This window comes from Schistocerca americana, chromosome 1, assembly GCF_021461395.2.
Source record: "Schistocerca americana isolate TAMUIC-IGC-003095 chromosome 1, iqSchAmer2.1, whole genome shotgun sequence".
Lineage (NCBI taxonomy): Eukaryota > Metazoa > Arthropoda > Insecta > Orthoptera > Acrididae > Schistocerca > Schistocerca americana.
This window is the reverse complement of record NC_060119.1, coordinates 1,139,674,288-1,139,746,376: the sequence shown is the minus strand read 5'-3', so window position 1 is coordinate 1,139,746,376 and position 72,089 is coordinate 1,139,674,288. Positions and strand designations below refer to the sequence as shown.

General features: G+C 38.9%; 1 protein-coding gene across 1 annotated transcript; it reads left to right on the top strand.

Moving 5' to 3' along the window:
* The first annotated feature begins 38,731 nt into the window (after positions 1-38,731).
* LOC124619255 (lambda-crystallin) lies at positions 38,732-62,477 on the top strand. The gene is made up of 6 exons (XM_047145523.1): positions 38,732-38,918; positions 44,277-44,464; positions 48,904-49,112; positions 54,440-54,597; positions 59,621-59,763; positions 62,194-62,477. The coding sequence occupies exons 1-6, from the start codon at positions 38,872-38,874 to the stop codon at positions 62,409-62,411; spliced, it is 963 nt and encodes a 320-aa protein (XP_047001479.1). The 5' UTR covers positions 38,732-38,871; the 3' UTR covers positions 62,412-62,477.
* Positions 62,478-72,089: the final 9,612 nt, after the last annotated feature.

Below are 72,089 nucleotides of genomic sequence, written 5' to 3'. Positions count from 1 at the left end.
TATTATAACTGCCAGAACTATGGAGGAATCAGCTTACTGGACACCGAAAACAAAGTTTATGCCAGAGTACTAAACAAGAGGTTAAAGGTTGTAGCTAAGAATTTTTGTAGGCGAAGCACAAATGGGATTGCGGAGGGGCGGTTCGTAAACACATGCAGTAATTCAAACAAATAATCGGAAAACAGAGAGAGAGAGTAATAGGGAAAATCCATTTAGCATTCATTGGCTGTATAAATTGAAAGAACCGGAGGTTTTAGAGAGTTTCAGAACGAGAATTAGGGAACGAGTGACAAGAACAGTAGAAAGGAATACAGTAGAAGAAGAATGGGTAGCTTTTAGGGATGAAATAGTGAAGACAGCAGAGAAATCATGTAAGTAAAAAGATGAGAGCTAGTAGTAATCCTTGGGTAACTCGAGAGATATTGAATTTAATTGATGAAAGGAGAAAATATAAAAATGCAGTAAATGAAGCAGGTGAAAAGGTATACAAACGTATCAAAAATGAGATCAATAGGAAGTGCAAAATGGCAAAGCAGGAATGGCTAGAGAACAAATGTAAGGATGTAGAAGCTTGTATCACTAGGGGTAAGATAGACATCGCCTACATAACAATTAAAGAGACTTATGGAGGAAAGAGAACCACCTGTATGAATACCAAGAGCTCAGATGGAAAAGCATTCCTAAGCAAAGAAGGGAAGGCAGGAAGTATCATATCTCCCATCTCATCCTCAGCTACATCCTCTTCCATTTCCATGATATTGGCCTCAAGTACATCATCTTTGTCTAGACCCTCTATATACTGCTTAGTATACTTGAGGGCAAATATTATGGAAATGGAAAAGGATGTAGATGAAGATGAGATGGGAGATATGGTACTGCATGAAGAATCTGACTGAGCATGGAAAGTCGAAAAAAGGCCCCGGGAGGAGACAACATTCCGTTAGAGCTACTGATAGCTTTGAGAGAGCCGGCCACGACAAAACTCTTCCATCTGGTGAGCAAGATGTATTAGAAAGGCGAAATACCCTCAGACTTTCAAGAAGAATATAATAATTCCAATTCCAAAAAAAGCAGGTGCTGACAGGTGTGAAAATTAGTGAACTATCAGTTTTATAAGTCATGTTTGCTCAATACTAAGACGAATTCTTCACAGACGAATGGAAAAACTATCAGAAGCGCATCTCTGGGAATATCAGTTTGGATTCTGTAGAATTGTAGGAACACACGAGGCAATAGTGAACCTATGGCTTATCTTAGAAGCTAGGTTAAGGAAAGGGAAACCTATATTTCTAGCATTTGTAGACTTAGAGAAAGTTTTTGACAATGTTGACTGGAATACTCCCTTTCAAATTCTGAAGGTGACAGGAATGAAATACAGGAAGCGAAAGGCTATTGACAGTCTGCACAGAAACCGGATGGCAGTTGAAAGGCATGAGGGTCACGAAAGGGAAGCAGTGGTCGAGAAGGGAGTGAATCTGGGTTGTAGTCTGTTACCGGTGTTATTCAATCTGCATATTGAGCGAGCAGTAAGGGAAACAAAAGAAAAATTTGATGTATGAATTAAAATCCAGGGAGAAGAAATAAAAACCTCTACATTTGCCAATGACATTGTAATTCTGTCAGAGACAGCAAAGGACTTGGAAGAGCAGTTGAACAGAATGGACAGTGTCTTGAAAGGAGGCTATAAGAGGAACTTCAACAAAAGCTAAACGAGGATAATGGAATGGAAACGAATTAAATCAGGTGATGCTGAAGGAATTAGATTAGGGAATGAGACACTTAAAGTAGTAGATGAGTTTTGCTATTTTGGCAGCAAAATAACTTATCGTCGCTAGGCAATGAAAACCTCGTAACTCCATCTGACAATGAAATCCGCGTAACTGCATTACCAAATGTAGACAATTATGCCACATAGGCTGTTGAAACCTTCCTTCTTCGAGTTGAACGGTGTTGCCATCTAGCGGCAATAATGAAAAACTCACATCTCCAGCGATATGTGCTGTAAACCTCGATCTCCGATAATCGCCATTGTTAGTGTGCAGGGCGAACACATGCTCCGAGATTAAAACGTTTTTTTATGTGATAGTAACTTTTTTGACTGACAGACCCAACACTGCTTTATTGCTACAGGTACGTGTTAGTATTTCTAGATATTTATGTATTGTATTTTAACATACAGAATTAATAATGACCTCGTTAAATACAATGTTGACTTACGAGTTTTTCATCGCGCGTAAAGCAGACTGCACTCGGTACAAACGAGGTTCTAATTTTAGAACTGAACAGAATCCTTTACATTCTACAGTAACTATTTTGTTTTCAGCTATGGGCAAAAAGAGTAAATTCACTCTTCACCTTGTGAAACAAGCCGACAACGGATCATATCGTATAAAATCACTGGAAGAAGATTCTGGTCAGGTTCCCCCTTGTCCTGCACCAAAGGAAAGAGTATACCTACCAAATGAAGGTAAATCGTAGTTCATATTGTTGTAACTTCAAGTAAGATCCTTGTTTGGAAGTTGAGGTGATTAAATTATTTAAATATTATTGATGACATTATTGTTTACACTACAGATACTGCGGAAAAAGAAGCCAATACAGATGCCAATTCCACTTCTGAGTTTGAAAGTCTTTTCGAACACAGCAGCGAGGAGTATATCTCCAGTGGCAGTAGTGATGTGTATGATCCAGATAAAAACAAAAATGATCATAGCAGTAACAGCAGCACGGAAGACAACGATGACGAAGTTAATGTGGGAGTAAAAAGTACCAAGCAGCGCCGTAAAAGGAAAAGCAATCAATCATTTCAAAGTTTGCAGAAAGAAAACGTATGAGGGGACAGGATTATTTAGGAATGCCAAAAGATGAGTTTGGCAAAAAGAGACCAACAATTAGCAGAAGTAGGAGGAAATGAAACCACGATGTACTTGTAAACATTCTTCCATAAATCAGAAAAGGAATTGCAAGGATATTACAGAAGAGCAGAGACAGCTACTATTTAATCATTTCTGGCAGGATATGTCTTGGGGCGAAAGAAAAATTTTTGTTAGAAGCCATGTCTACTACGTTCCAGTTAAAAGACGCAGAAATAACTCAGAATCTAATAAATCTCACTGTTCTAACACACTATATTACAATTTTGTAATAGAAGGACAGAGAAAAACTGTCTGCAAGACTATGTTTCTGAATATTTTGTGCTTAGGCGAATGGAGTGTCAGAACATGGGCATCTAGTGCATCAGGAAGAAAGCTTGCAGAAGGGCCTCAAATGCAGGAGAGACCAACGAAAGTTTCAGGCTGACGACAATCAGCATCAGATTTTTTTGCAGAGTTGCCGAAACTGGAATCACATTACTGCCGTCGTTCTTCCACAAAATTCTACTTGGAACCTAACTGGCAGAGTAAATCAGAACTACATAGGGAATATATACAATTTTGCAAGAAAAGAGGACAAATCCCAGCTGCTTACAAACAGTTCTGCGAGGTATTCGATGAAAATAATCTTAACTTATTTTCGCCTAAAAAGGACGAGTGCGATCTTTGTTATTCTCACCAGACAGGCAATCTCTCAGACAGTGAAAACTCTTTGCATATGGCCCGTAAAACTGAGGCAAGGGAAGCGAAAAATAGTGATAAATTAGGATCAGCTAGAGTGTTTACAATGGACCTTCAAGCACTCCTGCTGTCTCCCAGACTAAAAGCATCTGCACTGTACTATAAAAGCAAACTGAAGGTCCACAACATGATTTAAATGTAACGATGCTTATTGTTACCTTTGGCACGAGAGTGAAGGTGGACTAACAGCTTCGGAATTTGCCAGTATACTCGTGCATTTTATAGAAACGTACGTCCAAAATGAATCAGAAGCTATTTTCTATAGCGACGGATGCACGTACTAGAATCGAAACTCAGTCATGAGTAATGCACTGGCTCATCTCGCCAATCAGAAAGACATTACAATAGTGCAAAAATTTCTGGAGAAAGGTGACACTCAAATGGAGTGTGATTCTATGCACTCCACCATAGAAAGGAAGTTAAAAAATAGACACATTTATACTCCTGTGGCTATGTAGAAGTTTGTGCTACCGCAAGACAAAGTCCTAGACCTTATGTTGTCAATTATTTGGACCACACGATTTTCAAGTCCTATGATAAACTCTCGTTGTATTCGTCTATTCGGCCAGGATCCAAAACTGGGGATCCAACAGTGACATATCCGGTGTCTTAAGTATGATCCCTCCGGAAAAATGGAATATAAATTGAAATTCAGCAATACATGGGAACCACTTCCAAGAAGGATATCAAACATACCCAGCTCATTTACAGTGCCCCCTCTCTACAGTTCACCACTAAAGATCAGCGCAGAAAAGTTAACGCATTTGCAACAGCTAAAGCTGGTCCTTCCTAAGGATGTGCATTCATTTTATGACACACTGCCTCACATTTGTAATGAGAGAACATGTCCATGTCTAAAAAATGCAGCTGAAAATAAACTTGTTTACAGCCACCTATGACTGTGAGTGTAGCAACAATAGTAACAATAATAAATGTTAATAAACTACACAAATGTTTACAGTAATAAAAGGTTAATTAAAGCTAGCAACATTGTTTCTATGTTTTTTAAACACTGTAATTTATTAACATCCAGATTCCAATATTTTGATCAATGTGAAATTATTCATTTCACTTTATATCTGTAACAATGTATCGTTACAGATGTTTCATAATACACAAATAATGCAAAATTTAAGTAAGTTTTTGTAAAACAAATTCATTTCAATTCTTAACCATGCACTCGTTACATGCCTATTATCTCTATCACTACCAAAAAAATAACTGTGAAAACCTCGTAACTCCAAAAACCAGCAGACAATTTGAAGTGCACAATAAAGTCTTATGTACCAATGACTGGTTCCATATTGTGTAGCAGAAACCACTATATTTGACTAATCAGGTCCTCATGTGATTTCTATAATCAGTTTTTTGTTTCTCCTGTAAAATTTGACCAATTTGAGTTACGAGGTTTTCATTGCCTAGCGACGTTATGATGGTCAAAGTAAAGAAGATATAAAACATAGACTGGCGAATGCAAGGAAAGTGTTTCTCAAGATGAGAAATTAGTTAACAATGATTAGAGATTTAAGTGTCAGAAAGTCTTTTTAAAAGTATTTGTATGGAATGTAGCCATGTATGGAAGTTAAAGATGGAAATAAACATTTTAGACGAGAAGAGAATAGAAACTTTTGAGATGTGGTGTTACAGAAGAATGCTGAAGATTAGATGGGTAGATCATGTAGCTAATGAAGAGGTACTGAATAGCACTGGAGAGAAGAGGAATTTGCTACACAACTTGACTTGAAGAAGGGATCAATTCGTAGGACACATTCCGAGGCATCAAGGGATATTGAATTTACTATCAGAGGTAAGTGTGGAGAGTAAAAATCGTAGAGGGAGGCCAAAAGATGAATATGTACATACATGCATACATTAGTTCTTGTTCCATAGATAACGAATACATTTTGTAATGCTGTGGAACGTGTCACTTTAACAAAAGTTTTCTTTACACAAAGTAAATAATTTTCTGAAAGACAATATTTTAAACATAGCTGCACAACAGCAATGGTTTCACGTAATAAAATTATAAACAGTTGCAATGGATAAAGAAATTCTTTACCTATGTTTCGACAAATATAAATTTTTCTTCTTCAGAAGGTAGCAATTTTGCATTAGTAAGGACTAATGTACCATCGCTGTTTTTACAATTGTCGGCACAGATCCATTTGTCAACAATGAAATATAGCCCTAGAATTAGGGTCTGTCACATATATATATTAGTTCATGGATCTTGCAGAGTTCATAACCGACTCTATTTCTGAAAGACATTATTTACAGTTTTATCAGCTAATTCTTGTTTTTTGGGTGTGATTACTATACTTGTATCATCAGCAAAAAGGACTAGCTTTGCAGCTTCATGAATATAGAGTGGCAAGTCATTAATATTATTAAGAACAATAAGGGACCTAAGACTGAACCCCGTGGGACACCATTCTTGATACCTCCACAGTTAGAGGACTCTGCTGATTTTTGCAGACTATCTGTACTGTTAATTTAAACCTTCTGAATTCTTCAAGTTAAACATGAATTAAACCATTTGTACACTGTCCCACTCATACCATAATACTTAAGTTTATCTAGAAGAATTTCATGATTCACACAGTCAAAAGCCTTTGAGAGATCACGAAATAGCCCAAAGAGTGATGTACAGTTATTCAATGCCTTTATTATTTGATCAGTGAAAGCACATATATCATTTTCCGTTGAAAAGCCTTTCTGAAAACCAAATAGAAATTTTGTAAGTACTCGATTTTTACAAATATGTGGTGCATGTCTTGAATAAATTACTTTTTAGGATCTTGGATAAAGCAGTCAGAAGTGAGACAGACTGGGCGGTAGTTGTTAGCATCACACCTATCACCTTTTTAATGCAATGGTTTAAGAATAGTGTATTTCAGTCTGTCTGTAAAAATGCCCTGTTTCAGCGAACTACTACATGTATCTGTTGGGAAGAAGTTTTTGTTACTCTGTTGGAAATGCCGTCAATTCCTTGTGAGCTTTTACTTTTGAGTGAATTTCTTATTTTCCTAATTTCAGTAGGAGAGGTGGGTTGAATTTCAATTTTATCAAACTGCATAAGTATTGTCTCTTCCATATGCTGCCTCGCATTTCCTAATGAATAGCTGAATCCTATTTTCTCTACAGCATTTAAAAATGATTATTAACAGTTTCTCCACTTCTGACTTCTAATTAACAAACTTTTCATTAAGTTTGATAGAAATACAGTCTTCTGTGCTCTTGGTTGCCCTGTGTGCCGTTTAACAATATTCGAAATACTTTTAATTTTATTATTAGATGTGCTTATCTCAAACACAATGCACATACTTCTGGACTTTCTAGTAACTTTTCTTAATACTGTGCAATAGTTTTTATAATGTTTCACGCTTTCTGAATCATTACTGCTCCTAACTATAAGATACATTTCCCTTTTCTGTTTATAAGATATTTTTATGCCTTTAGTAAGACATAGCTTATAAAGTGGTTTCTTACAATTATATGCAACTTTAAATTAGCATCAGGTTCCCTGTACACCTCATCCCAGTCTAAATGCTGCAAGCTTTCTCTAAAATTTTCATTTGTTAAATCGTTAATTGAATTAACTATTTTGGAGGACTGTTTTGCATTACTGTATGTAGCTATTTCATGTACTGTAACTAGCTGTGCATCATGATCAGACAGACATTCTTAAGAGGAAAAGTTTTAATTTGATTAAATTTATCTTGGTCTATGAAAACATTATCTGCCAGTGTGCTACTTCCCTGTACCACCTAAGTAGGAAAATCAATAACTCATGTCAAAAAAAAGAACCAAGTCACACTTCAAGGGCAAGCTTTTTATCAGACTCTTTCAGAAAATCTGCATTGAAATCTCCTTAAACAATCCCTCTTGACAGACAGCACAACAAAGAATTCAAGTTTTTAAAAAATAGCTAAAAATTTCCCAATGGGGACACCTATACAGGGCTATGATTATAAAAGTACCATTATTTAGTTTAAGCTCACATGCACATGCTCTACACAAAATTTTGTATTTTCCAAATTTTTCACACTATGGCAGATTTTAACATATATGGCAACTCCTCCTCTCTCCATAGTGTCTCTACTTACATATGCTGAAAGCTTATATCCACCTACATTTACCATTTCCATACCTGTGACTATATGATGTCCAGAGAGGCATAGTACATCTGTTCCACCCTGAGTTTCTAAATATTCTGAACAAACAAGAAGCTCATCTACTTTGTTTTTTAATGCCCTGATATTCTGATGGGGTTGACTGGACACTGATCTTGGCCTAAAAAAGAAGTACTCCCATGATTTTCAGTGCCCCCCTCCCCCTTAAAGATTTAGCTATCATCCCAGCCAATTCCTATTGAGATGCAGACCATGTCTTGTGAAGTCCCACCTACCAATACCATCAACAGGAACCAAACCTATGAGTGACAAAGTAGCCACCCGAAGCAGCTGATTTAGCTCTATATTGACCCTCCTGACAGAGCTGTTCAATTGGGGCCGACCATACTGCATGAAAGCAGGAACCAAGCCAACATTTGTATGGTTTGTTGTAGATGCTTTTTTTACCAGGGCACATTCAATATTGTTGCCCTGATTCCTATCAATATTGTTTCCTGCTCCACCCACTACCACAAGATGATCCTCCTTTGTGAAGCCCTTGCACAAAGATCCTACATCCTCTATCACTTAGCTAAGACATGCACTGGCCTTGAAAATACTTGTGGCTTGGTACCTGTCTCCTAATGTTTCCTGCAAGATCTGGCCCACACCTCTCCCAAGGCTATTACCTAACAACAGAACTTTCCTCCTACAGTTTGTGCTAATGATGAAACTGTCAGATACTGTTCTCTTTCTGTTGCCCCTTGTTGCCACCAAGTCCCACCTGGCTTCATCCTTCTCCCCCTTAACCTCATCAGTTCCTCCCTAGCACCACCCAGTTCAGCCTTAAGGGCTCTAATCTTCCCTTCCTGTTCAGCTGTTTTCCTATCTCTTGAACATACTCTGCAATACCATGGAAGAGACCCATTTTACTTCCCCAAGCAAACACTAACACTGCACTACACTAAGCAGATTTAGAAGGATGTCGGTTGTAGTATTTACTCAGAGAAGAAGAGACTTGCACAGGATAGAGTAGCATGTAGAGCTGCATCAAACCAGTCTTTGGACTGAAGACCACAACAACAACAACAACAACAATAACATATTTTCAAAATTATCAGTTAACATATCTCGTACCAGGTTAGATAATGGGGAGCCATTTGATAATCTATATGTTTTGGAAACAAAAATAATTTTGCCCCAAAGATAGATCTGCAGTATCCATGACATTTGCCTGTTCTATTGGATTAATGTGCTGCTTCTGCAAACACAAAGATAGTGTATCAGTTAATCATTATCTGCAATACTGCGGAAGAGGCTACGCACATCAGATGAAGCTAATGTAACGTTAGTGGGAACATTCATTTCGTTTAACTTATTTATTAGTTCCGTGCTATTTATAATATTGTGTTTTGTTCTCAAGTTTACTTTTTCTTGATCCCAGCATGAGTTTCCCTTACTGTATTGTGCAATGGGGCTTAAACTACTTACAATGTTCTGTTGGTTCTTCACTGTGATATCGGGTGGGGAAATATGGTCTGATTGGGAGCTAAGACTTCCTTTTATTTTTTCTTTTTCATCTTATTATTTCTGCACGCTCGCCAACCTCTTCTGATCGAGCTTCTTTTCTCAAAGTGCTGCAGTTACTGCTCCAAGTTAAAAGTACAACTCCAACATCCATCTCTCGAAATAAATGCGAGGCTATTCATTAACAATGTCATGTATATTGTACTCTTGCTTACCACAACTATGCGTTAAAAAGTTACAAAATCCCGCGGAACATCGCTGAAACATTCATAAGGACGAAATCAAAAAACGTTCTGTCTTAGTTAACAGATGCTCATAAATAAAACGCACATTCAAATAGTAGGTTATATAATTCATTGCGAAAATAAACTTTTTATAGTGGCGATCATCATTCGTCGGTACGAAAAATGCTTGTGAAGCACATCACTTCACCAAAGTGGTATGTTTTACTACAGACAATGGTCGAGCTGGACATTTGCCTTTTGAAGCTTAATTGAACCATGAAGTAATGGCCCAGAAGGATTAATTTGTATCATGACCTATTTGTATCAGAAAAATACCGGTTCTCTTTATCAACAAGTCGTCGCACTCCTTCACTGAATGACTTTGTGCGTGAGCAAGGATTCAGCTTCCGTTGTTTCAAGTTTTAAAGATATCTCTCGTCTTCTTCATGCAACACGGCTTTTACAAAACGTAACCAATCTCTACTTAAGTTATTATAATAACTAAGATGATACTAACGAAGAAGTGAGTGGCATGTGCTCTCTAATAAATGACACAGAAGACAAGCAAACAAAAATAAAAAAGGTAACTTTCGGACCTAAGGTATATTCCGAATCAATTAATAGCTTCCTTACGCCCTTGAGTGCAAACTTACAGTCTGTCTGCTACATGCTGGTGAGTTAAGAGTTAAGCAGAATGCATAGTTACTCACTAAGAAACGCGTTCAGCGTAGTCAACTTTTGTGAAACTTTCACGTTGTTTTCAGCTTTTCTGTGAAATATTCGTAATTTATTAAAACTAAGGGAAAACTGGAAAATCCAGTTTTCACATAATCTCGGCATAATTCACCTGCGTTAGCACGACACAATGTTGATTACTATTCCTTCTGATAGATTTTTGAAAATAGGGGGATCGTTTTCTCACATTTCAATCATAGATCACTGTTGTAGTTCCATACCGTCTAAAATGAGCCGAAGCATTTGTTTCGCTTGTTTTCTTACAAATGCTGTTTCACTGATATGTGAGTGCAGAAAGGGCAGCCGTTATCTCAGCAGTGTGCGTCAGATACCTACAGTTACGTAACTTCATTTCTTACGATATCTGTCGAGGTCAGAAACAAACAAGGTCGAAGACTGACTCCCAAGATTTATATATAACGTCTTAGATACGAAGACAGTACTCCTGTTTACCACAGTCGTTCATTACCGCCAAGTAAAAAGTTCCCCCGACTTCAATGTTTGTTACTGCGGGTAAAGTATAAGGCTAGAATTATCGACGATGTTAATTGGCTGAAGATCGTCTTGTTTCTCAAATATCACACTGCCACTTAAATACTGCAGAGCGACGACAGACTTCAAGGACGCATTGATAATGCATTCGGAAGAAACCTACCACTAAGTGAATTATTCCCAGAATTTTGTAGGTTCAACAAATACCGTGAGGAAATGGCCACTGTCAATTAGAAACCAGCAACACTACCCTTGATTCTTTAAAGTATCGAACTTCCATCAATATAATAGCTTAAAATGTCTGATTACGTTACATTTTTCTGAAAAATTAGCTTCTGATGCTGAAGTTTTAACACATGAATAACGATCAATCGGTAAGCGACTAACTGTTTTCCTTTCATTACTTTAGGAGCTGTAGGTGAGACCGAGTTTAGAAAAGGTTTGCAATTGTGTTTAAAGTTTGTTGGAAGATTCCCAAGCACTGGATGCGTATAGTCCGGGAAATACGAGCTCCGTTTTAAGAAAAGCTAATTTTTGACGCATTTCAATGCTTATGACGTCATATCTGCTGAACTCTAAACCCTACAATGATATAATTTTTCAGTACATTCAGCGGTATAGATCAATACTGCCTGCAAAAGGTGTTGCGGATAGAATTAGTTATAACGAATAAAAACGTCGTGTCAGATGCTGAAGTTATTTTTAGATTTCCAGAAGGCTTTCGACACCGTACATCACAAGCGTCTTCTAACCAAACTGTGTGCCTACGGAGTATCGCCTCAGTTGTGCGACTGGATTCGTGATTTCCCGTCAGAAAGGTCACAGTTCGTAGTAATAGACGGAAAGTCATCGAGTAAAACAGAAGTAATATCCGGCGTTCCTCAAGGAAGTGTTATAGGCCCTCTATTGTTCCTGATCTATATTAACGACATAGGAGACAATCTGAGTAGCCGTCTTAGATTGTTTGCATATGATGCTGTCATTTACCGTCTTGTAAAGTCATCAGACGATCAAAACGACTTAGATAAGCCATCTGTATGGTGCGAAAAGTGGCAATTGACCCTGAATAAAGGAAAACGTGACGTTATTCACATGAGTACTAAACGAAATCAGATAAATTTCGATTACGCGATAAGTCACACAAATCTGTAAATTCAGCTAAATACTTATGGATTACAATTACAAATAACCTAAATTGGAACGATCACACAGATAATATTGTGGGTAGATCAAACCAAAGACTGCGATTCATTGACGGAACACTTAGAAGGTGCAACAGGTCTACTAAAGAAACTGCTTACTCCACGCTTGTCCGCCCTATTCTGGAGTATTGCTGTGCAATGTGGGATCCGCACCAGGTGGGACTGACGGATGACATCGAAAAAGTACAAAGAAGGGCAGCTCCTTTTGTATCATCGCGAAATAGGGGAGATAGTGTCACATACATGATACGTGAATTCAACATCTACATCCATACTCCGCAAGCCACCTGACGTTGTGTGGCGGAGGGTACTCTGAGTACCTCTATCGGTTCTCCCTTCTATTTCAGTCTCGTATTGTTCGTGCAAAGAAAGATTGTCGGTATGCATCTGTGTGGGCTCTAATCTCTCTGATTTTCTCCTCATGGTCTCTTCGAGATATACGTAGGAGGGAGCAATATTCTGCTTGACTCCTCGGTGAAGGTATATTCTCGAAACTTCAACAAAAGCCCGTACCGAGTTACTGAGCATCTCTCTTGCCGAGTCTTCCACTGGAGTTTATCTATCATCTCCGTAACGCGTTCGCGATTATTAAATAATCCTGTAACGAAGCGCGCTTCTCTCTGTTGGATCTTCTCTATCTCTTTTGTCAACTCTATCTGGCACGGATCCCACACTGGTAAGCAATATTCAAGCAGTGGGCGAACAAGGGTACTGTAGCCTACTTCCTTTGTTTTCGGATTGCATTTCCTTAGGATTCTTCCAATGAATCTCAGTCTGGCATCTGCTTTACCGACGATTAACTTTATATGATCATTCCGTTTTAAATCACTCCTAATGCCTACTCCCAGATAACTTATGGAATTAACTGCTTCCAGTTGCGGACCTGTTATATTATAGCTAAATGATAAAGGATCTTTCTTTCTGTGTATTCGCAGCACGTTACACTTGTCTACATTGAGATTCAATTGCCATTCCCTGCACCATGCGTCAATTCGTTGCATATCCTCCTGCATTTCAGTACAATTTTCCATTGTTACAAACTCTCGATATACCACAGCATCATCCGCAAAAAGCCTCAGTGAACTTCCGATGTTATCCACGAGGTCATTTATGTATATTGTGATTAGTAACGGACCTACGACACTCCCCTGCTGCACACCTGAAATCACTCTTACTTCGGAAGACTTCTCTCCATTGAGAATGAAATGCTGCATTCTGTTATCTAGGAACTCTTCAATCCAATCACACAATTGGTCTGATAGTCCATATGCTCTTACTTTGTTCATTAAACGACTATAGGGAACTGTATTGAACGCCTTGCGGAAGTCAAGAAACACGGCATCTACCTGGGAACCCGTGTCTATGACCCTCTGAGTCTCGTGGACGAATAGCGCGAGCTGTGTTTCACACGATTGTCTTTTTCGAAATCCATGCTGATTCCTGCAGAGTATACTGGAGTGGTAATCATTAAAACAAAGGCGTTTTTCGTTGCGACGGGATTTCCTCATGAAATTTCAATCACCAGTTTTCTCGTTCGATTGCGAAAACATTATGTTGGCACCGACCTACATAGGGAGAAATGATCATCACGATAAAAGAAGGGAAATCAGGGCTCGCACAGAAAAATTTAAGTGCTCGTTTTTCCCGCGTGCCGTTCGAGAGTGGAACGGTAGAGAGACAGCTTGAAGGTGGTTCATTGAATCCTCTGCCACGCACTTTATTGTGAATAGCAGAGGAATCACGTAGATGTAGAAGTTATAGTAGTGAACGGCGAAAATGTAGCAATCCCATGCAATATGGTTGCCCATATTCGACAATTCTCTGTATTGACATATCCTGTCAGAGTTAGGCTGCACCAAGACATAGCCTCTACAGGGTGATTCCGTGATGACGTTAACAAACTTCCAGAGATGTTGGAGAAGGGTAGGTGTATCGATATGAGGTAAGGGATGCTAGTCTGGAAACGACCAAATCGAAAGCTCCCATCTTCGCCCCACGCAGCGCTCGAACTAAGGGTCCCAATCTCAGAACCCTTATCATAACGTACAGAATTCCCGCTGAATACCCTCAAACAATTTCCTCTGTTGATGGACGAGTAACGGCTCACGTAACTTGATGATAGAGGGACCGAAAATCCTAAGTCTACGGTACAGTAATAATGGATTCCATCTACCTGCACAAGTTTCAGAGGCTGCTGCATTTAATACTGTTGTTCAGAATGGAGTCTCCCAGCGTCAGTTGGCATTATCGTACAAAGTTCTGCTGTACCCGTTGTAATATCCATGGTGTCGTTTTGAAGAGAATTCTTGCCAGGAGATCTCGACAGATTTCTCGTACACAAGACTTTTCACTTGGCCCCGCAAGAAGAAATCAAGTGGAGTGAGATCAGATGAACGTGCTAGCCACGAAACAGGACCCCCCGTTCCTGTCCAATTTTCAGGTGTCCAGGAATTCAAGTGAGATAGATTCGAAGTGTTTACGAAACCCTCCCACTTGAAATAGCTAGGTAAAGGCGTCTCTTTTGCTGTCTAAATATTTACTTTCGTATATTATTTTCTGCTTAAGAATATTAAATTTGTTTTCTTCCCTTCTCTTCCCAATTTGTACTTTATGTATCTTACATTTTTTGTTTCGTTTTTCTTTTTTATTAACAATTTAATTACAAAAAAAGAAAAGAACTGAAATCCTAAAAATTGTCTAGTTGAAACATCCCCTTAGAAAAATTCATAAACGACTGCGCTGGTAAACTTCTACGTTATTTGATACAGAGCACATAATATTTTTTTAGCGCAACGCAATCTGACTTTGAATAATCCCTACAAAAGAGTGGCCCTGACTAACAATAACCTATACCTTTCATGAATCACTTACCTCACAAAAATCTTCGTTACTCACGCTACTGCAATACAGCGCGCACCAATACTGCCAGCTAAATAAAAGATTCTAACTACTGAAGGCACTAACTACTGATAGGCATAGTTAGCAAATGAAAGATTTTGATGGAGAACAAACAATGTATTTACCTTAACAGTGTTCAAAAGTCATATATATCAGTTCATAATATCCAATCTTACAAATATCCTTTTTCTGACGGACACACGTCCAGATCGTCCGCTCTCAAAACTCTACCATCTCTCTCCCCACATCCACCACTGCTGGCGGCTCACCTCCAACTGCGCAACGCTACGCGCTGTTTACATCCAACTGGCCAACACTACAATATCGAATATTCCAACAATGTCAACCAGCCACAGACTGCACACAGCACAGACAGTTATTTTCATACAGAGCACTACGTGGCGTTACCAACATAAAAACCTAAACAGCCTACTTACATAGTTTGTAGTTGCAAAGTTATCAAGCTGTTGGATCAATCTGTAATGTTACTAAAAAAATAAATAAAAGAAATAATTGTCCACGAACCCTCAGTCCAAAATGAGATGGAGCTCCACCACATTCGTTGACGAATAACAAATGGAATATGGTAGATGTATTCCACTGCCAGAGGTATCAGAACGATTTTCACGTATACCTTTCAACTTGGTCGTTTCCGGACTGACTGATGCATTTGCCTTTCCCCATCATACCTGAAAGTTTCTAATATCAGCACAGATCCATCCTGTGTCCAGTTTCCAAATGTCTTAGTGTGTTAAACCTTTTAAGGAAATTGGAAATTTGTCGTAAGGGCTTATGGGACCAAACTACTGAGGTCATCGGTCCCTAAGCTTACGCACTACTTAATCTAACTTAAACTAACTTACACTAAGGACAACACACACACACCCAGGCCCCAGGGAGGACTCGAACCTCCGACGGAGGAAGACGTGTGGATCGTGACAATGCGCTGTAGACCGCGCGGCTACCCCGCGCGCCAAAATGTAAGATTACTCCTCTTAATAAGTAGATTACGAGGGGAATTTAAATTTTTAAATTAGGTCAATAATCATATGAAATACTGGGAATGAAATTTTTGTTGCTCATTAGTACGAGCTGAAGATGATCCTTTCGAGTCCTGCTAGTGAATAAAATTTGCTTCACCATTATTTGGTGGCGTAAAGTTCCTCACACACAGACATAGCGCCAATGTCCTCCGTTAAATTCTGAACCATTCTGTGGTCTGTCGTGGACTGAGGACATGAGACGCTGTGTACAGGATGGATTTTCAGCCTGGAGTGCGTGTTAATTTCGAAACTTCCCTGGCAGTTAAAAGCTGTATGCCGGACCGGGACTCAGGGCGGGACCTTTGCCTTTCGTAGGCAAGTACTCTATCGACTGACAAAGATACCACACGGCAATCGCTTTTTTGTAATTTTTTGTATTTATGGTGTGTGAAAAGTTCGGAGTAGGTATTAAAATCCATGGAGAAGAAATAAAAACTTTGAGGTTCACCGATGACATTGTAATTCTGTCAGAGACAGCACAGGACTTGGAACAGCAGTTGAACGGAATGGACAGTGTCTTGAAAGGAGGGTATAAGATGAACATCAACAAAAGCAAAACGAGGATAATGGAATGTAGTCGAATTAAATCGGGTGATGCTGAGGGAATTAGATTAGGAAATGAGACACTTCAAGTAGTAAAGGAGTTTTGCTATTTGGGGAGCAAAATAACTGATGATGGTCGAAGTAGAGAGGATATAAAATGTAGGCTGTCAATGCAAGGAAAGCGTTTCTGAAGAAGAAATATTTGTTAACATCGAGTATAGATTTAAATGTCAAGAAGTCGTTTCTGAAAGTATTTGTATGGAGTGTAGCCATGTATGGAAATGAAACGTGGACGATAAATAGTTTAGACAAGAAGAGAATAGAAGCTTTCGAAGTGTGGTGCTACAGAAGAATGCTGAAGATTAGATGGGTAGATCACATAACTAATGAGGAGGTATTGAATAGATTTGGGGAGAAGAGGAGTTTGTGGCACAACTTGACTAGAAGAAGGGATCGGTTGGTAGGACATGTTCCGAGGCATCAAGGGATCATCAATTTAGTATTGGAGGGCAACGTGGAGGGTAAAAATCGTAGAGGGAGACCAAGAGATGAATACACTAAGCAGATTCAAAAGGATGTAGGCTGCAGTAGGCGCTGGGAGATGAAGAGGCTTGCACAGGATAGAGTAGCATGGAGAGCTGCATCAAACCAGTCGCAGAACTGAAGACCACAACACCAACAACATGTTGTGTGAAGTCCAGAACTCAAACTGTGCCGTGCGTCGAAACCTTCTGCAAAGTTTTGGTATTTTTCGACTTCGTGCCCCTCTAGTGGAATCGCTCGTTGTGTTGAAGCTCTTTGCCAGAGAGGTTTATGGTGCGAATGTGGTCCTCGAGGTGGCGTGAGACGGATAGCGACGGGAGTCTTTCGAGTTATCAGCGGCACGAGCAAGACGGCGGGCCCCCTGTGCTGGGGACAGTTCATGTATGTGCCGGAAAACGACTTGGCCGCACCTGGAGTGATAGCGCAGCCAATTGTAGTCGAGAGCCGTGGTCTGTAAAGCTGCAATTTACAAAGGAGCTCCTCTTTCGTATGCCAGAGCTCTTCGGTTGAGCAATACTGGTGTTGCACGAAGGAAATCGGCGGTTAAAGCAACGGTTGGAGGTCTGTACAGCCGTCACTATACTGTCGCTGCGCCCTGGTTGAACTGACACACGACTACTGGATAACTCCACGTGGAGCTCAGTAACTTTATTATTGAGTACTTGCCCATCTGTGTGTTATATTTGTTCATCTTGCAAAATTGTAATTGAGTCTGCCCTTGTGGGGCGCCGTTAATTCCAATATTTCGTGACTGGTCATTCGTTTGTTTTAACTGTGCATGCAGAAGGTTATAATTGAGCTTGCCCAGATCGGAGGCCATTATTTGTACGCATGTGTGGGACCAGTGGTAACTGATTTATGTTTCAGGTCTTATCAATTTAAGGATGTGTGGAATGTATTGCCAGGATCTGTCCCAAGAATGACGTGTGAAATAAAATAAGATTACAAGATCACGGCTCTGCAAACCCAATGAGCAACGGATGCAGATTTGTTCTTGAGTTAAGTAATTACCTTCTGTAATATGTTCCGTACCCCTGTACAGTAATTGAGCAAATTTTAAATTGTAATGCGAGAGACTGGTGTGTACAAAACTTGCCTTAAACGGGTTCCGCTGTAATTTATTGTGTATTTCAATTACTTTAGTTCAGTTGGATTTACCTGAATATCGTTTTTAGTTTTGATTTGCTGTCAGTTTATTATTACGAATTTGTTTAAAGATTGCTGCATGCATTTTGAAACAGCCTCAGGCATTTTAAACTTTTAATCACAAACAGTTACCGAGTTTGAGTTGCAACTTTTAATTGATGTTATAATTGCTTTGGGCTCAAAGACAATGTTTTCTAATAACTGTTGCGTAAGAATTGTTGTTAATAAATTTGTTTTAAAGGATGTCTGACTTCATGTTAGCCCAGCACTTTGACACTCCTTCACATCTCCTTCCATACCACAAATGTCAATCGTGAAAAGCACTTCAATGTAGCTCTCAAAATTTCTTGAGAAAATCAACTTTGAAGTTTTCCGAACGTCTTTACAACCCTAGAGGAAGGTTGATTTTGTTCGAGAGGCATTGAGGATCTGTGCAAGAGAACCCGTACGATAGTTTGTTGGGGGGGAGAGTGGGGTACGAACTGGTTTTATGGAGCTCTTTTAATATTTTGGAAGACGAATAGTGACGTCCAAGAAGCCATAAAAAAAGTTCCAGGTCCAACTTTCAAATCATTTATTTGACAGAAACACACATGATTACATTTTTCCCCTTTCTCTGAGAGCTAGGAGGGGGGAGGGGGGCAAGGGCGGTGCCCCCCTCCCCCTTTCCACGGGAATGGGCGCCCTTGTGTTTGTGGTAGAATGCTCTCGAGTTGGTAAGGCTCATTTCGGTCATTATTTTTTCGTTTTTTTTTAGTTCAAATACCTACATCATTTATATATAAAAGCTAACGACTATAAGCTAATTAAAAGATACGTAATTGTCATTTTTATGAAAAATACACGTCCACTTGTTTATAATTGCGTATGACACATAAAAATTCAGTTTTCATTGCAAATACACCGAAGCACCAAAGAAACTGGTATAGGCATGCGTACTCAAATACAGAGATATGTAAACAGGCAGAATACGGCGCTCTGGTCGGCAACGCCTATATAAGACAAGAAGTGTCACGCAGTTGTTAGATTGGTTACTGCTGCTACAACGGCAGGTTATCATGATTTATGGGAGTTTGAACGTGGTGTTACAGTAGGCACACGAGCGGTGTGACACAGCATTTCCGAGGTAGAGATGAAGTGCGGAGTTTCCCGTACGAACATTAACCTGTACCGTGAATATCAGGAATCCAGTAAAACATCAATTCTCCGACATCGCTGCGGGCCGGAAAACGATCCTGCAAGAACGGGAGCAGCGACGACTGAAGTGAATCGTTCAACGTGATAGAAGTGCAAGTTATTGCAGATTCCAATGCTGGGCCATCAACAAGTGTCAACGTGTGGATCATTCAACAGAACATCATCGATGTGGGCTTTCGGACCCGAAGACCCACTCCTGTACCCTTCATGACTGCACGATACAAAGTTTTATGCCTAGCCTGGGCCCGTCAACACCGACATTAGACTGTTGATGACTGGAAACATGTTGCCTGATCGGACGAGTCTCGTTCCAGATTGTATCGAGCGGATGGACGTGTACGGGTATGGAGACAACCTCATGAATCCACGTACCCTGCATATCAGCAGGGGATTGTTCAAGCTGGTGGAGGCTCTGTAATGGTGTGTGTGGGGGGAGAGGGGGGGCAGTTGGAGTGATATGGGACCCCTGATACACCTAGATACGGCTCTGACAGGTGACACGTACGAAAGCGTCCTGTCTGATCACCTGCATCCATTCATGTCCATTGTGCATTCCGACGAATTTGGGCAATTCCAACAGGACAATGCGACATTCCACACATCCAGAATTGGTACAGAGGGGCTCCAGGAACACTCTTCCGAGTTTAAACGATTCCGCTGGCCACTACACTCCCCAGACATGAAAGTTATTGAGCATAACTGGGATGTGTTTGCACGTGTTGTTCAGAAGAGATCTCCACCCCCTTGTAATCCTACGGATTTATGGATAGCCCTGCAGGATTCATGGTTTAAATTTCCTCCAGCACTACTTCAGACATCAGTCGAGTCCATGCCACGTCGTGTTGCGGCATTTCTGTGTGCTCATGGGGGCCCTACACGATATTAGGCAGGTGTACCAGTTTCTTTGGCTCTTCAGTGTATAAATTCTTAATTACCGATCTTCTAGAAAAGATTGTTAATGACGATTTTTTAATTTTAATAAATCATCACAATTTAAATGTTTCCATTCTTATGTATATTATTCTTCAGGGAAAGCTCATGGAATATGCACCTTTGTTTAAAATTTCATCACCACCTAGAATCTAACCCAACACTTCTTCATGGGAGATGAACATTCTACCACAGAACCACACTGTCTACCAAAGAAGTCGACCATTCTTTAGATTAGAATATAAAACTTCAGAATCGATTTTCTCGAGAAATTTTGAGAGTTGCATCTAACTGCTTTTGCCAGCTGACAATTGAGTTCTGAACTTAACATACCATAAATATGAAAATATGCAAAAGTCCGACTGGTGAGTGATCTTCTTGTGAGACATACAAAAATGTCTCATACCCACCCATAGCTCGACAAAGGTCCCAGGTTCAAGTTCCTGTCCAGCACATAGTTTTAATTCGTCAGAAAGTTTCACTGTGACACTGTTGTGATGGTGATACATCCGTAACATGTGGACATTTAGTTCTGCTGCCCCTTCGGTACTGATCAAGAGGAGATAACTATGTGCCTGCGCCAGGCTTCACCCTCCCCTTTCTCCCTCAACATCATCAGCAACAAAAACACAACACTAAAACTTCACATGCACTCATCAATTACCTCGACTTAATAGAAGTACTGAGTACACAACTTTCACAGTTGGAGAAGGGAAGGTGTCAATGTGTGTGAAGAGAGAATCTATATTCTTGAATTTTAAGAAGAAGCAACGCTGTGATGCACAACTAATGTAAGCAGCTGAGATTCTTTCAAATAGGTAGAAAATCATTTCTGGGGTTCAAAAGGCTCAGTCATAAGACCAGTATTGTTTCTCATACATTAAACGACCTTTTGTCTAATATACAACAAACAGAATTAGTTCTTTTTGCAGATGATCCTAACATCGTAATCAACCATACATACATACAGGAACAGAAGAAATGACCAATAATGTTCTTCAAAGAATTATTGAGTGTTTTTTTCGAATTGCACTTCTCTCAGTTTCAGAAATACACGACATATTCAGTTCTGAACCTCTAGAGCTGCTACACCAATAGTAAGTGTAACACATGATGAGGAAATAATAGCTAGTGTTGAAACTCAACATTGTAAGTGTCTATATTGATGAGAATTGAAAGTGGAAAAAAATAAATTTTGGAACTGCTAAGAAAACTTAGCTCAACCACATTTCCAGTTCGAATCATTGCAAATCTTGGAGAGAGACGAAATATTTGCATATTTTCATTCAAAAATGTCATATTGAATAATGTCCTAGGCTAATTCATCTTTAAGGAAGAAAGTCTTCATTGCTCAAAAATCTGCTGTAAGAATAATATGTGGTGAAACTTCCTGGCAGATAAAAACTGTGTGCCGGACCAAGACTCGAACTCGGGACCTTTGCCTTTCGCGGGCAAGTGCTCTACTATCTGAGTTATCCAAGTACAACTCACGCCCCGTCCTCACAGCTTTACTTTATCCACTATCTCGTCTCCTACCTTCCAAACTCCGCTGCAGAGTGAAAATCTCATTCTGGAAACATACCCCAGGCTGTGGCTAAGCCATGTCTCCGCAATACACTTTCTTTCAGGAGTGCTAGTTCTGCATGGTTCGCAGGAGAGCTTCTGTAAAGTTTGGAATGTAGGAGACGAGATACTGGCTGAGGTAAAGCTGTGAGGACGGGGCGTGTGTCGTGCTTGGGTAGCTCAGATGGTAGAGTACTTGCCTGCGAAAGGCAAAGTTCTCGAGTTCGAGTCTCGGTCCGGCACACAGTTTTAATCTGCCAGGAAGTTTCATATCAGCGCACACTCCGCTGCAGAGTGAAAATCTCATTCTGAGTGACAGATGATGTAGTAGATATAGCAGCTTTACTGCAGCCTCAGAGTTATTTGTCAGTATTTGACTTGCTTTTGGCAGAAGGCATCTTCAGTGACTGCTTACAATAAATGTTTAATGATTGTGTTTGTATTTATAGCTTATTGATAGAGAATAGCCAATCAAAATCGGTATAGCCATTAAACAATTCATGAAGCATTGACTTAGCTGAACTTTTTATTTGTTGGAGTTATCAGGTACGTAAACCATGTGCAGACTGGGACATAAGCTGCAGGACTGCACGTATCTGGGTACAATAGTTGGCTTCGTATAAAATTCAGCTTTGTATTAGAACTGTTGATATTTTTAAAATATCTAGAACCCGATACATCGATATTTGAAAGGTATTGTTTCCGGTTCCCGAAAAATCGAAAAAAGTATCGATATATCGTCGGAAAGAATAACGACTTTCCTGCCCATAAAATAGCGGCCTCACATTGTAAATTTACTGCAGGTTTTAGAGCTGTATATTTAAGTGTTGATTTATTATTAGATATTCTACATCTCAACAAACTAGCAGACTGCCTATCCCCCTTAGAGCATGAATTGAGAGGAAAACGATGCATGTTCGCATTTGGCTATAGAAACTTTGCTAACGATGCTAACAGCTTGTAAGTGGCACAATAAAAGGCGTCCGAGGGATCCGTCGCATATCGGATTCGTCCAGAACACTTCATGTTGAGTTAAATGTTCTTCTTTCTTTGCTGCCAACGCCACCGATCTAGCAGTTGTAGTCACAAAATTGCGTGGTGAAGCTAAACGTTGAAGTTTCCATTGGTAGCGCCAAGCGCATATTACGTCAGCATTTCCCCTCATACGTCTCCACCCACTTCACAGACCTGTCTCTTCTTTAGAAAAACATCAGAACCTCTGGCACTTCTCATAAATGTGGAGTAGGAACTGAATATTTCGTGGGATTAGATTTCACTTTCATCTCTTTAAAGTCAGTACTGCCACTAGACTGTTTTTATTTGAGTGTTACCATTAGACTGTTTTTTGTTTGCAGTGCATATATTATTACTGTGGCCCCACATTATGAAAATATTATTAGAAACTTTTATCTGAACCTCAAGCCAGAAAATGAGCTACATGAAAATGATAATATTGAGGACCATGAAGTTTTCGGATAGATTAAAATTGAGAGAGTTGTGCATTTAGTATCTGTTCTTTATGTTCCGATTCTAGAGTCATTTTAATTAAAACTGCAGAACAGTCCCAAAGACACTATTGCCACTAGCCTGTAAATGAAAATTCTGTGGATTAACATGAATAATAACAACCCTAAAATTCAATTAAAATTTCATAATATAAAATGGTCACATGATTTTTTTGTAGAAGATACAGGATGTTGATACCTGGTTAAAAAAGAAGTCAAACCTGGTAGTTTTCATAAAAATTTGATTTTCACAAGCATCTGTTTTGGTCAAAACTTTGTTTCTGTGCTTTGTGCCCTTATGGTTCTCAATGACTCATCTATTCGTTGATGAAGTTTGTACTAAATAATCACAGCATTTCAAAAGGAACTGTGATGTACATAATTACAATATTGGAAGAAAAAATGGCTTTTATTAGTGCACATTAAGGTTGTCATTGGCGCAAACAGTGGTGTACAATGCTGCTGTCAAAATTTTCGATCACTTACCTAATGATATAAAATTTCTGACAGACAGAAAAATTAAGTTTGAAAACAAACTCAGTAGTTTTCTCCTCGACATCTTATATTCAACACACACAAAATTTTACTTTTGTAATCTACAATAAAAACTTTATGACTGAAGACACAAAATGCTAGTTTTTCACACATCTCAGTCTTTGTGACTTAGTATCTCCTGAACTAAATGTCGTACAATGATGTAATTTAGCTGGTATATTCAGTGAGATTATATTCCAATTGACTCTGTCGAAGGCTTCTGCCAGTCTATAAAACAAGCGCAAACTTCTTCGTTGACTGCCAAAACTCTCTCAGACAATATCCTCATCATGCCAATGGCGTCTCTGGTCCCTTTTCCTTTCCTGGAACCAAACTGGTCTTCTCCCATCACTTTTTCAATTTTGTTTTCCAACCGCCTATTTAGTATTCTTGCAATGATCTTTGCCACATTCGATGTAGACTAATTGTTCTAGTAGGAGGACGTCTCATCAACACCATCAAGTATGCAGACGACCTGGTAGTGCTCGCCAAAAATCAGAGAAAGTTGCAACACATGATGAACAATTTGATGGAAATAGGAAGAAAATACGGCATGGAAATCAACATCGAAAAATCAAAAGTGATGCGCATATCAAAACGTGAGAAACACTTGAAGATAACTGTTGACAATCGGGAACTGGAAAATGTGAGTCAGTTCAAGTACCTGGGAAGTTTTAACACAAAGGATGCCCACTGCACCAACGAAATCCGTGCAAGAATCACCATGGCCAAAGCTGCTTTCAACAAGAAGAGGACTCTGTTGACCAACAAGTTGAGTTTGGCATTGAGGAAAAAACTGATAAAGTGCTACATTTGGAGCATTGCACTGTATGGAGCAGAGACATGGACCATAATAAAGAAGGAGAAAAAATACTTAGAGAGATTTGAAATGTGGTTCTTGAGGAGAATGGAAAAGATCAAGTGAACAGACCACATAAAAATTGACGATGTACTGCAAAGAGTAGGAGAGAAGAGAAGTATTCTGCGTACAATTCTTCAGAGAAAGGCCAACTGGATTGGACATGTGCTTAGACACGAGGGACTCATACATGATGTCATCGAAGGGAAACTCAGAGGAAACGCAGAATGAGGAAGAAGAAGAATTCAAAAAAATGGTTCAAATGGCTCTGAGCACTATGGGACTTAACATCTGTGGTCATCAGTCCCCTAGAACTTAGAACTACTTAAACCTAACTAACCTAAGAACATCACACACGTCTATGCCCAAGGCAGGATTCGAACCTGCGACCATAGCAGTCACGCGGTTCCGGACTGAGCGCCTAGAACCGAAGAAGAATTCAACATCTGGACAACATGAAAGATGGAAGGAGATACAACTGACTGAAGGAAGAAGCTGAAGACAGGGAACAGTGGAATCAGAAATTCTCCATACGACGACATGGACCTGCCACTAGGCAGAATACTACATAATAATAATAATAATAATATACATTTACATATGTAAACCACCGCCACTACGATACAGGTACGTAAGCACCTACGTGTAGGGAAGGGGTTGGTGTGGCCTTCGAACGAAAACTTTGTGATCGTCCCTTATATATAATGTCTGCAAAAAAGTTGCGAATAGAGTTAGTAGGAAAGACGTAGTGAATTAAAACACCATGCCTAATGCAGACGTTTTACTGCACGATAAGTGAAAATATAGTAAGCGACAAACTTTTTGTCACACTGTGTATAAAGTTTCTTGGAAGTCGCTAAGTGTTCTCATTTTCAAATAGCGCATGAATATAGCATGGATAATTTGCGCATCGTGAGTTATACTGCCTGAAGACATATACACATAGGCTGATATTAATACTTGACTTAATGTGTTACACCTTTAATGTAAGATCAGACCTCTTAATAAATAGATTATGACACTATTTTAAGTTTTTAAATTCCAGCAGTAATTATATGAAATAGCGAAAATCAAATTTTTGTTAACCTTGGAAGCCATTAGATAGGTTACCAGCAACAGAAGCTGCGTAACCGGTTTATTTGTTTTTAATATAGATAATGAACAGCTGCGAATTTTGTTTTTCAGCTCATAGTCAACTAGACTTCACTGACTGCTCGAGAAATTTCCCAATCACTGTCGAATCCTGACGTTATAGAAGTACTGCTATTTATCCCACAGGATCTTCATCTCAGTGACAGATGATGTAGCACATATAGCAGCTTTACTGCAGCCTCAGAGTTATTTGTCAATAATTGACATGCTTTTGACAGAAGGCATCTTCAGTGACTGCTTACATTAAATGTTTAATGATTGCGTTTTTATTTATAGCTTATTGTTAGGGAATAGTCAGTCAAAATCGGTATAGCCATTAAACAATTCATGAAGCATTGACTCAGCTGAACTTTTTATTTATTGGAGTTATCAGGTACGTAAACCATGTGTAGACTGAGACATAAGCTGCAGGGCAGCACGTATCTGGGTACAATAGTTGGCTTCGTATAAAATTCAGCTTTGTATTAGAACTGTTGATATTTTTTAAAATATCGAGAACCCGATACACCGATATTTGGAAGGTATTGTTTCCGGTTCCCGAAAAATCGAAAAAAGTATCGATATATCGTCGGAAAGAATAACGACTTTCCTGCCCATAAAATAGCGGCCTCACATTGTAAATATACTGCAAGTTTTAGAGCTGTATATTTAAGTATTGATTAATTATTAGATATTCTATACCTCAATAAACTAGCAGACTGCCTATCCCCCTTAGAGCTTGAATTGAGAGGAAAACGATGCATGTTCGCATTTGGCTATAGCAACTTTGCTAACAATGCTAACAGCTTGTAAGTGGCACAATAAAAGGTGTCCGAGGGATCCGTCGCATATCGGATTCGTCCAGAACACTTCATGTTGAGTTAAATGTTCTTTTTTCTTTTCTGCCAACGCCACCGATCTAGCAGTTGTAGTCTCAAAATTGCGTGGTGAAGCTAAACGTTGAAGTTTCCATTGGTAGCGCCAAGCGCATATTACGTCAGCATTTCCCCTCAAACGTCTCCACCCACTTCACAGACCAGTCTCTTCCTTAGAAAAACATCAGAACCTCTGGCACTTCTCATAAATGTGGAGTAGGAATTGAATATTTCGTGGGATTAGATTTCACTTAGTATAAGATAGTACTACGCTGCACAGCAGAATTAAACGACCACTTTGTTGAAACCTCGTTGTTGCTCTCATTACGATGCATAACTTTGGAGCTCGGAATTGCTTCCAAACTTCCTCTGTAATGGTCCACAAAGCGTGGCCTCCTGCGACATCACCCTTGGGCTCGCGACACTTCAGACAAGAGAGTGTCGGTACATGTGGAAAAAGGCCACAGCTCTGAAGTTCATATGAACTGTGAGGTGTGTTAATGATGTCACACTGGCACCAAATTTCACCACAGTTCTGCCACCATGGACGTGTCACATGATGGGAAACTCGCCAGTCCCCCTCTTACCCACATTCCACTCCATCTTTCGACACCTCTGCTGTGGAGGTCATAACTGCGACACCCAGCATTGAAACCTATCGTTATTGTTGTAGGTGACCGAGGAAAACATTTCAGACACATCGACAATCAGAATCGACTCGAAAAGGCCTGAAGAGGTGGCATAAACGGCGTAAATGAAACCGCCCCTTCCCTTGCAGCGTTGATTCCCTCACATTTAGCTGTAAAAAACGTCAGTTCGGAGTGCGATGAGCAGCAGAACAATCTTTTTGTAACGTTCGACATTGTTGCCACCCTGTGGGCGTTTCAAGCTTACTCTAAGGACATCATGGGGCTGCAACTCAACTGAACGTGATGATTCCCCTTTGGAATATAGTGCGACGGCATTTTTTGCTCTTGTATACAGGACAGAACAACTAGAGACCGTTCAAAACCATTCGACGAAATTTGAACGTAATTTGAGTTTATGTTTATCTTTTTTCAGCCATCCTGTCTCGCGCTTTCCTGTGGCGTGATCGTAAGGGGGTGTAACATTAACACATGCGCAAATAAAACGACAAAGTGTCCCTCTAAAACCCCGACAGTTTGGCAACTGCTCTCGGTGCCACTAACGCACTTTCTTTGAGCAAGATAAAAATATGTCCGTCAGAAACTTCGACACCAATTCGACCACACAGCTGCTTTAGCAACTGGGGGTTAGGCAACCCCTGTGACAACCGTTAAGTGAGGTTTGCCTACCTTCAGGCGCTACAGCAGCTGCAAGGCAGAATGTGTGTAGCCTTTGTGGGCAGGCCAACATGTTGCCAAGGTTGTTTTGAATGTACTGCAGAACTTTCGCTGGAAAGCTTTTACACATCCTCCATACAGTCCCTGTCTCTCCCCATGCTATTTCCATAATTTTTGAAGTCCTGAAAAATCACACACTAACGTCGATTTGCTTCGGATGAAGCCTGGGTACAATCATGGTTATGTTGCCAACTGCAAGCATTGTTCTATGAAGGCACTGACCGTCTTGTCTGACATTAGAATGTATGTATTACCAGTTATGGCGATTACTTCTGAAATAATAAACAGTTTAACTAACCTTTTCTATGTGTCTCGTTTTTATTTGGCTGCCCCATCTATTTAAACTACAGATACCATGACAGTTTGATTTTTGGGAAATCACACGAAAATGTAGGAGGGCTTTACAAATACTAATCCAAAACCAATTTATAAATTTATCAGGAAACAAAAACATAGAACAAAGTCGGTGAGTAAAATGGGATAAAAAGTGTGTAAAGCTTGGAGAATAGGTAATAGTATTAGATTAGGTTTACGTGTGGAGGGTTGCTGAATGTGTTTGAACATTTAATGGCAAGTGAGAAGTGTTGACCATGTGTTTATTATGGTAGTTTTGTGGGTTTCTGCTGGGATCAGCTTTCTCCTTTTTCCATACCGGTAGTATGGTACTGTATTTGGTGGTTGTGACCTTCATTAACTTTCGTACAGAGCAAATGCGGAGTGAAGCTATTGCAAGTTTATCCCAACATAAATAAGTGAGAGACAAGAGGTGGAAGAAATAGAGGTAGCTTAAATCTTCTGTTTGCTCGTTTGAACATCAGCGTATTTTAATATAGTGTTCGAGCATTATCGGAAGAAAATAAATTTCCACTTTCTCGCAGAAGATGGTCTCATACAACATGAATACTACCTTCTTATCTCATTTAACTTATTTACTTTATAATGATTTAGATAATTTTCTCAATGTATGTCATCTGTATATTACCACGACCTTGACAAAATGCCATACATTGTTATCCATTAGGTATTTTTGTACTAGTTATCTATGCAGTTCACTGAGGATCTCAGCTGCACCTAATAGCTTATCACACCATGTTCATTTATCTCGCCTCTTTTGCCTCACCAAGCACTGCTATAAAACTCTTTCCATTGGAAGACTACAGCATTTGTCAATTTCACTGTTGTGCACAGCTTAAGGACGAAACTATTTTCGCACAATGTGTCACTGCCAAATAACATAGCTTGATGAAACATCTACCATACATAGAATAAATTGCTACAGTATAGTACGGAATGTGACTGAAAGAAATACTCAATGAGACGAACAGGAACGACACTTTTGTTCAAAGACAACAATGACACTGAAGTCACTGAGATTTATAATGGTCCCCTGGACGTAACAAAAGGCGCGACATTGCACTTATAAGAATTTGTGACCACCATTGACGGTAATGGATGCTCTGCTACATGTTCTGCTGCTGGACATTGAAATGCTTTCGACGATTGACTTTGTGGTATGGTAGGAGCTGTGAAGGAGTGGCAGGGTGCTGGGCTAACATGAATTCAGACATCTTTTAAAACAAATTTATTAACAGCAATTCCTATTGGAAAACATTGTCTTTGAGCCCAAAGAAACTATAACATCAATTAAAAGTTGCAACTCAAGCTTGATAACTGTTTGTCTTACAAAGTTTAAAAGGCCTGAGGCTATTTCAAAATGCATGCAGTAATCTTTAAACAAATTCGTAATAAAAAACTTACATCAATTCAAACCAAAAAACAGTATTCAGGTAAATACAATTGAACCAAAGCAATTGAAATACACAAAAAATTACAGCAGAACCAGTTTAAGATAAATTTTGTACACGCTAGTTTCCCATGCTACAATTTAAAATTTGGCCAGTTACTGTACAGGAGTACCAAACAAATTACAAAAGGTAATTACTTAACTCAAGAACAAATCTGCATCCGTTGATACCTCATTGGGTTTGCAGAGACGTAATCTTGTAGTCTTATTTTATTTCACACTTCAGTCTTGCGCACACATCCTGGCAATACATTACACACATCATTAAATTGACGTGATAAGGCCTGAAACATGAATCAGTTACCACTGGTCCCACACATGCGTACAGATAATGGCCTCCCACCAGGGCAAACTCAATGAGAACCTTCTACATGAACAGTTAAAACAAACAAATGACGAAATATTGGAACTAACGGCTGGTTACCGGTTGGTAACGAGTTCTTGCGGTAGGGTTTCCATTCCTCCACCAGTGCTATTGACAACTACTGGATGGTTGTTGGTGCATGCAGATGTGCCTCAATACGTCTCCATAATGCATCACACATATGCTCAGTGGGGTTTAAGAAGGGGAAGACCAGTTCATTTGCTGAATATCCTCCGATTCTAGAAGCTTCTCCACCTGCGCTGTCCTATATGTTCAGTCATTGTCATTCATAAAAATGAAGTCAGAGCTGAATAGCAACCCTGAAAAGATGGAAACGTTGAAGGAGTGCATTGTCATAATAAAGTTGAAGGGTGAGTGCACCATGTTTAAAGGTTTAGAGATCACTAAGTCCATGCAACATTATGTCCATCCATTCAATAACACCCAGACCATCAAAACGATCAAGTTCGACAATGTGCCTAGGTCCATTACGTATTCACACCTCTCACCATATGACCTCACTCCTCGCTTGTCCAATCTCCATGCCTTGGCACCAGTGCGAACGATGGCACTGACGTGTGGGTATCAACAGAACACAACATACTGGTCGTCAGGCAAAGACTTCATCTCATGCAGTAGCCTTTACATTGTGCGCCCTGCAGTACTGTGAAATGTGTGCACAATTGCACCCACTGCTTGACGTGGGTCCCTTCTTGCTTGTTGCACAATGTGGTGGTCGACCACGTACTCTCCATTGGGAGACAGTGCCTGTGCTTCAGATTGCTCCCCATGCACGTGAAACAATGCTGTGGGCAATACTAAACTTGTAGGCCACACTCGTCACATTTCGTTCTTCTTCCAGTTTCCTGATAATTCTTCCACATGTGAACTATCCCAAATGTTGTCTCTGGGCCATGTTGTAATGAAGAACACCATTACAGATTGAAATTCCACCCCCCCCCCCTTCTTTTGTCGTCCACCAACTGCCTCGTGGCGCTACAGTCACCCTGACCTCACGCCATGTGTAGTTGGAAGAAAATAAGATGTTTCCACATTCTCAAAGAAGATAGTCTTGTACGCCATGAATACACTTTCTTATCTCATTTAACTAATTTACTTTCTCGTGATTTAGATAGTTTTCTCAACTGCACTTTCTGTGCACAACTAGGAGAACTCTGGCAACATGCTCCCACATTTTTACAATTTACACCAAGTAGTTAATATGTTATGTTACTTTATATAGCTCATCGTTAAGTTTTACAGAACAGTGTATTTTCCATTTATGTCAAAGTCGTGGAAAATTGTGAATGACTGTGACGCCTAATCGAGAGTAACTGAATTTGGGGAAAACGAACATTTCATTGTACTATGTCACAAGTGATAAATTTTGCCTATGTTACAAAGATGTTTCTCAAGGGTACATCCTTAGATCTATACGAGCAGCACAATACATAGAAAAAATTTCCTGGCAGATTCAAACTGTGTGCCAGTTCATGACTTGAACCTGGGACCTGTGCCTTTCATGGACAAGTACCCTACCAACTGACGTGCCCAAGCACGACTTACAGCCTGTCCTCGCAGCTTTACTTCCCCCAGTACCTCGCCTCCTACCTCCCAAACTTCACAGAAGTTCCCCGGCAATACTTATGGGACTGCATGATGACAGGTTCTAAGTCATGCTTGGTTAGCTCAGGTGGTAGAGCACTTGCCCGCGAAAAACAACGGCCCTGAGTTCGAGTCCCGGTTTGGCACACAGTTTTAATGTGTCACGAGGTTTCATATTAGAGCACACTCAACTGCAGAGTAAAAATTTATGCTGGAGATCAATATACAGGGTGACAATTATTGAACTACATAAAAAAACGTAAATTAGTTACAAACTACGGCATGCACACACTTTATTCAACATGTAAACGTCACAACAGATAGTCGTATTTAGCTTATGACGTGTTCGATATGCCTGCCGTCATTGGCTATCATGTCGCGCAGACGAACAGCGAAATTCTGCACAACCCGCTGAAGTGTCGGAACATCGATGATGTCGACGACCACCTGAATGGCTATTTTCAGGTCTGGAATGATTTTGGGGTTATTGCTGTACACCTTGTCGTTAATATAGCCCCACAAAAAGGAGTCGCATGTGTTCAGATCCGAAGAATATGGCGGCCAATCGATGCCCATGCCAGTGGCCTCTGGGTAACCTAGAACCAGAATGCGGTCCCCAAAGTGCTCCTCCAGGACAACAAACACTCTCTTGCTTCGGTGGGGTCGAGCTCTGTCTTGCATGAACCACATAGTGTTGAAATCAAGGTCACTTTGGATAATGGGGATGAAATCATTTTCCAAAACCTTCACATACCGTTCTGTAGTCACTGTGCGATCAAGGAATACCACACGATTATTCCATGAATGGATTTTTCACACCACACAGTCACCCATTCAGGGTGAAGGGACTTCTTGATCGCGAAATGCGTATTCTCAGTCCCCTAAACGCGTCAATTTTGCTTATTGACGAACCCATCGAAATGAAAATTGGCTTCGTCACTAAACCAAGCCTTATTCGCATCAACGTCCTGTTCGCCATTTCTGTGGACAATAATGTTGGCGAAACACAACCGCTGTTCCATGGCCCTGGGGCTTAATGGCTGATGATTTGAATTTTGTATGGGAAGAGATGCAGGTCTTCAACAACAATTTGTCGCAGTGTCCCCCGGTTGATTCCCACCTGTTGTGCAGCTCATCTGATCGACTTCCTGGGGCTGGTTTGAAACACAGAATGTGTCTTCTCTATGTTTTTAGGCGTTTTCACCCTCTTTGGATGACCAACATTGCCAACACTGTCATCACGAACACTACATATTCTCTCAAACATGCGAATCAAATTCTTGGTTGTTAGTACACTTGGACTGGTTGTCTTCTACTTGAACTCGATCACAAGCTTCCTTTGAGCCACAGTTGGGCTGTTATTGCTCGCATAGTAGGACTTCACAAACACAATACCCCCAGGTACGCTATACCATGACATTTTCACGTGCAAATGGCTGACAACAACAAGACATGTCCCCGCAGCCAACTGCGCAGTTTGAACATCCTAATGGAAACCGTTCAAAAGTTTTATTTCATATAGTTCAATAACTGTCACTCTGTAAGGACAATGAAGGTCAACATTATAAAGATGATACTGTCCTGTTGTGACTGGACATTATTTTTAGTCAAACAATCAAGGCAAAGTGATCATTGAAGCCGCCAGTGCCCTGTCATTTTCACTACAGTGCACTAACTTGATCAATCGATGACAAATGGCTACTGAAGATATTTGAAGACTTTTTATCAGCACCAGAGTTAGTCTTACATCTGCCAAAGATAGATACTTACATACAGAAACAGAGTTTAAACTAGAACGTTGAATATTTTGTAAATGGATACATATATTAAAGACTTCTTGGTTAAACATCCAGTTCTTTTTTATGTGATTGAGACAACAATATTATTTGTAACTACGGTTCTAATTCATTACAGATGACAGCAGAACTGAGATCATTAATTATGTTTCGTCTGACAATGTACAACATAAGATGTAGTTTCTTTATCAAATAGATCTTCACTGGTAACGTAACTAAGTGAGATTTTTTAGGTGAAGTAGTGAATTAGTTAACAATAACAGATGAAAAATAGGAGTCAGGCAAAGACCTCTTGCTAGACAAAGTACAAAAAAGTATGAGTACGAATCACTTCATATGTTAAAGAAACCTGCTGAGTGAGTCTGTAAAAGATGTACCTCAAAATTCCTTACTTTTTCTTTGCACGCTTAATTTTGGCCATAGCATACTCAACCACATAGAGTATAAGGGCCTAACACTATAATCAAATGCAGCATACATCGACAATTGAAGAAATGCCCTTGAAACTGAATGATACCGATGTGTATTACTGGCCAGGAACGATCTACAGGCAGAAGATGTCTAATGTTTATTCAAGTCAGTGAGATGTATAGATCTCTTTAGTTACATAATGCTTCACAGTCCCCAAGCACTGACAGAAATCTGGGAAATGAAGAAAGTAGATAGATGTGTTTCTCATAACTTCGCCAAACAAAACATAATTCATCACAAATGTAACAGTACTGCCCAAGACAGGAGCCCAATGCCATTTTCAAGGTGTGAGCTGCAACCAGCAACGGAGCATTTCGCCATACTGACAGTTTCCTCAACAGCGACCTAATTTCTTGAACAATGACAGGCGTTCAGAAAGTTTTGATGGCAGTGAACTATGCAGTAGTACATGCCTTTCGCACTTACAGGCCTGCTGTATATATATACCCAAGGGCCAACTGAGCAGTCCATCGGCATGGCCCAGCTGTAGATTGGTGCCTGCCATGTTGTCACTCTCTGTCATGGGATCGTTGAAACTCTCCTGAAGCAGCTATCATCAATGCAATAGGGTAATGAACTAAGACTGCTACTTGGTGGCCTACACCATCTGGCCAACAGCCCATCGCCACTGTCACCATTTGACCACCTGCAGGATCCGAGGTGTGACTGGTGAGCCTTCCTGAGACATTGCCGGCCGGTGTGACCATGCGGTTCTAGATGCTTCAGTCTGGAACCGCGTGACCGCTACAGTCGCAACCTGACATCTACTTCACGGTCCATCATGGCTCACCTGTAAATAAAAGAATATACTTTTGTACACCAACTTATAGCTAAATGTTACAAGTATGGTCGCAGGTTCGAATCCTGCGTCGGGCATGGATCTGTGTGATGTCCTTAGCTTAGTTAGGTTTAAGTAGTTCTGAGTTCTAGGGGACTGATGACCACAGATGTCAAGTCCGATAGTGCTCAGAGCCATTTGAACCATTTTGAACCTGAGACATTGGGACTTGTTGATGCAAATCTCCAGACTCCAGTAACCAATTCAGGATCTGACGCTGGGCAACATCGCGTTTGCACCTCGTAAGTTGAACTGCACAAGAATGTTGAGTCAGGAGATGAATGCAGATGTATTTCCATCCTATACAAATTACAAGTATTGTGCAAAAATCCGTTAAAGGCTAACATTTGATCCATTACAGATCCACTTTCAGATACATGCTCCCCAGAATCTCAGACATCCATTACATTAGAGGGAGACCTGCTTTGTGATATTATACAAGGTGTATCAGAAAAGACGGCGCAAACTTACACAGCTGAAAGTACACGTTAACAGAAGCATAAATGTCAAATAAACGTGGGCTCTGAAACGTGTACCTTAAGACCTATGAGATATTCTTGATTTTCAATATTGTGAAACAAATCTCTTCTACTGCAAGCTCTTTGCTTTCCATATTTTGAGAAGTGGTAGTATGGATCAAAACAAGAAAAAATGTCCAGTAAACATGTGCTCTAAAATGCATACCTTTAAAGTTATGAGAACTTGTTCATTAGAAGAGTTGTATTCCGAAGTACCAAAGATGAAAAGGTGCTCATAGATGTTAAGGTATGCATTTTAGAGCCCATGTTTACTTGACATGTGTGCTTCTATTATCGTGTAATTTCAGCTGTGTAAGTTTGAGCCACCCTTTTTGATACACCCTGTATACACTAAAGATCCAAGATGACGATGTTCCAGTTATGTAATTATGGCATCACTCCTGGTCACATGTTGGACATTTGCTTGTAGGACGCAATCCATGGTAAACAGGTAGCCCAATTGCATATCTGGCGACAGTGCATGCTGACCATTGTTAGTGCCACTGGGCCGCAGCCTTAGCCTTCGTAACGCAATGCCTCTACCCCCTAAATCACTGTGAACATCTGCAACATTTGACCGTATACTTCATCTTCTACCTCCTGGTGGCTTTAGCCACCGATATTTCATTATCATAAATTTAATTATAACAAATCATATCAATACTGACGCGTTTTTGAGACATCCTCGATGTGCTGGTGTTCTGAAACAGCTTTTATTCATAGAGCATAAGTTATAATACAAAACCCACCAAATATGAACTTCAACAACGCAATCCAATTTGGTATCCCCAAAATTCTTCAGCCAGTGTACATCTCTGAAAGGAGTAGATTCATAGTACTTCTTGTAACACATACGTAAATGAAAACATGCGATTTTGCGACATCAGTGAAATATCGGTTTCTGATCGTCTTTTGTTCTGCACAAACGGACTCCAGGAATCAGCTGTTTGGGTTTCTGATATATAGTCAATTCACACTAGATGTGAATGAAATGGAACAGACTGTCAGGTGATGTCTCTGTCACTGAGTGTTCAAGCTAGACAGAATATCAAGACCATGTCAGTTCCCTTAGTCTAGTACTGAACAATGAAAGTGAGGTTAAAATATATAATATCTTCTACCATTTTTATTCATTTCGAATTTATCATTAGTGAATAATTTAAGCAAAGCTACAGCTTTTGCAGTTTATAAAAATTCAACATAGTTCATTAAATTAAGAAATATGTTACTTAAAATTTCTAAATATGCCACGTCTATAAGACAATGAATATTTGGCTTTTGCGATCATCTGATTGTATTTACACTGATCAGCCAGATCATTACGACCATCTACCTAATAAGCAGTATGTCCAACTTTGGCATGGATAACAGTGGCAATGCGTCATGGCATGGAGGCAACGAGTCCTTGGTAGGTTGCTGGAGGGAGTCGGCACCACAGCTGCCTACATGTCACCTAATTCCCATAAATTCTGGGGAGGGAGCGATGAGATCTGATGCCACATTGAATCACATCTCAGATGTGTTTGATTTGGTTCAGATCTGGTGAGTTGGAGGGCCAGCACATTGATTGGAACCCACCACTATGTTCCTCTAATTACTCCATTACACTCCTAGCCTTGTGACATGGCGCATTATCTTGTTGAAAAATGCCACTGCCTTCGAGAAACATTACCATCATCAAGGGGTGTATATGGTCTACAACAATTATATGATACTTCTTGAACATCATGAGCTCCACTGGACAAGTGGATGCCCACGTCAATGTTCCACAGGGCATAATAGAGCCGCCACCAGCTTGTCTCCACCATGCAGTACAGATCTCCTGGAAGACAACACATTCACACCCTCCCACAGGCATGATGAAGAAGGCAGCGCACACTCCGCTGTAGAGTGAAAATTTCATTCTAGAAACATCCCCCAGGCTGTGGCTAAGCCATGTCTCTGCAGTATCCTTTATTTCAGGAGTGCTGGTTCTGCATGGTTCGCAGGAGAGCTTCTGTAAAGTTTGGAAGGTACGAGACGAGGTACTGGCAGAAGTACAGCTGTGAGGACGGGGCGTGAGTCGTGCTTGGGTAGCTCAGTTGGTAGAGCACTTGCCCGCGAAAGGCAAAGGTCCCGAGTTCGAGTCTCGGTCCGGCACTCAGTTTTAATCTGCCAGGAAGTGCTATGCTGAATGTTTGGCATTCCTTCCCGGGCTGTTATTTTCAGTCAAGTGTTAATGGACCATAAATCAGTACAATGGCATTTTTACTCAAATAAATATTGGAGGTAGCCGATTGCATATTCGCTCTAATATTTCTACTTCTCCTTTACGGTACTGCACAGAATGTTACTCCTCTAACCTGAGAACATGAGCGCGTTTCGAAAATGGCTGTGCATCTAAAAGGGGGTGAAAATAGAGTGTGGAAGAAAAAATCCGGGAGCCAGAACCCCATTTTTCAAAATCGATATGGAAGTGTTTACATGGCATCCAGAAGAGGTATTGGAAAATCTGTGTACGAAACCCAATTTTGGAAGCCTCATGTAAATGTATTGCTGGAGAAAACATTATTACGTTGCGTGTTTTGGTGTTAATCGATGATCTGGGAAGATTAAGGACGTAGCAAAGTTAAAACAATTTTTAAACATTATTTAAAATCTCACTTTGTCAGGCCGTGTCAAATCGTAGTTGAAACTCGAACTTTCGAAGATTACTACCATCTTTTTCAGAAGGTTGTAAGGTTTTGCACAAAGAAGCCGCCGCGGAAAAAGTTCGATATCGTAACATTTAGTGTTTAAGGGCAAATGGCTGTCACTCGAGTGACGACGGCTTTTGAGTGTTTACACATGCAACCAATTTAAATTTGTAGTTTTTGTAACTAATAACTGTAATACACGTTAACTACAAATACTGTCCTGTGTTGTGGAAGTGGTTTCATATATATTTTCCGAAACTATCACCTTTCCACGAAGTTTACACGCAATAAAGCAACTACCCGCTGAAGATGGCGCAATGGTTGTAGGAAAAATAAATGAGTGCGTGAAGGCGGGATTGCTATAGCAACTTTCCTTTGCGACTCCAGAAATCTATAGAGGTTAGATATAATGTGCTAGAAAATGATTGCTACCACTATACTGAAACTGTTTTTCCTCTACACATATTAAATTCAAGCACTGTAACACGCTGAGGTGTCATGTCATCCTGTACTTAAGTGAAGACTAAACGTGTATCGCACAGACTTAGAATTAGAGAGACGATAGTGGCACAAGATGTGACGCCATGGAGGATTCGAACGCATCGTACGAGATGCCGGTTCAAGGCAGTCGCCTGTTATTTTGTCGTTTGCTCGCTACGGTGATGGGGAGGGGCGGCTCTGCAGATAAAGGTCAGGCACAATCCAGCGAGAGCTCACTGTGTCGCAGAACTTCTGGAGTGAGTGAGTAGGTCTGTCAAACGAAATGGCATCACCAAAAGTCAAGAATGAGAAAATTGGGATCGTGGGAAGGTAGGTAAAATATTTGTTTGTAGAATTATACATTGTCAACGCCTTCCAAGCCTTGCAGAAAACACCATTCTAATAGCTGAGAAGTGTCAAGTCCGTACTGTGGCATAACGTGTAGTCACACACAGTGTGTTAAAAATTACTTTCAGCTCTGAGTTTTACCCTCACCGAAGTTCCCACCAAAGAAAATTGAATGTATATATTAACATAACCCCATGAACATCGGCATTTCTTATTTTACACCTTTGAAAGTAATTTACATTTCAGTTTTTTTATAGCTGTAAATGAAATTAAGCATATCTGTTTAAGATTTGATAGTGTTTACTGTTTTTGGGCTGTTGTCATTGTGTTCACAAAGCCCTGCCATCAGACGTTCCTTATTTCCTCAAAATTTCTCAACACTTTCACTGAAATATCGTCAGTAATTTTCTCAGTGGTACTGTTTCGTACTGTGCCATTGCCCATTTGCATTTAGGCCTACTGTGTGTTTATGCTATGTGGAACAAATTATACTTGTGTAGCAAAAGGAAATAATTTAGGTAGTTGCAAATCATGTTGTTGTTTTAAACCCCCCCCCCCCCTCCCACTTTCCTATAATACCAAACTGAAAGTACCTTGATGCTTGAGAATACGTGCTATCAAGCGAGCTTTTCTTTTAGTCAAGTTGAAATTTTTCTTCCCAGTTTGGTACAATGCTTTCTCATTAGTTACGCAGTTCATCATCAAATCTGCAGCATTGTATTGTAACACCGCATTTCAAAGTCACCCATACGATAGTTTGTAGGCAGAAAGGGGGGAGGGGGCGTTATGGGGCATTTTCAATATTTTGGAAGACAAATGGCGACTTGTAAGGGAGCCAAAAGTTCCAGTTCCAACCCTGTTAAAAACCTGCATAATTCTGACTTCTTTTTCACTTAGCTGAGACCTAATTGGGGGGGGGGGGGGGAAGAGTGTGAAGAGCTTCTGCTTGCTTTTCTTTTCTGAACTGCTTATCACATCACCTCCACACAAGTCTACATTCCAGACAAATACCTTCAGAAAAAAGGCTTCCTTAAACCTGTTTACATCAGATGTGTGGAAAAATTCCCCTTTATCAGAAATACATTCTTTGCTACAGCCATTCTGCATTTTATATCCTCTCTACTTCAATCATCAATATTTGCTACCCCAGTAGCAAAGCTCATCTACTGCTGTTAGTGTCTTGTTTCCACATCACATTGACAGTGTCACCTGATTTAATTCAGCTAATTCCATTTCCCTTGTTTTGATTTTGTTGATATTCATCTTACATCCTTTTCTCAAGACACCAGTTGTCCATTCTGTTCAACAGATTTTCCTTTTTTTATCTCTGACAGAATTAGAATGTCATCATCAAACTGCAAACTTCTCAGTTCTTCTTCCTGAACTTTAATTCACATTCCAAATTTCTCTTTTTGTTTCTTTCACAGCTTATTCAATGTACAAATTGAATAACATCGGAGATAGACTACAACATTGTGTGACTCCCCTCTCAACTGCTGCTTTTATTTCGTACCCTTTGAGTTTTCTAACTGTGTTTGGTTTCTGTGCAGGTTGTAATAACCTTTTGATATTCCTATATTTTATCCAACAACAAAACTTGAATACCAATATCTGTTTCGTGGACCTGCACTGTAATAAAATGGTTGATGTTGCACTTCAGTTTGTAGTGTACTAATGAAATTGTTTGACTCCTCTTTTACCGTCCATTTACATAGACCTTATTTGACACATTTCTGCGGAGTGATGTGCTTGACACGCTGGAGTGGATCGCACCCCAGCAACAACAATTGTTATAGCAAATAATCTATTGAATATATGTTATTGTTGTTGTGGTCTTCAGTCCAGAGACTGGTTTGATGCAGCTCTCCATGCTACTCTATCCTGTGCAAGTATCTCCACCTCCAAATGGCTAGTGCAACCAATATCTTTCTGAACCTGCTTAATTTATTCATTTCTTGGTCTCCCTCTACGATTTTTACCTCTCCTCCCTTGATGCCTCAGAACACGTCCTACCAACTGATACCTTCTTCTAGTAAAGTTGTGCCACAAATTCCTCTTCTTCCCAATTCTGTTTAGTACTTCCTCATTAGTTATGTTATCTACCCATCTAATATTCAGCATTCTTCGTAGCACCACAGTCTGGAAGCTTCTATTGTATTCTTGTCTACACTGTTTATCATCCATGTTTCACTTCCATACATGGCTACACTCCATACAAGACTTTGACACACAAACCTATACTCGATGTTAACATATTTTTCTTCTTCAAAAATATTGTTTTTGCCATAGCCAGTCTACATTTTATATCCTCACTACTTCTACCATCATCAGTTATTTTACTCCCCAAATAGCAAAAGTCATTTACTACTTTAAGTGTCTCATTTCCTAATCTAATACCCTCAGCATCACCTGATTCAATTCGACTACATTCCATTATCCTTATTTTGCTTTTGTTGATGTTCATCTTACATCCTCCTTTCAAGACACTATCCATTCCATTCAACTGTTCATACAAGTCCTTTGCTGTCTCTAATTGAAATGCAGTATCATTGGCAAACGTCAAAGTTTTTATTTCTTCTCCGTGGAATTTAATACCTACTCCAAATTTTTCTTTTGTTTCCTTTACTGCTTGCTTAATATACAGATTGAATAACATTGAGGATAGACCACAACCCTGTCTCACTTCCATCGCAATCACTGCTTCCCTTTCATGCCCCTCGACTCTTATAACTGCCATCTGGTTTCTGTACAAATTGTAAATAGCCTTTCGCTCCCTGTATTTTACCCCTGCCACCTTCAGAATTTGAAAGAGAGTATTCCCGTCAACATTGTCCAAAGCTTTTTCTAAGTCTAGTAATGTAAGTTTGTCTTTCCTTAACCTGTCTTCAAAGATACGTCACAGGGTTACGGTAGTATTGCCTTGTGTGTTCAACATTTATAGGGAATCCAAACTGATCTTCGCCGAGGCTGGCTTCTACCAGTTTTTCCATTGAATAAATATGGTTCAAAAATTTTTTGTAACTTCTCAAAATCTTACATTATCTACATAACTTCAAAAGGTAACCAAAACAAAATCTGAAAAACATTACTGTTTCTTTCTTTTCTTTTTTTTAAAAAAAAATCATATAAATGGCTAGAAATTTAACTCTTGTTTCCTCAAGATATAGTACTACAAGAAAAAAATAGTAATGGCTGTTACTGAACTATCTAAGAAAGATATTCATTCTGGAAAATTGGAGGGAGAAACATTCATGAAAAAGTGAAAATTCTGTTATCAGAATAAGCAAGTACTTTCAGTATCGTCATGTGAACCCTCTTCCTCTCCTATAGTGCACGCAGAACCTTGTTCTTCACTTAGAAAATTCTCCTCATCAAGCCATTTAACAAATTCGTCATGATTTTTGTCCACTTCAAGAAATTCCCCACATAGGCCCCCTGTGTTTTGAATTAGCAGATTATATGCCATTCAATTATTTGAATAAAATGTTATCTAGATTACAAAAAAATAGACATTATAAAACATAGTATACACACTTTATTTTTTATTCTGATGCTAAAATATACTTCAAAAGGTATGCTAGAGGGGAAAAAGTGTATCACATGCTATAAAGTAATCACTGTGCATTTGGTTTCGAGAAGAATGTTGGTCAGGGTTTAGGTCTTAGTGAAGAATGAGGTGAGCATATCTGTTTCTTACCTGTAAGTTATTTAATTTGGTGCTTGTGAGTTCTGTGTATATTTCCTTGCAGAGCCCTCAAAAGAAATATGTAATATGAATCAATGCAAGTCCAGTTTTATTTTAGCAAATGTTGCATCTGGTAGGTATTGAGCAGTTGTTTGTTATTGCTGTTAAGAACCTTATATAGTATGGCTTACCTCAAAGGTGTAGTATTCTTATTACAAGTTACTAAAACTAGTTGTAACTGCGCAGTGGAAGGGACACTCTTCAGACTATTAGTATCTCCTACATTCTTTCCTGTAAGTGTATAAACTCAAAAGGTCCACACTGATTGCCTGCAATTTTTTTTCCGTGGAAGGTCTCACACTGCCATTGGATGTAGACAAAACTTCGTGAAATATTAAAGGAGTATATTAGACCTGGGCTCAAGGACAAAGTAGTGGTATTTGTTAGTCCTAGCTCAACAAATAGTTATAATGTGCAAGGAGGTTTTCTGCCTATATTAACAGGGGAACGTATCGACTCACCGAAAGGGTGAAATCATCATTTACAATCAATGGTATTTAATTGTGCAATAATCCTGTTGTGATAAGGAATTCTGTTTTAATGCTGCTCAGATATAAAAGTGACTTTGGATGTACTCCAAGGGAGTGCTATGGGAGCATTCCTTTTCACATTGTATATAAATAACAGACTACATAATGTTGGGAATTTCATGAGGCTTTTCACTGATGATGCTGTTGTGTAAAAGTGAAGCCAATACTAGAAAATCATAGCAAAAGACAAGAAGATCGGCAGAGGATCTTTGCATGGTGCAGGAAGTGGCAGTTGACCCTCAACATAAACAAACGTATTGTATTGCTTATACATAGACAGAATGATCTGTTATTGTATGACTATGCAATAACTGCAGAACAATCACTCAAAGCAGGTTCTTTCATATTCGTACAAGCCAATTTGAAAGTTTAACAACCTTACAAAATTAATCGCAAGTAAGGCAGATACTATACTTAGATTTATTGGAAGGATCCTCTAGAAATTTACTCCATCAACAAAGGAGGTAGTTTACAAAATGCTCGTTTAACAAATCCTTGGAATATTGCTTGTTAGTCTTGGATCTGTAGTTGAGGATTGATAGAGGAAATATAGAAGATACAAAGAAAAGCAGCACGTTTATTACAGGTTCATTTAATAAGAGCAAAAGAGTCACAGATGCTCAGCTGCCTCCAGCAGCAGGCTCTGCAAGAGAGGTGTTCTGCATTATACTCCACTGTTAAAATTCCAAGAGCATACATTCCTAGAAGAGTCAGCCAGTGTATTGCTTCCTCCTGTGTGTACCTCATGAAGATAAAATTGGAGACATTTGAGCCTACACAGAGGCTTACAAGCAATATTTCCTCCTAGAACCAGCCGGAACTGGAACAGGAAAAGCGGGAAGTGACACGGGTACACAAAGTACTCTCCAGCACACACCATAAGGTGGTTTGTGGAGTTTAGATGTTGAAAATATTTTGTCCAACCTCTCAATTTATGAGTACATTGAAGTGCTGCATTTGTTGCTCCTTTTGAAATGCCTGACATGTAATGTTGACTGATAAACAAAACCAGTTTTGTTAATTTGCCAATTTAATCACCTTGTGGTTTTTCTTCCTTCCCCTCAGTGGTTTGATTGGCCGTAGCTGGGCAATGCTGTTTGCTGCTGCTGGGTATGAGGTTCATCTTTATGACATCTTGCCAGAGCAGGTCAGCTCAGCTCTGGACGACATTAAAAAACAACTGAAAACATTGGAAAAAGAAAAACTTCTACGTGGAAAACTGTCTGCAGACCAACAGATGTCTCTTGTAAAGGGTAAGTTACTTTTCTTGAAACCCTTTAAGGATACAGGGTACTTTCTCTGCTCAATATTATGTAAAAGTAATCACCTGTTTCTTTGAGGCACTGTTTATAATGTATACGTGTTACAGATTTTGTGTTGGTATCAGGCAATGCAGCACACTTTCTAAATAAATTAGAAGTATTTTGAATATTTCTGAACCTGCTTAGGGTTATTAAAAAAAGTTACAAAGAAATAGATGCAATTTTTTTCCAAACTATTTAATTCAGTTTTATACATTTGAAGGAGACAGACTAAATTTTTACCAGATATGCATGACATGATGGCTGAGGAACTAGACCTATTTAAGTCCACCTATTATGTGTATTACAAGCATATAAAATATCACATCTTATATTTTCAAAGATGATGTGACTTACCAAACGACAGTTCTGGCAGGTTGATAGACACACAAACATGCACACAAAATTCAAGCTTTCGCAACAAACGGTTTGCTTCATCAGGAAAGAGGGAAGGAGGGGGAAAGACGAAAGGATGTGGGTTTTAAGGGAGAGGGTAAGGAGTCATCCCAATCTCGGGAGTGGAAAGACTTACTGTAGGGGGAAAAAAGGACAGGTATACACTGCCGCGCACGCACACACACACACACACACACACACACACACACACACACACACACACAAGCAGACATTTGTAAAGGTAGAGAGTTTGGGCAGAGATGTCAGTCGAGGTGGAAGTACAGAGGCAAAGATGTTGTTGAAAGACAGGTGAGGTATGAGTGGCGGCAAATTGAAATTAGCGGAGATTGAGGCCTGGCGGATAACGAGAAGAGAGGATATACTGAAGGGCAAGTTCCCATCTCCGGAGTTCTGACAGGTTGGTGTTAGTGGGAAGTATCCAGATAACCCGGATGGTGTAACACTGTGCCAAGACGTGCTGGCTGTGCACCAAGGCATGTTTAGCCACAGGGTGATCCTCATTACCAACAAACACTGTCTGCCTGTGCCCATTCATGCGAATGGACAGTTTGTTGCTGGTCATTCCCACATAGAAAGCTTCACAGTGTAGGCAGGTCAGTTGGTAAATCACGTGGGTGCTTTCACACGTGGTTCTGCCTTTGATCTTGTACACCTTCCGGGTTACAGGACTGGAGTAGGTGGTGATGGGAGGGTGCATGGGACAGGTTTTACACCGGGAGCGGTTACAAGAGTAGGAGCCAGAGGGTAGGGAAGGTGGTTTGGGGATTTCATAGGGATGAACTGAGAGGTTACAAAGGTTAGGTGGACGGCGGAAAGACACTCTCGGTGGAGTGGGGAGGGTTTCATGAAGGATAGGTGAGATCCATACTTCATGAAGTCCTCCCCACTCCACCAAGAGTGTCTTTCCGCCATCCACCTAACCTTTGTAACCTCTTAGTTCATCCCTATGAAATCCCCAAACCACCTTCCTTACCCTCAGAACATTCCTGAAGCATAGTCTTCATCCTGCAGCATTTCATCATCTTCAGGCTTCTTCTTGGCATTCCTTTTAGCACTTCTTGCTTCTTTGGAAACTCAAAGAGCGAATCTTTCAGCTTCATGCACCCATTGTCTGTCATGTGCAAGCAGTTGATCTTCCATATTAGAGCCACATTTTATGCCTAAATTTCTCAGAACTTCCAACCTTCCTATCATGCCATCATTAAAACATATCACTGCACCTAGCACACCAACTTTTAATGTATTTAGTCCTGCATAAACATTCTTGGGTATTCTTTCCCATATGCAATGATTGAAACTTTCATTTGTATTCTGAGTGCCCCCATGAAGATATTTTCTAAGCAAAACAGGGTCACTCAGATCCCTAAAAATTGGTTTTATTTCATTCATAATAGGCCCAGGAAGAGAATGCTTGTGATGGTATATTTGACCACTTTCATTTGCTTGTTGGTAACCACACCAAGGATCTGCTCCTTTAGGGTAAAGTCCGTAAACAGAGTGGTCATCTGTGGACAACTTACGAAAGTAGGTGGCCCATGTAGCTTCCTGAATGTATTGGGAGGAGGAGGAAGGTTGATCAAACCACAAAACGTTTGAGCAGCTGTTTTTCCTTTCCCTGTTGCATGCATTGCATATACAAACTTCAAATTAACATCATATGAATTATGCACAATGTTTGAAGCCCTTTTCGAGGTTGATTTATTGCAGAATCTACACAGAACAACTAATTTTGATGCTAAACCCTTCCTGCTACTTTGTTGTTCGGTTATTTCTAGACAGCCTACACCATCATTGTTTACATTTCGCCACTTCCTTTAGCAAAGAAGATAAGATGCCCACATCAACAACAAATCCACTACAAACAGCATAATTGTTAACACAAAAATTTGAATCACCAAGGGTTTCTTTCCAGAAGAACTGATACATAGGCTACTTTCGACAGTGTGGCATGCTTTATTTGTGAACTGGTTACCATGGAATTTACTTTTATTGAACTTCTTGATGCGTGGTATAGTTTGTATTTATTGCACACTAAAGGATATGTACTTCCACAAATATATATAGCACTTGGGCTACAAACATTCAGTAACACGTGAACAAACTGCATCAGTGAAACAAAAGTAAATACTAGCAAAGATAATCATTTACAGACACTAGGAACCTGCACCGTTACCAACATATACAATGTATCATATGTTTTATCGCTGGAAACAGGAAGTTCACAGTTCTTTTCGAAATAATACTGGTTTCTGAAACAGAAATAAAGAGGGTGTGGCAGCGTACATGACCGTACCTTTAAAATTTGGTGTATATAGGTAATCTTTCATTTGAAACCCTATAATGTATATATCAGTGTAATCAGGAAAGACTATAGAATATAACAAAGTCATAAAAATTTCGATTTTTCCACCATTTATAAGTACCCTGTATCTTTAATTATCACATTTGTTATTGTTAATATTTGATCTGCATGTAAGTTTGTTAATTAGAAGATCTCTGTCATGTACATTTCTCGTATGTAGCACCACAGTAAACAAGTATGTTCTGAGTGTTTCTTTTTTTTTTTTCCAATATGAATTGGGGGAAAAATTCCCTAAGGTAGAGAGTGAATGTCTGTCTACTGGCTCTGTCACTGATGGCCTTCATCACCACCACTTATTAGAAACAACTGTGGCTTCTTTTCTGCAGTGTGCAGACATCCACTTTGGTAATGCTTTAGAACCTCCGAGACACAGGAGGGAGCAGTTTAATTTTGACAGTATAGAAGAATAGGAAATGAGCAAAAGTGACTGTTGTGTGGTGCTCCCTAGGAAGAGAAGGAAAAATAATAGGAGAACATGACCTAAGGGAGGAACAAATTAGAAGATGAATTTTGCGCATGGCACAGATTAGTAATCGCAATCTCTTGGTTAAAGAGCCAAGAAAGAAGGCTGGTTGTATACATCAAAGATACCTGGAGACACTGGAATGTTTCAGATAGCTTATATAATGGCAAGACAGATCTTCAGTAACCATATTTTAAGCTACGAAACACTTCCAGCAGCAAATGTGTATAGTGCTCAAAATTTACTGATTATGATGAAATATTAAGGAGATGGGCTCTAAATAACTTGAATGAACCAAAGCTTGTTGAAAGTCTGAAAGGTAGCATTAGGAAAAGATTGACTGAATCAGGTGAAAGGAATGCGGTAGAAGTGGGGAAGTGAGAGATGGAGTAGTGAAGGTTGCAGAGGAACAATTAGGCAAAAAAAGGCAAGGTCCAGTACACATCCTTGAGTAACACTAGAGCTAGTCAGTTTAACTGGCCAAATATAAACCAAATCAAGCCAACAATAGGGAGTACAGATGTCAAAAAAAAAAAAAAATCAGATTGACAGGAGGTGAAAAATGGTGAGTGGGGGTTGCTAGAGAAGTGTCAAGAATATGTAAATAATGGAGATGCTGAGTCACAGGTAGCCACAACAAGAAGACTGTCACAAATAAAGTTTTTGGCCAGTAAGGCCTTTGTCCAAAATAGATGACACACACACACACACACACACACACACACTCTCTCTCTCTCTCTCTCTCTCTCTCTCTCTCTCTCTCTCTCTCTCTCTCTCGTGCAAATGCAACTCACACACATGAATGAATGTGCATGCATGCGTGTTTGTGTGCATGTTGCCATCTATTTTTGACAAAGGGCTTACTGGCCGAAAACTTTGTTTGTGACGGTCCCTTTGTTGGGCCTATCTGTGACTCAGCATCTCCACTATATGGTGAGTAGCAGCTTTCCTTCTCATAATATTGTTACATTCCATCCTGGATTTTCCATTGTGTAATACATAAATAAAGGAAATATAAGTTCCTCATAAAGGAAAATTAAAGAAACCTTATAAGAAAAGACTTATTATTTTCGGACCGGTACAGTAATTTTAGTTGGTATATTTAACTGTTTCTCTGTATAATACTACTGGACTTTTTTATGTTTGCAGGCACATCAAACTTGTCAGAAGCCGTTAAGGGAGCAAAATTGGTACAGGAAAATGTACCAGAAAGACTGGATTTGAAATGTAAGGTGTATCAGGAGTTAGACAAAGTGGTGGATTCTAATACAATCCTCTCAAGTTCTACAAGTACATTCCTGCCTTCACTGTTCAGTAAGGACATAAAACACAGGAGTCAAATTATTGTCTCACATCCAGTAAGTACAAAAATATTTGTATTTTTGATACAGTTTTATGATAGAAAGAAAAAAGGTCAAGCACAGATAAGGAGAGAGTAACTAATCTTAATGCAGACACATAAAGTGATACAGGCTCTCTGCTGTTCCTAATCTATGAAAACAACTTAGGTGACAATCTGAACAGCCCTTTTATGGATGACACTGTTGTTTACCGTGTAGTAAAGGCATTGGAAGATCTAAACAAATTGCAAAATGTTGCAGATGGTGTATCTTCATGGTGCAAAAAGTGGCAATTTACCCTAAACAACAAAAGGTGGCAGGTCCTCCAGATGAGTACTAAAAAAAACGTGAAATTTCAGTTGCACAATAAATCATATAAATTTAAAGGTTGCCAATTCAGTTCAGTACTTAGTGGTTACAAATATGAATAACTTAAATTGGAAGCATCACAGAGAAAATGTGGAGAAGGTGAACCAAAGGCTGTGCTTTACTGCAGAACACTTGAACCGTACAACAGATGTAATAAAGCAAATTTTTACACTATGATTGCCTGTCCTCAGGATCCTTACTGGATGAGATTAACAGAGGACATCAGAAAAGTTCAAAAAAGGGCAGTTTGTTTTGTATTATTGTGAAATAGGAGAAAGTGTGTCTTGGATTAGAGAGGCAAGTCGGGGTGGCAATCATTAGAAAAAAGGTATTTTTTGTTGCTGTGAGATCTCTTTACAAAATTTCAATCACCAACTTTCTGCACTGAATGTGCAAATATTTTATTGATTCCCAGCTACATAGGAAGAAATGACTCTTGTAATACAATAAATCAGATCTCACATGGAAAGATTTAGATATTCATTTCTCCCAGGTGCTTTTTGAGAGAGGAATGGTCGAGTAGTAGTCCAAAAGTTGTTCTCTGAACCATCTGCCCAAGAATTTGAGTGTGAATTTCTGAGTAGTCTTGTAGATGTATATAGAAATTGGAAATTTGTGGTAAGGTCTTACGGGACCAAACTGCTGAGGTCATCGGTCCCTAAGCCTACACACTACTTAATCTAACTTAAGCTATGGACACACACACACACACACACACACACACACTCCAGGGAGGACTTGAATCTCCAACGGGCATGGACCGTGACAAGGCGCCTCAGACTGTGTGGTTAGAAGTATATAGAAAATATGCAGAAATTTGTTCCTCAGAGTGATGTTCCAAGTCTACAAATGTGTCATGCTTCTTTTCTTATCAGAACATGTTCAAACATGCAGTGCTGCTGAGAGTTGCTGTCGGTGGATGTGACAGTGTTGGCTAGAAGAATAGTAACCAGTTCTGGGGAACAATTGTTCTTGTGGACTGCCACTGGTTTAGTGATTTGAGGAAATGTCTCCAGTGCTTAGAGAAGGCTGTTCAGTGCCCTACCATGTGAAGGTGCTTCTGAGTTTTTGTATAAAACAAAGTTTGAGGACACTTCCGTTCAGGGTTGACTTCCTTAACCAATTGTTGAAGAGAATGTAGTCGAAATGCAGAAAGATTTCTGTGAATCACACTACTAAATAACATCAGTCCCACAGCCTTTGTGTGTCTGCATATTACATCATTCTTAAAGATCATATTACAGACAGAATGGTTTTTATTTCCTGTGTTGTATCACAAGTTTTGTCTGAGAAGCTAACAGTACATAGCTTATTACAGTGCAAGAAATTGTGCAACAGATTTTGGTTATTGTTTGGATACTGTTATGTGTGATGAAATCTGAGATGTGGTTATAACATGTGGGAAATTTAAAACAAGAAGTGAGGATGTAAGTTGAGGACATTAGTGGTGCCGAGGGGACTGGAAGGAAAACTATAAGAACATGCTGGACATGGGAAAGAAATTATTAAATTTGTTAGGAACAGAGTAAAAGAAAAACTCAGAAGTGTGTGTACTAGAAGTTCAATGAAGACAGTGGAGTGTAAGAGATGAGTCTTAAAAAATGTTGGCAGGTTCTTACGAACATTTATATTGTATTCCCATGGTTATGGTATTATGTTTCACACAACAATACTTAAAATTCTGAGAGTGATTTTCTGAGTGTATGTAAGTGAAATGAGCTTACTGGGTAGCAAAATTTCTTATTAATTAGTAGTAAAAAAGCAGAGTTATAAATTTCCTAGTTGTAAAATAAGAATTATTGAACATGAAATTAAAAACAGAGCGGGTTTTACAAATGTATAGCACGTGGAAAACTACAGTGTGTTCCATGATTAATGTTTAATTAGTTGCCAGCTTAAAATCTTAGTGTCCCTTGTTCATGAAAATCGTCATAAGATGAGGTGTACAGTATGTTGGCAACAGTTTCTTTACAAACAGAGACATTGCTAAGTGTTTTGCCACCCTAGGACAGAACTGAAAAATAACACCCTTTCTTTTTTTACTACCATTGGTCTCCCCGATATCCATACCCATTTCCACCACCAGCAACATCCAACGGCACAACAATGCGAACCTGTTGTTATACTTTTAATAATTAAACTAAAGTGACCAGACATCTTAATTTCCTGGGGACAGCTCTCAGTTTTTATGCTCAGTCCATAGTTTCTTTAAAACAGTTTCTGCAATTATGTCCGACTGATTAAAAAGTCAACAGTCTCTTCTTTTATTATTTGCGTACATGTCAAAGTTTAAGGAAATGCCAGCTAATTTGTTTGAGGAAAGACAATGTAGTTTGTTTCTCATGCTGCAAGTCTCGGAGACAAACTTAACTGACACGAACTCATTTTTATGTATGATTATGATGAAATGCATTTACCTTTTACTCCTTTTAGATATGTTGAAAGAGAAGTACAAAACCTAGCTTGTGAATATGTGATCGATTATCCACAGGAAATAGTAGAACTAAAAACATCAACAGAACCAATGAATAGAACTGACACTTGACAAATGATCTGCAGAGACAAAAACAAAAAGGACTGAGGGAGCTGTGGGATCAGGTTGCAACCTGATCGCAAGCCAGTGCATGTGCCTTGCTGCAATGCTGGACAGAGATGAATTGAGATTATCTTTGTTTCCATTTCATACTCGGTAGCAGTTGCTTTAGTTTTGAGCTAGGTAGAGGCAATGTGTTTACTTTTGTCAAAGTTACTAAATACTTGTTATGTAATTGTTCTGTATGCTTTTGAAAACAGTTTAATGTTTTAATTTTTTCCTCTTTTTCATTTTTTCTTACAGTTTGCTCAATTTTTTCGCTGGTTGATTTGAAATTAATTTTCTCTACCCATGGGCCACCCTTAAAATTTTACCGTCCTATTTGTACCTGATGATGGAAATTTTAAAATTGTGGCATCTTGTTAAGACACAAAAAGCAATTTAGAAAAAGACACCATAAGAGCATAAGAGCCAACTACACTAGTGTTCAGAAAAAATGCACCAGGATGCCTCGCAGACATGCTTGAACGATACTGTCAAATCAGTGAATCCAGAAGAGGGTGCATTATTGGCATGAGAGAATGTGGTGCATCCATCCAGAAAATTGCTGCTCATGTGGGCCGAAGTGTTTTGGCAGTGCAACAGGTGTCTACAGAACGATTCACAGAAGGCCATAGAACATGACAACATGGGTCAGGCCGCACTGCCCACCTAGAAGATCGACCTGCATCCTCAGCTCTAGCTCAACAGCGGAACAGTATAACACATCGTACACTATCAGGGGTGCCAGTCCATTTTCTTTTATTACGGCATTGGTTACGTTCATGTCGTCCACTTCTCATACCTTTGGCAAATGTGCAGAAACATACTAGATGGCAATAGTGTGTGGAACAATGTCACTGGGGACAGGAATGGCATCAGATAGTGTTTTCGGACAAATCCAGGATCTTTTTGTTCGAAAATGATGGCTGCACTTTGGTTCACCATACACAGTGTGAGTGGCATCACACTGACTGCATTCGCAGAACTCGAGGCATTATGGTGTGGGCTGCTATTGGCTACAACCACAAATTGCAGTTGGTGTGTGACCTAAGTGAATGACATATTGTGACCTGTAACCATACCCCTTCTACACAACATCCCAGACACCATTTTTCAGCACACGATGCATCACTACATGTTGCTGCATGAACACGTGCCTTCTTGGTGTCACAGGATGTCAGCCTTTTGCCGTAGCCCACTAGATCACCAGACCCAGACATGTCACCAATCAAAAATGTGGGCTATAGTGAAACAACGGGTGCAGTGCTGTGACCCAATGCCAACCACCACAAGTGAAATTTGAAACCAGCTGAATGCAGCATGGATGGCCATACCGCAGGACACCATTTGCACCTTATAAGCGTCGATGGCATTGTGCACAGAACAAGTTACCATGGCCCATGGCGGATCCTGTGCACACTAGGCAACAGGGAACCTGGTGAACCAAGGTGACTGATATCTAATCATCTCTGCAGAACATAACACCACACAAGACCTATGAAGATGAACATCCTATCTCTAGTTGTTAAAAGTACTCTGTTTTTTCTAAAGATGAATGTATATTTGATTATGGAAACTCAATCGGCATACAAAATATTACATAGTTATCTTTACACAAATTAAAAAGAGCCATCATATTTATTGAAGGCAACTGTTAACTGTCACTAGAATTTGTTTTATTAATGTTGTCTTTTAACTTTTCATGCAATACAAGAAACACAGTTAGATAATATTTGCACTTCCAGAAAAAACTATAATGTGATGTAGAAGTGTAATATTTGTTTAGTAGAATTTACTACTTTTTGGAAGCATGCAGAAATTGGTAGATCTTCACTAATTTCTTGGATCCTTTCTCTCCTAAATTATTTCATAATTATGATCAAACAAGTCCATAGACAGAGAAGATCCCCCGATGGATGCAGTACAGACAGGGCAAGAAATGAGCCACTAGTAAAGTAGTTGTAGTGTCTTAAATAAATTAAACACAGGAATTTAAATTGAACTATTTGTCAGTACAAGCAAAATCCTAAAAAACAATAAAAATCCATTTAAAAAACCAATTTTACCCACTTGTTTATTTTTTTTAATACCAGAGCTTTTCTCAGTTGTGGTATTTATGCCATAAGTGTTTCTGTTGGTTAGCATTTCTCAATTGCATTCATGGAGTGTTCAACAAAATATGATGGACTTGTGTTAAGGTTTCTGATTTTTTTATTTATATTTTACCTTAGTGTGAAATAGACAGATTTCTATCGTCAGCTGTTGTTTCCATACCTTAGTGTTAATTATGATAAAACATTTTTGCAGTTCAAAAAAATTTTCCCTTGAACATTGTTCTCAATCTTTTCTCTGCCCTCACAGCTATATGTATTTCATTTTTTAAATTTTGTTCTTCCTACAGGTGAACCCCCCATATTATGTTCCTTTGGTTGAAATAGTACCAGCTCCCTGGACTGATCCAGCAATTATTCCTCGTACAAGGGCTATCATGGAAGAAATTGGCCAAGCTCCAGTTTGCCTTACAAAGGAAATTCCAGGCTTTGCACTGAATAGAATCCAGTAAGTACCCTCCTCCTCTTCCTGCGCACACGCGCACACACACACACACACACACACACACACACACACACAGAAGAGAAAATAAGTGCAGTATTATGTTGTTAATAAGGCTTTCACATAAAACACCCAAATAAATGGACAGTAGCTGCACATTTATATAAAAGTAAACCTACTGTGTACCCAATTGAGAATGGCTGAAAAGTAATGAACATTGAAGGTGTAGATTGGACATTCTAAAAAACCTCAAATTTTTCGTATGTAAATAATTTGTACAGTCAGATTAGAAGCTTTTTTTTTTTAAAAAAAAAAAAAAAAAAAAAAAAAAAAAAAAAAAAAAAAAAAAAAAAAAGACAATGCAATTATCAAGACCCGTGAAGATTTGGATTAAAGAACCCTACGTACTGTAACATCTTGTTTCATGTTTAAAGTTTGTAAGTTTGTTTCCTACCTTTTCCTTCTAATATGAAATTGTTACCGTTGTTGTAAAACTAACTACTTAAAAGAAACCTCTTACTTCTGTTCTTCTAAGGCTTTTGTCATCAGTTGTACTTGTAAGAAAATTTTAAATTCTTTGATGGATACCTTGTTTTTGTAATGTGACACAACGGTGGAGTGTAACTGCTTAGAATGTCTTTAGAAGTAGACAGCCCTTGAGACAAATGTTTTCATATGTCACTTTGTTATGAATGCATGTGTGTGGTAAATATGAAACAATTAACAGGAAATAAGTCATAGACAAATAGTAGCTTGCCATTATTCAGGTATTTGGTTTACATTAAGGATCAGTTATCTTTCCCAAAGCCTAAATTAAACTTGTGAACCCTAGATGGTTGGTTGGTTGATATGGGGAAGGGGACCAAACAGGGAGGTCATTGGTCTCATCGGATTAGTGAAGGATGGGGAAGAAAGTCAGCTGCGCCCTTTCAAAGAAACCATTCTGGCATTTGCCTGAAGCAATTAAGGAATCATAGAAAAATCTAAATCAGGATGGCCGGACATAGGTTTGAAACAGTCATTCTCCTGAAGGTGAATCCAGTGTGCTAACTACTGCACAACCTCGCTCAGTGTGAACCATGAAGCTAGAGTTAAATACAGGGTGATTCACGAAGGTATGCAAATATTGTAATATGTGATTCTACTTGTAAAACAAAAGAAAAAAAAAGTTGGTATAAATGTAGGTCTTAGTTACGGAGTTATGGCTAATAAAAGATTTTTGCCTGAAATTTAGAAACTTCGCTAGTATGAAGCCATTGCAAAACTGTAAGAGGTTAAAGTGAAGCACAATTTCCATTTATTTTGTTATTGATCTGGTGAATCTAATAAAACATGACCCAGCCGTAGCATTACCATCACATTTGGCACAAATAAACACCATATCGGCGTATTCCTGTGTTGTAAATTTGAAAGGCATCTCTATTTCATAAATAATCTGCATACCACAACAGTTACTATGTGGTTTCACTTAAATACACTGTTGTTATGTTCTTTCACTGAACAATACAGAAAACTAACTCATTTCAAGGTTAGAAAATGAGTGAAAAAACTCGCTAACGATTGCCAACAATGACATAAATGTTTCTACATTGTTAATGGAAAGTAAACAAATTTACTTGTATAATACTCTTTGCTTCTTGGGATGTTCTAGAAAGCTACTGCAGATACACGTCTGGGACATGTTATATTAGATTCACGAGACCAATAACAACAAAATAAATGGAAATCGTGCTTTATTTTAACCTCGTACAGATTTGCAATGGCTTCATATTAGCAAAGTTACTAAATTCCAGGTAAAATCTTTTGATAACCGTAACTCCATAAATAAACATTTGTGGACCTTATTTTATATGAACTTTTTTCTTTAGTTTTACTTGTGGAATAACATATTAAAATACTTGCATACCTTCGTGACTCACCTTGTATATAAGAGGTCAGTCAAAAAAGATTGAAATGCAGGCAATTGATTGGCATATTAATAAAATACACATCTCGACTGTTTCTGTCTGCTACAGGAATCCAAAATGGTTTTCTTAATCTAGATCAGTTCTCTGCAAACCACTTGGCAGTGTACTTTCCATTGTACCAGCTATTAGCGCATCTTCCCATTTCACTGTACGGAGTGACAATTTAAAGCATATTCTAGAAACTTTCTAATTACACTTTCATGGGATAATTAGCATCTATCTTCAAGCGACTGCCAGTTCAGGTCTTTTAGCATCGCTGAGAGACACTCCCATCAATGAAACAAATCTGTGACCATTTGTGCTGCACTTCTCTGCATATTTTCAGGGGCCCTGGTAGTCCTATTTGGTACTGGTCCCACGCACTTGAGTACTATTCTAGGGTAGTATTGGTCATGTGAGCATTTTCTAAGCTATCTCATTTGTAGACAGATTGGATACCCATAATACTCTAGCAATGAGGTACTTCCTGCAGCCTGCTTTCCCTGTGATTGAGCTTGTATGAATGTTACATTTCGTATCCCTACAAATTGTTACATACAGGTATCTTCATGACTTCACTGATTACAACTGTGTCTCATTGAACATTTAATGCACATTGCCAATCTTTACACCATTTTGAAACCTTATCAAGATCTGACTGAATATTTGTGGAGTGTTAGAGCTGCATTACCTGTGTAAGATCTGGGGTTAATATAAACATTGTCTGCAAGGTCAATGTACAACACAAGCAGCCATGGTCCCAGCACACTTCCCTCGTACACCCAAAGTTACTTCATCATCTTTGTATGACTCTCCATCCAATACAACATTCTGTGTTCTGTCTACTATGAAATTATCAGTTGATTCCCAAATTTTGCTTGATACCTCATACAAACATACTTTTGATAATAAGTGTGAGTGTGTTACTGATAAGTAATAGGCCTCAGACACAGCCAAATGATTTGGCTCATATTTGGCTGGTCACTTATTTACAACCTAAAATGAAAGACTCCTGCATATTTTCACTCGACACCCCTCTGGCTTTGAGAAACCAATCCTAAACCTCATAAAATGCTATCAGATCAGAACTGATTGTATCGATAGATAATTGAAAATTGAGCATTTTAATCGTCATATGTGGAGTCCCACAGATGCATATTTTCCTAGGAATTGAGGGAAGAAACTGTTAAGACTGCCACTTATGTATGTATGTATGTATGTATGACGTAAACCACTCATATTCTGTTCCGTTTATACCATAGAATTGTAATTTCTGGAACATAATGTTACGGTTCACACAATCAAATGTTTTGGATAAGTCATAGAAAATTCGTATGGTGACATTTTACTTTCTAATGTGGGCAGTGAAATTTTATATTGCTGTCTCAGTGGAACAGCAATTTTGAAGTCCGAACTGTGATTTACTAAGTATCTCATTACTGCTGAGATATCCAACCTCACTTGAGTACATTACTTTCTTGACAATTTTTGAAAATGCTGTAAGCAAGGATACTGGTCGATAATTATTGACATCTGTGGCTTCCCGTTCTTTGTAGAGAGCTTTGACAACGGCATATTTTAACCTGTCTGGGAAAATACCATGAGTTAATGATGGATTACATATGTGAGTCAGAATATCGGCTGTAACTGCTCCACATTGTTTTAATATCTTGTTAGAGATGTCATCTCCTCCAACAAACCATTTATTTTTCAAAGATTTAATGATTTTCCTCATTTCACAAGAAGTTCTAAGGTGAAAATTAATCTGACTAGTATTTCTCAAAACTGACTTTTCCATGTACTGCTTGGCTTTTTCTTTTGAACTGTTCTTACCAATTTTTTCACCTACACTAAATAATTAAGAAATGGTTTCAAATACAGTAGCTACTTGTGTACTGTTGGTGAAGATGGTTTCTTTCTCTTTAATAGTAATACTACCAACCCTAGTGTTACTATTCCTGTCTCCCTTCTTAGAACATTCCGTATTGATTTGATTTTATTGCAGAGTTGAGTTGTTAATTTCAACTCTATTGTATATATTTCTTGATTTTCTGACAACTTCTCTCAGTATGTTACAATAATTTTTAAAGTGTAAAATTACTCCCGAGTCTTTACTAATTACTGTTGTCTCATAGTTTTCTTTTTCATTCTGAAGAAACTTTAAACCGTTAGAACCCAAGGTTTCTTTGAAAAGTGTTCGGCGTTACTTTTAGTAATTTTTTTAGGCAACAATGTTCAAAAAGGGATATAAATTTATCGAGAAATATTTTGCATTTATCATTATATACATCTCCACAATTAACATTTCTTAAACTTTCTCTGAAGTATTCTGTAGATACCGGGTTGAGCAACCTTACACTTTTACTTAATGATTTATGAACAGTACACCCTGCTAGGTTTAGTAAGTTAATAAATTGTACATCATGATCTGATAAGCCATTTATCACAAGGAAAGCTTATGTTAGTTTTACATCCTCTTGCCATACAAATACATTATCTATTAGAGTGCTACTGTCTTGAGCTATGCGTGTAGGGAACTTAATCACTGATTCTAAGTTATATGTCATTAATAACACTTCTAATTCACTTTTCCTATCAGAATTGCTTAGAAAGTTTGCATTGAAATCACCACAGATTAACAACTTCCTTTTGTCTGTCAGATAGCATAATAAGGAAAGTGAAAGTAAAGAAATGTGGAACACAAATTTGCACCTTCGGCTACATCATGTAAAGTAGTCAGTGTTGTACTTCCACAACGCACTTTTCAGCCAGTGTAGCAACGCAGTAAGTCGACACTGAGGACAACATACGAAGAAATAAAGAAAGCAGGGAATGTTGCCTATAAGTGTCACTTTACAAATTTTGACATTAGGAAAAGCAGTTGTAACTTTTACTGAGAAATAATTGATCAACGTGAAAAGTTAGATAACACTGATTTCTGTACTGAATAAAATTCAAAACTTGCAGTTTAATGTTGAATCTATCTCTTAGGTGGATGTCTTCTTCTTCTTCTTCTTCTTCTTCTTCTTCTTCTTTCCATAAAACTATATGATACTGTTTAAAATTGTATTACTTTTCTGCAGGTACTGCATATTGAATGAAGTTCTCCGCTTGGTTGCTGATGGAGTTTTAAATGTTAGTGACATTGATAAGGTGATGTCAGAGGGTCTAGGAATGCGTTATGCTTTCTTGGGTCCTCTTGAAACTGCTCATTTAAATGCCGAAGGTATGTATTCAGTTTGTCATTATATGCTTACAATATGCTAGTTAGCAATACACCAGTAAACCCCTGATTATTTAAAGATTTGAACTGTGGTGTATAAAACAGCTTCAGATGTCTAATTTCTTTACAAATGACTTAATATGTTAAATATTTGCCTTTAAGCATGTAACTGAGAAAAAGTTTAGGAAAGATTTGAAATTATGCTTAATATCGGTTGGAAGTTGCTGAGTTATCTCATTAGGAAAGAATGGATGAATACAGTGTGGGTAATTTCCACTCTATTTTAAGGAAGAGCTAGTTTTTCACACATCTAAATGTATGATGTATCTCCTGAACTATGTGGCATCCAGTGACATAATTTTGCAGGTACATTCAGTGATGTATGCAGGTATTTGTGAAGTGTGTTTTGAAGAGAGTTACTAGTAAAGAAATAACAAATTAAAAGGTCATTAAAGAAGTAGTAAATTAAAAGGTCATGCCTGATGCTAAAGTTTGGCTGCATGAACAGTGAAAATCTAATAAGTATTAAACTTTTTCCTTTAATAATTTTGTTGAAAGTATCAGTGAGGGAAGTTGTGTAAAGGTTGGAAATTATGTCTAAAGCTTATCGGAAGTCGCTAAGTTTTCTCATTCTCAAATACTGAATACATAAAATCCATGTATTTGGATGTTTCTCAAAATTTGTGTAACAGCACCTAAAAGGACATTTATCATTTATAAAACTAAGTATCTGAGTAATAAATGTGTTTGAACTTTACCTTTTTTTGTATTGCCTTCTATTCAGAAATGTCTAATGTTTTGATTGATGTAAATGGATATTGGTTTGATCAGATATTTTTGTCATTCAAGACTAAGTAATAATTTTTATCTGTATTGTTTGAATAAATTCTGCGCAGCTCTGTTTCTTAATATATTCTGAGAGTTATAAGTGAGTAGCAACTATCCTTTACGTAGGATTGCTAAGGTAATAAGATGTGATATGTTCCTCGATGCCCCAACTACATTGAAGATTCTATTTTTGGGCAGTGTTTTGACAAGTGATACATCCATCTTTAAGTGCTGCAAGTGAAGGTTATATATATTGGTATGCTTGCTGTTTGCACTCAATAGGGACTGTGAAGAATTGTTGCCAAAGTGTAACTACGTCAAAATAGTTTACTACCTGGCACTCTCTGTGTCCGTTGTGCATTTTGTTTTGCAGTGTTCATTACAGCATATGTTCTACGTGTGATTTCATCCTTGCAAGATCAAATGGTTAGTGAAATAATAGAATGTTGGATCCCAAGCCTTGCCGAAATTGAAACCTCCATTCATGTTTATTGGGTTTTCCTAACCCCTGTATAAACATTTGACTGAATTATTCAGTCCCACAAGCTTGGGGACTGCCCCACGATACTAGTCTTGTCTTGTCACTTCATAATGATATTCCACAACAGTTAATTTGCTTATCTGCTTCAAAAAGGTGTGTGTGGTTGAAGTGCCTAGTGGGTCATTAATTGTCCTCACATTCAACATACCAAGTTTGCAAGGTTTTGAGTATGTACTAATTTTTTTGGAGATGTTAAGTGCCTTTAACAGTACATGGTGATGAGAATGAAATGCAGGGTGTTTCAGAAATAATTTACATATTGCAAAGTATTATGTTGTCCAAACATTGATTGCTGTACCACAGCTCAGTTATTAGAGGAACAAATACATTGTATAATTTATATTCATTGGCGCTAGATGTCAGTTGTCTTCTGTTTGCCACCACATGTTGCAAAATGGCTGCTCTGGAGGAGAAATCATTTTGTGTTCTAGAGTTTGTGGAGTGTAATTCCATGATTACAGTGCAAAGGTGTTTCAGACTGAGGTACCAAATTGACCCTCCAAATGCATGAAACATTTGCAGATGGTCTCAGTAGTTTGTAGACTCAGGATGTGCACTTAAAGGAAAGAGTCCTGACAAAAATGTCACACAAATTCAGACTGCTTTCCAACAAAGCTCAACAAAATAAACTCATCATGCCAATCGGGGGTTACAGATATGTGCAACAAGAATTTAGCCTGTTTTGAGACATTGATTGGTTATGAAGCCGTACTAGCTATAGCTGGTACAGGCTCTAAGTCATGACAAGAAATGCAAATTTGTGGCACTTTCTGCCCAGCTACAGAGTGCTGTTGGCAGTGACAGCACTTTCACACAGTGCATCATGTTAAGTGATGCAGTGACTTTCCATGTACAACACAGTGTTAGAATTTGTGTCCTACAGACCCCACATCCACACAGTTCACCCAGTCAATATGTTTTGTGTGGCTTACGGCTACATTCTTTATTTGAATCAGATACAATTTCATTTATCCTAAGTATAATGTATATATACTTTGAAAGCAAGAAGCATAAATTCTTAAGCTAAATGTACAACAACGTTTAAAATCTTGTTCCTGTTTCAGGTATGGAAAGTTATTGTGATAGGTATGGTCAGACAATATATGATGTGTCCATGACAATGGGACCCACACCGAAATTTGAAGGTCCAGTGGTGAAAGAACTTCATAAACAACTGTGTGAGATGACTCCTCTAGAGAAACTTCCAGAAAGAAGGGCATGGCGTGACTTGTGCCTCACACATCTCTCTACTCTGAAGAAGAAAATGTCTAATACTGAATGAAACAACAATGTGCAATAATATGTAAATAATTAACTGTATAAACTATATTTTGCCAATTCCAAAACATTTTTCCTTCTGTTCACTGTATGCCTCTGCCACCCCACCCTAGAAGAATGAGTCAAGACCAATGCAGAAATTGGGTGGGTCGTACACCTGCCCACGCGTGCGCGTGTGTGTGTGCGTGTGTGCGTGTGTGTGTGCGTGTGTGTGTGTGTGTGTGTGTGCGTGCGTGCGTGTGTGCGTGCACGCGTTATACAAGTGGAGCAGTCGGGAAGTGATTGCCTTGGAGCTGGCTCAGGACCTATATCTCCTCCTTCCCCTACCCCCCTTCCCTTTGGCCCAGTACTCTGCATGTAGTCTCCGCCGAGGTGGTGGCAAGCATACCTCATCTCCTCCCCTTCTCCTCTCACCAACACATTGCTCTGTCTGAGGCCCACACCCCTTCTGGTGGCATCTCCACTGTTGCTGCTCCGCCTGTTCCTGAAGCCAGTTCATTGTGGGATATCTCCTTCCTCTTCTTAATAAAACTAACTGCAGGTTCCCAGGCATTAGTAAGGAGGTAACCTGTCATATGGCCACTTGGAAGAAAAAAGTAGAATGATTTTCTCATACATCTCAGTTCCATACCCTAGAAATCAATTTTGCCATGGAAGTCCATGTGAACATGGAGTGCTCCCCTTTCTGGATGTCATGTTAAAATAAGAGAAGGCAGCACATTGGACCACAGTGTATACTGTAAGAAGACACACACGGAGTTATACTTGCACACTGACTGCTATCACCACCTAGCACAGAGGAACAGGGTGCTCAAAACATTTTCACATAGGACTTGCACCTCCTCTCTAACAGAGAGGGTCTCAACCAAGAAGTTGAACACATGAGGATGGTGTTGCAGATTGGCAAATTCAGAGACCCCGATGTCATACACTGACTGTGCAACTGGCAGAAACAGACGAGGACCTCAGGTGGATGAAGCCATTGCATTTATTCCATTTTATGTCGCATTATCCGCAAAGATGAGACAAATTCTTTGGAAACACCAAGGGAAGGCTGATGTTTAGTGTTTCTTTTCCCCCATCACTGCACCACTGTAGTGATTGGGCTCTGGAACATCGCTACCTAATTAATTAGTACAATTTACTAGAACTAAGTTCATTACCAATCTCGGAGTCATAGTGCAGAGTGTATACGCCCCGTGAATTTTTTTTTCCTGGCAAAAACCAGAAATTTTTGAGAATTCTGGGAATTTTGCCTGGTTTTAATTTTCAGTTAAAAGTTTGTAATTTTGACTGGTAAAAACTGACACTCTAATAAAAAACATTATTGTATCCCTCTACTGCAAAATAATACTGCAGCAATAAAACATAAATGAGAGAAAAAACAATATAAAACTTAAGTTGCAAAGGAAATTTGCCCTTTACAACAACAACAACAACAACAACAACAAAGCACCATGCACACACAAGCGTCTGCCAATAGCAAAATATGTCAAAGGCCTTAGGGCAAAGACTAAGCAATACTTAGTTACAACATGACGTCATATCTGTTAACATTAGGTTTCTTTGAGCAGATGCCAGTGGGATCATGTGCGTGCGCAGTTCAGTCGCATGTGAGCAGTAGCTTCTTCTGCTTCTGGCTACTTGAAGCCAGACGCTAACCAGAAAAAAATTTCTGGAGCTATCAAGTTAATTAAAATACATTCACATAGTTACGGAAGACAGAAATATATTGTCAGTTTGTTTCCTGATTTTATTTCCACGTTTTTGGCAGTCGAGCAATAATCACCTTACAGAACAATGAAGTTATTTTCGTCGGTTTACTAAAGAAATTTGGCTTTTGTTAGTATTTTCCACTGGGGCAGTCAATTTATTTGAACGGAAGCATTTCATTCCACAATATAGGCTAGTTCCAGCTGTTCGCTGAATTTCCATGTTTTCACCTTCTGGCATGTATGGCATTTTACCATAATAAAGAACCAAACGTGAGATAGTACAGTTCTGGTGCTCCAGGAAATTTACATCCCAAAAAGCTTAATATGAGCTTGGGACCTACTCCATTGTAAATGTGAACACACGAATGTGCACTTCAAGCCAAATTATACATTTTAGTATGGTTTATGAAATTCCGAAGCTCTTGGAATATCTTCTGATGTTCTGTTTCTTTTATGACGTGATGTAAGATCTCTTAATGCTTTATACGTATGAACATACGGGTTTTCTATGCCGTTGTAGCTGCGCACTCACAGTAATGCTTGTTCTCTGGCTCTCTCTGGCAACAACCTAAACAAACCTATTTCTGACAGGTGTTGGGGAAAATATAGCGAATGGTGATTTGAATAGTGTTACTTTCAAAGTAAATTTCCTATTACGCAAGATGAATTATGTTACGTGTACGAATGTACAATGAATTTTTTAAATTACAGATTGTTTGTCTCTCGTTTAAAACTTAACACATTGAGGACCAGCCACTTCAAAGGATATCACGCCCAGAAGCTTTAGACATTTAAATTTTACTGGAACATTTGTGTGAAGTATTTTAAAGTGTAACACATGCAAAAAAAGACCAATATCACATGTTAAATAGACTCTGATGTAGCTTATTAACCTTACAGATCAATATTATATATTGTAGCCACACTAAGTTAATTAATTTAAGCCATTAACTTTCCTCATTTGTGTGTCAGCTCTACTTAAGTCATGACCCTGTAGTGGCTGCAGTAGCTAACATTGTCATGAACTGTTCACTATAGATGTCTGATTCCAGACTGGCAGCTGCTTACTCTCTTCAGACATCTACTAGCACTTGCATGTTACCTTTCCATAAAATAAAATAATTATCCTTTTCAGGTCGAGCTGCATATGAAAGTCTCATCTTTTCCTAGAGTGTGTTCCAGGTAGCTGTTAAAGGGGGAAAAAAAAGAAATGTGGTTAAGGAAATACCAAATCCCGATATGATAATCATTCATTGCTGTAATAATCATGATGTATGTTAGAACTTCATCACTAATGGTGCAGGTTCAGCTGTACAATGAAAATAGAATTTTAAACAAGTTGGCAAATCAGGTGCCACATCAGTCCTCCGTGTTTTCTCGACAAATGATCTAAAAAGTATTCTGAAACTGACAATTTAATACAACAAAATTAGGGACAGAATGACTGGATCGGCAGTGTAATGAGCAGTAAAAATTATCTTCAAATATAATTATTATTAATCATGAAGTCACAACAGTACAAGAAAGAAATGCTTACACGTGGTTGGTCTGATGCAGAAGAGGAAGGCCAACAAGCACGTCTTTCTGCCTCCCAAAGCATGTGAAGACGGGACCTTCTTGTGTTTTTTAAGATACAAATTAAATCTTTGACATTCATGTTACAAATCTTTTAAATTATAAAAGAAAAGTTTTTTAAAGGAGGTCTCTCACACTGACTCCACACGAAACACTCAGATGCTGTATACGAATTGCCACTAACTTGCTGCGTTAAGAGTTAAACTGCCACGCAGGTTAATACTGGGAATCTGCACCATTGGCTGTGGCTGCCAGATGATAACACACATTCTGTTTGTTGGTTTCCAAGGCAGAGTAATATCGTCCTATCCTGAGTGGTGAATGTAATGAGGCTTGCAGAAGTAGTACAGTGTCTGTGAAGACCGCTGAAGTGCTTGCTGCACTGGCTTCCTGATACATACTGGGCCCACATGCCACCTTGACAGAAGGGTGCGCTACCCACAAGGGGTAGTGGCATGGGAAACAACAAAGATGGTCTTCTGCCTGCCAGCTAAACCACTGGCACTGCTTGGAAGTGTCAAGGATGATCTCGGACTACGGAAGTCCGGGGTCTATCAGATTCCCTGCCAGTGTGGCATGACGTGCATAGGTCAGTGCATACAGTCGAAGATCATTGTCAAGAACACCAATGGCACACCATCTGGAGCAGCCTAACAAGACATGAGTCATGGAGCATTGTCTATTGGAATTACACGGATTGGATTACGATCAAATTAAGGTTCTGACATAGATTCTTTAATGGCACAGTCCCAGAAGTTAGATGTCTATCAAGATTTAAGTAAAAGAACCACTGATCAATTGTGATAGGGGCTGTACACTCAGTAAAGCCAGGGAACTTGAACTTAGTCTGATTACGAGGAGGAAGGAATCATCCCACAATGAACTGACTCCAGGGCAGGTGGACCACAGACAGCAGCAGAGACATGGCCAGTGCATGTCCATGGGTGTCAACCTTGGACAAAGCAACACTTTGGGGGACGAGATTCTGTTTGTGTACCAATGCCTAAGAGCAGACAGTGTGCGGAGTGCCAGGTTGAAAGGAAGGGGCGAGGAGATAAAACCCTTCATCAGTTCCTAGACAATCAGTTCATCAGTGCACCTTCTGATGGCAATGTAGTCGCTTGCCAAAATATTATGCCTGTTGGATACTGACCTATTTTGTGATGTCAACTTTATTCAAGAGGCATCTGCATTGTTTACAACTCTAGATTTGGCAAATTACATGTATTTAAATGTGTGGCTAATACAGTACCTAATTTAGTGATTTCTGCTGCATCTCGTATTGTTCATTTGCTCGGCAGCTGAAAGCAGACTCAATTTTCTGATCAGCCTGTCACCGTCTATATCTTATGACATTTTTGAAATTATGCAGTCAAATCATAGTGCTCTTTTTTTAAAAAAAAGAAATAGTTCACCTTGTTCTCGATAAATCTGGAACACATGGTGTGATAGACTCCTTGGGGCACAGAATCAACCTTTTTCTTTTGCTTTCTAGTCAGTGGCACTTTGTGGCTGATATATTGTAGTTGGGCAAGACATGAAGTATGAAGATCTTTAACCCATACCAACAGTGACAGAGAGATCACAGTTTGAAACTCTTTGAGTACAGAATAGCTTCTGTTGCATAATGAAGCACTGTGAAAGAAAAGGTGTAACTACAATATTCTCCATTTACTTTCCTTGTCAATTTTCTGATGTGATATTTGTGTATGGATCCAAGATGCTGACTTGTATTGAGGGCTAAGGCAAAAATGATCTAGTCCTATATATCACTTGAGATCGATGTTTTACAGTTAATCACAGGTTATGACAAGATGGTGACAAAGTAAAAAATCTGAAGATATGGACTGTGATACATAGGCTGTCATATTTTCACTTCTGACACAGTTGTGCAAAGATAAGATTCAAAGAAAACAATTTGTTTAATGAGTAAAACTAATATATGTAAGGTCTTGGCCATAGGATGGCTCAAAGGATTGCTGACTCATCAGTCCTACAAAAAGAAGGTAGTGACTAGTAGACATTTTGTATTCCTTGAAACTGATAAAAATGAAATAAGTCATCGAGAGAGTGCAGCCACTTAACTAACATTGCTAAGTTAAGAAATACTAATTCTGGAAACAAAAGTGGAAGACAGGAGGAGGAGGAGGAGGAAGAAGAAGGGAGGGAGGGAGGGAATATTAAATTCTAAAATATGAAGAAAATATTTTAAGACATTCTTCTTTTGTACATAAACCTAAGGATTACCCTGGTTATGAAATGTATGTAGCCCAGTATTTTAAAGATGAACCTATAAAAGCTGAAGGGGCTACAAGTGATCCAAATTCTCAACAATGTAGAGTAGCTATGAAAAGAAATTAGTCATTCTATCAATGAAACTTTCAGATGTATTGAAATGCCAGAATGGAAAACACTGTTAAAGGATTAATGGGTGTTTAAACATAAAAAATTCTGAGAGTGCAGTACCAAACTAAGAAAGCATGACTTGTAGTTACGAGATATTCACAAAAAGAAGGGACAAGCAGCAGCACCAGGGATAGGCCCGAGCCCATCACAATTTTCTTGGCCCACCCAAATGAGACTGACAAAGTTCAGAATCAAACTCCAAAATCAAACTTTATTTTATTAAATTGGCAAACTACTCTGTTAATTTGTTGAACTATTTTGTATTGTCCAATATTAAAGCCAAAAATGAAACAAATACATTTGAGGTGTATTTTATGAGGAAGTTAGCATTGACCTATCAATTGATCCACAAATGTTGAACAACAAGCAAATGAACTTGTCGACTGATCAGTCTATTGAATGAACCCTTCATCCCCAATTTTGCGTTTGTCTGTATGTTTTACAGTTTGCATTTACAATAAAAGCGTATTTGGTGTCATTGTGGTCTGTGTTTTGTTTTTTGTAGTGAATTATATGTGTCATTAGAAGTGAACGTACTAACATGGCAAAACGGCCTAGCATATCAAATTTAATAAGTCAGCAACAAAAAGTCGTTAACCCCAATGAAGACATTGAAATATCTCTGTATGTAGCTACAGAGATTAGCTTTCACAATCCACAAAGTAAAATATAAAAAATTGTGTTTTATGATGAAACTGAAGTAGGAAAGTATTGAAACAGCTGGAAAATAAAAAAGTCAATGAAAATAAGCACCAGCAGCACTAATCTGTCTGCTTCAGTTTATGATATACCTACAAAAATCTACTGATGAAAGAAATCAGCCTCTATTAAGGAATTTTCCTTTTTGCTAGTTTGGAGACAATAAATAAATAAGTAAATAACTCTGCCACTGCTGGTCCCAAGCTTGGGAGGAGGGGGAAGACGAACACCTTGTAAAAAACAAAAAAAGGATCCATGTGGCTCCAGATGGTAGCACCCTGTGGGGGGCCCTGCACAGGTGACACCCAGTCAACAGTCTCAATGGCAGAAGAGGAATCCTAGCTGCCAACTGCAGCGAGAGCGAGAGAACCTAATGGAGCAAACTATGAAGAATAATCATTTCAGACTAACAGTCCGGTCTTATCTTGGAATTTTTTTCTTACCATGTACAGTGTACAATTTCCATTGGAGAATGGATGCAGGTGGTAACTTGAAAGAAGAATTCACCATTACTTTATCAAATGCATGGGGATCTAGCACTCTAAGGAATTCCAACATTTGCAGTAAGGATGAGTAAGAGCACTCTTGGTATCCTTCCAAACTCAAGCTCAACAGGAAATTCTTTGCAGACTCCTTGAATGTAAACTCATTACTAAAAATTGGTAAACAGAAAGAACTTGAAATTCTCTTAGACAAGCATGCAATAAAAGTTTTAGCAGTACAAAGGACAAGAAGATTTCTGACAAAAATGTAAAAACAGAATTTTTAAAGGTAAACCAGCAATAAAAATTATGAAAGGCATGCAACTATTTGGTACCACCTTCTAAATCCATAAAATGTAGTAGATAACATTACAGAATTCAAATCCAGTTCAGAAAGCCTCTCTCTTCTCAAGTGAAATGCAAAAATAGTGTACCATTGTTAATTGCCATGCTAAGTTAATGATGATAGAAAGAAAAATCCGAGTAAAGTAGAAGCATTTTGGGAACATTCGGAAGATGAAATTTAAAAAATTTCGAAATCAAATGTTGTGATATTACTGGGGGATTTTAAATACAAATAGATAGGGAAGAAACTTTTTGGAAAATAGTAGGTGAATATCGAGCCCATAAAAGAATGAACAAAAATGACACAAGACTAAAATCTTAGTAAAATATTTCAGTTGAAGGTAATGCCCACTTCCTTCAAAAAATTGCCAAAAAAGCAAAAACAAGGCTACCTTCAAATTCAACACTAGGGGAGTTCCAGTTAGACCACGTGGCTATTTCTCTAAGCAATATTAAAGAAATCATGAATGAAAAATTTTCTGCTTAATAAAGAGTACTTTACATGAAGAGAGCACACAGTGTAACCAGGAACATATTTACAACAAAAGGTCTCCGTCTAAAAATTTGAAAATACTGCACTACAACACAGTAGTAAAACCAGAATGCAAGTGAATGTTTAGTATTAAATTACACAGACTTGAAGTTCAAGAAAGAAGAATCATTTGAAAAATACTTGGTCTGCTATGAAATACAGAGGTATGGAAATTAAGAAGTAATGAAGAAGTATTTAGTAACATAGAAAACTCCGCTGCAACACTATGGAAGGAGAGACTTATTTTTTGGACATTCAGAATGAACAGCAACACGTTAACCAAACATTTTTAATTATCTTTGGGACAAGAAGTCAACAATAGCCTGGATTCAAGAAGTTAGAAAAGACCTGGAAAGAAACAACACAACTGAAAAAGATGGAACAGAAAGAGAGATTTTTAAGAAGAAAGTGTCAAAAATGGAAGGATTCCAGGACAGGTGGGAGAAGAAGGCAGAGTCAAAATGATCTGAACAAAGAAAAAAGATACATAGTGAGAAGATGAAAGGAAGAAGAAAGAACAACAAAGGAGGAAGCATTTAAATTGGTGTGTGCTCCTTAGTTAATTCAAATGGAAAAAGAAGTAGTAAGGAAATTTCCAGCCATGTTTCTACAAAATTCATCCATGGCTGGAATATAGTATCATAATAGATGCTGTATTTTGTTTCGTCTGTCGATTTTCCCATCCCCAAACTCAATGCACAAAAAGCAAATTGCTTACTTTTGTAAATGAGGATTTCATTATTTGGAAATTAGCAACAATCTGTTTCTGACTTTATGCAGCATGAGAATAGCTTCACACGCAATAACTCTGTATTTGCTTGGAAGTCTTCCAAAAATTTAAAAAGTTAGTTAAGAGCAAATGCATCAGTTGCTGCTCTGCTGGATGATACATATGCTCTTTAAGTTGAAGGAAACCGAGGATGCATACAAACAGTTGCTAGTATTCTTCAATACACAAGCCTTCAACGAATAACTCAAAAGAGGTCATAATGAATCAACAGGTATGGCAAATAAGGCAAATTTTTAGAGTTAATGGGACTTATTGGGAATAAATATTCAAGTGTTAAAAAAAACACTTGAATTTAAAAGGGTAAAATTCACGCATCATGATACACATAATTAAATATGTAGCATGAGCAATATCATGCTAGAACATCTTATGTGAAGTGAAAGAAGCCCAGTATTTTCCTCTAATTGTCAATGAAAAATTGGATACTTCCTCTGTGTCAAGCCTGGGCAAAAAGTTATCATTGTAACCCTAGTAAACACTCAGACAGAAGTTCAGAGCGAGCTGCAGAAGCATCAGGATTTAGCACAAAGTTGAACTTTTATTTTTGATTTATGTTCACGTATTCGAAAAGTGCAAGTGACTTTCTGATTTCCTTTGGGGATGAGGCTTAATTGTTGTTGCAATCAACTTATTAGAAGCTACAAGCAATTATTTCAGCCAAATGCATGGATCAGACTCAGGTTTCCCTTATGTATGGAAAGAAAGTGTAGATATGGCAACAAAAATAGGTGCTGATATTCCCACAGATTCCTCTTGTCTTGGTAGAATTTGAAAGTTGGCAAAAACATCTTGGGGAATATGTATGTGATTTGCCGAATAAAGACAGCGTGGAACCTGTACAACCGACTGGTTTCAAATCTTTAGTATTTGAAATTACAGTGAAATCCATACTTTTGTAGCTGCTTACAGGCATTGATAAATATCAATGGGGACAGTTGAAAATGTGTGCCCCAACCAGGAATCAAACCCGGGATCTTCTGCTCCTCTATCTGACTGAGCCATGGAGGACACAGAGGATAGTGTGAGGGACTTATCTCTGGCAGGCTCCCCGTGAGACCCATATTTCCAACTTATTATCTGCACTATCCTCTGTGTCCTCGATGGCTCAGTTGGATAAAACGTCTGCCATGTAAGCAGA

Excerpts from the sequence above, each read along its gene's own strand:
- LOC124619255 (XM_047145523.1), top strand. The coding sequence starts at position 38,872 with ATGGCATCACCAAAAGTCAAGAATGAGAAAATTGGGATCGTGGGAAG. Across the intron at positions 54,598-59,620 it reads TTTGCACTGAATAGAATCCA|GTACTGCATATTGAATGAAG; the intron begins GTAAGTACCCTC and ends ACTTTTCTGCAG. Across the intron at positions 59,764-62,193 it reads TGCTCATTTAAATGCCGAAG|GTATGGAAAGTTATTGTGAT; the intron begins GTATGTATTCAG and ends TTCCTGTTTCAG.